The sequence below is a fragment of the Sciurus vulgaris genome (genome assembly GCF_902686455.1).
Source record: "Sciurus vulgaris genome assembly, chromosome: 11".
Classification (NCBI taxonomy): Eukaryota; Metazoa; Chordata; class Mammalia; order Rodentia; family Sciuridae; genus Sciurus; species Sciurus vulgaris.
Window position 1 is genome coordinate 84,945,100 of NC_136472.1, and position 72,089 is coordinate 85,017,188.

Here is a 72,089-nt window from a genome sequence, read left to right on the forward strand (position 1 = left end):
AGCGTAAAAGAGAGATGAAGAGTATCCTCTTTCATTTTTAATGCTCAAGGTACTTTTCAACTCTAAGAGGAAATAACTTTTATTACTTTCCAAGGCAAAAACAGGCAAGTAGAATGGTCACTAAAATTGACTTTGAGACTGACCACAGAAGAAAGGGAAGAATGCAAAGACATGATTCAAAATCCCTGTCATGAAAGAGGCAGCCATCAATAATCTGTAAATTAGATATATCTATTTCCCACCTTAGAATTGATAATCTTTAATTTTTTTTTCACCTACAAATCTATACTTCTCATCTTCCTTGATCAATCAGTCACTTTCCCTAAATCTCCTCGGTATATACAATCACTCTCTAAGGGTAAATCTCATTTGAAATTTCACAATTTCTTTCTTTTTTCTTAAAATTTGTGTCAGCTCCCTTTCTAGAAAGTGGACTCCACAACAGCAGGGGACTCCACAAAACTCTGGTTTTGTTCAGTACTGAGTTTAACACCTGGCACATCTTAGGTATTTATTTGTTGAAGGACTAAATCAATTAATAAAATTTTGAGCATTTATGTCCAGGCTTCTAACAATGAGCATTGTCAGACACTAGTTGCCTTTAAAAAACAGCAACTACCACCACAAAATTGAGGTAGAGGATGTCATTTTCTCACTAGTTCCCAACTGTGCCTCCAGATTTTAAGGAGCCTTTACCATATTTCCGAGTGTAACTAAGAAATGATAGCAGGTAAAGATACCAAGGATGTAGCCATAAGCCAGGAGTTCCTCACATATAAGGACCAAGAGATTCTAGAGACCCAAATGTAATATCTACTGGTACCTATTAGCACATTTTTAGTTTTCTTGCTCCCCATTAAGGTATTTCATTTGACTGAAGGCCCTTTGTTTCATATAAATCCTCTGAGGAATGTTGCCACTGCTACCAAAACTTAGGCAGAAATTCTGGTTACCAGTGCACATTTGCTGATTCTGGACATTCATGTTGAGACAGATAATAATTAGAACCTTCAACATGGGAATGGCTTCCTGAGGAAACATCAGAGTGCATATTGCTATGGATACCCAAGCAAAACTGGGATATCTGTTCATGAAGAATGCAGCAAAGACGATTGCTGCCCTGGGTGCACAGATATAAGGGTTGGCCTCCAAGATTCCTTCTGACCATAAGGTACTATGCGTTTCTAGAGCTGTTTCTAATGAACTGGAAAGGAATGCCTTTCAAATGCAGATGAAAGGTCCAGGGATAAGGGCACTGTCTGGTACATGTCTGGAAAATGCCATTTGCTAACTAAGTGATTTTGGCAAAAACTGAACTTTCCTAAGCTGTTCCCATGTCCTAATAATGGCAATTTCAAGGGTTTTGAAGTCATACAAGCAAAAAAGTTGTTAACTTTTATATAAACTATATAATGTTATGCACACATTTTTTACCATTATACCAAGAAAAACTCCTTACATCTTCAGTGCTGTGTAGGTTCTTTAAATTTCAAGAAATTTTTGACAAGTCATAGCAAAGGGGGGCACCAGGATTTTGCTTTATGCTAATGTCCTAAAGGCAGATCTGATTGAATCATCCAGGCCACTTGAATTCTCTCACAATTTCAGTCATGGCTTCCTTCTTGGGACACCAGAGCATAATCTCTCTACCCCAGTCCATCACAGTGAAAGAAAAATTTAAGTAGGATACAAGTGCCAAAAGTCATGAAATCCGCCACCTGGTTTGTTCAAGCTCCCTTCCTGTAAACAGTGATTATTTGCAAAATCTCTTAAGACTCTACCTCTACAGCAGGCAGTCAGCTTTCCTCCCTTTTTTTCTTCTGCCCCTTTTCTTTACCTCCTTTATCTTCTCGATCATTTATTCCTAAACATTTGTTGAGTTCTACTGCAGAACAGACACCGAAGGATGTGCGGACCACGTGGCAAGCGGAGCAGACATGGTCCTGAACCCGGCAGCTGACATCCTGTGGAGAAAGCCGTGCAACAGGCATTTTAAAAATCTCTTAAAAATCAAAGCTAAATTATAATGGTGCTAGTGAAATGAAGGAGGGGTACACAGGAGATCAACACTGCGTAGAGTAATTGATTTGATTGGGCAGATCTGGAGGAGGGGCTGCCTGTAGAGAGAAAAATCGAGCTGAGATCTGAAGGAAAAACTAAGTTGAGTTACACAAGTAAAAAGAGGCCACAGGGTGGACAATAGCTGTGCTGACATTTCAGTTTTAGGGCAGCAGCCTTCATTCTCAGCTCACACTCCCAAGGTGTGGAAATTGACAGAAATGAACGGAAACTCCACAGGTTTTCCGAGACGCCTCAGCTGGGTAGGAAAGGAACTGTAAGAACATTTATGGTCTTGGGGAGGTCATAATGAAAAAAATCCATTAACTTGCTAGAAAATTCAGCAACAAAAACATTAAAGCAAGTATCTAAAGATAGTATTGCTACCTTTTTGAATATTTATCTTTACAAGCTGAGAAACTTGCTCCAAAGGTTACCTTTCTCTCTGACATGTCAGCTAGAATTTACTGTTCCCAATATTCACCTAATTTTAATCTCTCTGACATCCTCTAATCCTCTGTCACCAAAAGGAAAAAGAAAATCCTGGTGCTTTCCCCTTTTTCATTCTCCTCATCTTCCTTCACACGTTTGACTCTAATTTTCTCTGTTGATTCCCATCCAAGGCATTTCTGCTACTGTCTCTGGAACTCTCATACAATTTTTAACTAGCACCTCTGAATCTTCCAACTTTATGCAGAATTTTCTCTTCATCTAACATAGAGTAAATCATAGCTTTCTTAGGAGGATCCTACTTCTGCTTCCTCTGACTATACGTTAGAATCACCAGAGGTGCCCCGTTTAGGACTATAGATACTTGAGCTTCACTACCAGAATTGACTCAAGATGCATCTCCTCCATAAAAATGTATTAAAAGTTTCCCAAGTGATCAATGTACTGAAAATTATGGCAGACTGATTCCAGAGCAAGGGTTTTATCTTTTATATTTGTGTTTTTCTGATCATTTTACAGAGCTGGTGGATAATACTGTCTCAATATTCACTGAATTAAACAACATGCCAGACATATTTTGTTCATTGACTCCACAAATATTCATGAGACTCTCATTCCTTTTCTCTGGAACTGTTTTGGAGACTTTGGAGCCCGATATCTTATAAGAAAATTATAATTTTTTTCTCTAAGGAAGTTTATCTTTCCGCTGGCCTCATTCCATTTTATCAATAATAGCCCTGCAAACATCAGCTTGATAGTACATGGGAGCATATTTCCCAAGACTGCTAAACAACTCATATCTTCCATCCCAATAGAACAAAAGCTAGGCTGACTTCGAATGAGGTTAATAAATGGGGCAGATAAGGTCAGAGATTCTAAGAAATGAATGAATTCTACAAACTCAAACACCAAATCATTTCAGAATAATATAATCACTGCAGCTATACTTACACTGCAATTTTTAAAGAAGTGGTGTTCTATTTAGAAACAATACTTCAGGAATATCAATAATCATAATTAGTCAGGAAAATCCTTCAATACATGGTCCCACTCAAACTTTTATGTTCCAGAATATGGTATGGCCTTTGCAGCCTCTCCAGTCACTTTCTGCTTTGAATATGTCACTGTGTTTGACTGATCTCTTCTTCTGTACCTCAAGGCATGCTGAGAAAATGCATGCTAAGGAAAGGGGTGCAGAGTGAAATTACCAATGAAGTAATTCAGTTTCTCAGGACAAAAAGAGAAAAATATACCATATAACCATTTCAAAAGCCGGTTAAAAGGGCAAAAAATAAAAAATTCAGAAAGATAATTTCTAGAAAAAATTACTATCTTTTCAATACATTAAAAGTTTAGTAGTCTTATTGTAGAAAATTCTTTTTCTCTGAAATGCTGGCTTAAAGAAGAGAGTATAGAATGAAGAAAAGAGCTGGACTTGGAACACTAGCATTTTGGTTTTTCACTCTACCATGTACTAGCCATATTGATTTTTTTTTATCCTTATCGCTTTCTCTGTAAGATAGAAATATTAGTACTCATACTTTTTCCCAAACTTAATACCAGAGGAGATCAAATTAAAGCAATGCAAACAAATATAATATGAATCTTACAATGTTCAAATGAATTAAATTAATCCATATTTCTCCTCTCTTGTCCACTCTTTGTACTTTCCTTCATCCACAGTCCTTTATATTTTTTTTTTTATTTTGAGACAGAATTTTGCTAAATCTCTTAGGGACCCATTGAGTGGTTGAGGCTGGTTTTGAACTTGTGATCCTCCTACCTCAACCTTCCAAGTGGCTGGGATTACAAGTGTGTGTCACAGTGCCTGGCCTAAACTGCTTATATTTAATCTGTGCCCACTTCTGTATTTCCTTTATTTTTGTCCAGTTTGCTATTTTATTTGACTTAAAAATGTATTTCAATCATTTCCATTATAGTTTTCACTTTTTGTGTTCTTTTTTCCTTATTTCATGATCATTCAAATTTGTCCTATAGGTGTTTTCTTGTTTTGTTTTGTTTTGTTTTTGAACCTTGTCTTTCCAAATTTCTTTACATTTTTTTTACTCAAAGAAAATAGGGTTTTTTTTTTTTTTTTTTTTTAAGGATTGAAGTAACAATCTGTCTTTTAAAAAACGTATCTAGTGATTCATTGAGTAATATTATTTCCTTGGTGACTCACTGAAATCTAATTCTATGATGTTTCTATTTTTTATTTAAATGCTATGTTTCTAATTAGGATAAGTTATACTCCATGTATGTATATGTCAGAATACACTCTACTGTCATGTATGTCTAAAAAGAACAACAACAACAAAAAAGACAAAAAATATGTTATGCTTCTGTTCTTATATAATGCTGGAAGTCTTTATAGATCTAATATAATGGCTCAAATTTGCAAACACTTATTTTCTGGCAGACTGAAATGTATTTTGTAGCAATAAATCTGAGTCCTGGATCTTAACATGAACCCTCTCAGGGAGAGCTTCTGCCTGGCCATAGAGCAATTCAGAGAGATGCCTTGTTTGTAATAGTATGAGATCTGTGTGCTCAACTGCAAGTGTGATTGGATTTACAGATTAGCAAAAGGAGAAAGATCAAAGCCCAGTTATTAAGCAGACCTAAAAGCCTGAAGCTTGCTCTTGTAAGAAAAATTGTTCTTTGCCCCTAATCTTTCTAATCTTGACCTCACATAAAGGGTTTTATACTTAAGACAGTGTCATCAGGATGCAAATTCAATCTCAGGCCATATTCCACTTTCCTTAACATGAGTGAACACTCCCTTGGTGAATAAATTCTAACTCTATTGAAATTCCAGGCTTCAAACAGAATTTCTAATTTCATTAAATTGGTGTTCAGCACAGCACATTGTGTTTTGTGAAAACTAAAGAGAAGATCGGGCTCACATACTTTAATTAATCAGACTCATTTTTCCCACATGCTAGGAGCTTTGTTGCTCTCTTGTTTGTGACTTTAGTGCCTAGCACTGTGCCAATCACACAGCAATTTGAATGAAGGATATTTTTAGACTCAAAATAAAATTTGCGCTTTCTGCAATTTTCAAATCCCAAACTATAAGCCTATACTGATTCACAGCTAAGCAGGAATGCTTGGGAAATTTGAAATTGACAATATATAGGCAGATCATGAGGTTCTCACTTTACTGACTCATGTTATATAAAACCAACATTGCTTAGATTAAGGTGGTGAGTGTTTTCTTACCCTGAATGTTAAAAAGACTGGAACAGTTTGAAATGTTTGTTTATTAAAAAATTTACTCATCTACTGTCTTGGAACAAAAATACTTTAATTGAAAATACTTTAATTGAAATTAATTAATCAAAAATACTTTAATTGAAAGTTCAAGGAAAAGTATTTAATCTCATTGAAGCAGGAGATGCTCCAGTGTGTTCCATTTCCTCAGGGTTTTGATAATGCTGTCACTGATATGGGCACCAGCATGTGTGTCCCCTTGGCAAGACCATTATTCTACTTAAGAGTCATTTATGGCATCTCAAGTCTTTGAAATGAACAATTTTTCCTTTACTTTTGGGTCTTTGCTTACAAAGGTCCCATTGGGAAAATGTCATGCCCTACTCTCCCTTTTTGTTTAGCAATTCCTATTAGCATTTAAAAGTGAAGACAGATAGAATTCCTCTGGGAATGACATGTTGAATTCCCCAAGGCTCAGTTACATGCCCTTCCTATCTGCTGCCAGGCACCTGGCTTACAGTAAGAAGCTCCTTTCTCATCTGTGAAGCGTATTCATTGCTCTCTTTCTCAAATGAGCTTGGATGTACCTTTGGAATTCTTCCCCCCGCCAATCTTATTGAAGTATAATTGACAATTATACATACAATAAATGTTTAAAGGGTTCAATATGCTATGTTTTCATGAGTGTGTACACCCACAACAGCATTATCATACTTAAGGTAAGAAATACATCTACCAAACCCAAATATTTTTCCTCACATCCTCTATGCTATGTTTCTCTTATGCTAGGAGTAGAATGGTTGATTTACTCGGCAGGAATGTGTCCAACTTTCTAAGATACCCGGGAGTTTTTCCCACATGTCTATACCCTTGTACATTCCCAGCAGCCATGTGTAAGTTTGATTTACTCAATATTCTTTTTAGTTTTTGGCTTTAGGGATGGTTTTTATTTTTCAGAGATTTTCTCCAAAACCTTTTTTATCAAGAAGTTTTAGAGTGTTAGGTTTTACATTTAGGTCAATGATCATTTTCCATTTAGATTTAGTATGGATCACAGTTCAGTTTTTTTCTATGTGAATATCCAATTGCATCAGCATAGTTTATTGAAGACTGTCTTTTTTTGTAAATAGCATTTGCATAGTTGTCTAAAACCTATGAACTTATGTCCAAACTTTTTATTCTGTTACATTGATGTCTGTTCATCTTAATGTTAATGCCACACAGACTTGATTATACTGACCACAGTATAGTCTTAAAAATATTTGATAAATTAAAATCAGTATCCTAATGTTTTTCATTCTTTGGACTCTTATAGACCCTTTGAATTTCCACATAAATTTTATATCCAACTTGTTAATTTTTATTAAAAACATTTTCACATTATGATTGATAAGAATTCAATCAACAGATCAGTTTAGTTAGAAATAATATCTTAAACTTTTGGGTCTCTAGTCCTTGAATATGGTATATTTCCTCACATACTTTTAGTTCTTTTAAGATATCTGTAATTAATGTTTTGTATGGACCTTGTACATCTTTTGTCAGACTTATACACATTTTAAGGACTGAATTTTATTTAATTTCAATTAATTTAATTAATTTAATTTTAACTTTCAGATGTCAGTGTAATTTAATTTAGCTTAATGACTTAATTCCCATTGCTAATATAGAGAAACATAATTATTTGTTCATAATTTACAACTTTTGTAGATTCCATAGGATGTCCATGTAGAGCAGCATACTGTCTGGTAATGAAGATGTTTTCACATCTCCCTTTATAATGTGGTTGCCATTTAATCGTATGATTTATGATCCTGGCCAGTATCTTAAGTATAGTGGTTAATCTAAGTGATGGTATTGTATGTGCTTGCACTTTTAATATGAAAGGTAAAGCATTCAGTCTTTCACTGCTAACTTTAGTGTTATGGGAAAGATTATCATAGATGCTATATATCAGGTCAAAGAAATAGTTTTATTTTTATTCCTAGTTTGCAGAGAATTTTTATAAGAAATGAATAGATTTTAGTGAGTGCGTTTTTCTGCATCTTTTGAAAAATCTCATTTTTTCTAATTTTTACTTTGTCATTATGATTAATTAAATTGATTAATTTTCAAATAAGAAAATCATCCTAACATTTTGGGATAAACTTGCTCATGATGCATTAACTATTTTATGTATTATAAGAATCAATTTTCAAAATGTTAAGAGATTTGCACATTTTTAATTTTTTTTGTTTTACAGACTGTATTTTGATTAGTTGTACACAAATGGGGTACAGTTTTTTGTTTCTATGATTGTACACAATGTAGATTCATACCATTCATGTAATCATACACGTACATAGGGTAATGATGTCTGTCTCACTCCACCATTTTTCATACTCCCCTCCCTCTCATTTTCCTCTACATAATCTAAAGTTCCTCCATTCTTTTCTCACCCACCACCTCCCACCCGCTTTATATATCATCATCCACTTATCAGGGAAAACATCGGCCTTTGGTTTTTGGGGATTGACTTATTTCACTTAGCATGAGATTCTTCAATTCCATTCGTTTATCTGCAAATGTCATAATATTATTATTCTTTATGACTGCATAATACTCCATTGTGTATATATACCACAGTTTCTTTACCCATTCATCTGTTGAAGGGCGTGTAGTTCGTTTTACAATCTAGCTATTGTGACTTGAGCTCTTATCAACATTGGTGTGGCTGCATTACTGTTATATGCTAATTTTAAGTCCTTTAAGTATAAACCGAGGAGTGGGATAACTGGGTCAAAATGTGGGTGCATTCCAAGTTTTCTGAAGATTTTCCACACTGCTTTCTGGAGTGGCTGCACCAATTTCCAACTCCACCAGAAATGTAAAAGTGCGCCTTTTTCCCCACATCCACACCAACATCTATTATTATTTGTGTTCTTGATAAAAGCCATTCTAATTGGAGTAAGATGAAATCTTTAATTTATGAACTCAGTGCAATGAACTTTCCTCTTAGTACTGCTTTCAAAGTGTCCCAGAGATTTTGTATGTTGTGTTGTTGCTCTCATTTACCTCTAAGAATTTTTAAAATTCTTCCCTGATGTCTTCTGTTATCATTGCATCATTCAATAGCATATTATTTAGTCTCCAGATATATGAGTAGTTTTTGTTTATTATTTTATTGTTCATTTCTAATTGCATTCCATTATGGTCTGACAGGATATAGAGTAGGATCTCTATTTTTTTGTATTTACTAATGGCATAGCATATGTTCTGTTTTGGAGAAGGATCCATGAGCTGCTGAGAAGAAAGTATATTTGCTCAATGATGGATGAAATACTCTCTATATGTCTGTTAAGTCTATATCATTGATTGCATTATTTAGTTCTAACTTAGGTTTAAAATCCACTTTATCTGATATGAGGATGGAGACCCCTTCTTTTTTACAGGGTCCATGTGTATGGTATGTTTTTCCTTTATTCCCATCCTTTCACCTTTAGTCTGTGGATGTCTTTTTCTATGAGATGAGTCTCTCAAAGGCAGCATATTGTTGGTCCTTCTTTTTAATCCAATCTGCCAGTCTATGTCTTTTGATTGACGAGTTTAGGCCATTAACATTCATGGTTATTATTGTGATATGATTTGTATTCCTGGTCATTTTGGCTTATTTTTGGTTTTTAACTTGATTTGGTTTCTCATTTGATTAGGATAATTCCTCCCTTTGCTGACTTGTATTTTGTTTTTCACTTTCTCCTCATGAAATATTTTGCTGAGTATATTCTGTAGTGCAGGATTTCTATTTGTAAATTCTTTTAACTTTTGTTCATCATGGAAAGATTTTATTTCACCATCAAATCTGAAGATTAGTTTTGCTGGGTATAGGATTCTTGGTTGGCACTGATGTTCTTTCAGAACTTGAAATATATTGTTCCAGGCCCTTCTTTGCTTTCAGAGTCTGGGCTAAGAAATCTGCTGATATCCATATTGGTTTCCCCTTATAAGTAATGCAATGCTTTTTCTCTCAGAGCCTTTAAAATTCTATCTCTTTATTTTGTATGTGAGGTATTTTCATTATAAGGTGCCTTGGTGTGGATCTGTCTTATTTTGTGCACCTGGTATTCTATAACCCTCTCATATTTGATTTTTCCATTTCATTTTTCAGGTTTGGGAAACTTTTCAATATTATTTCTTTGAACAGGTTGTCCATTCCTTTTGTTTGTATATCTAGGCCTTCTTCAATCCCAATACATCTTAAATTTGGTCTTTTCATAATATCCCATAATTCTTGGAGGTTCAAGTCGTGATTTCTACAAGTGTCTCAGTTTGGTCACCTTTATTTTCAAGATTAAATATTTTGTCTTCATTTTCCAAGATTCTGTCTTCCACAAGATCTATTCTGTTGGTGATGTTCTCTATTGAGTTTTTAATTTGGTTCATTGTTTCTTTCATTTCAAGTATTTCTGTTTGGTTTTTATTCACAATTTCTATCTCTTTATTGAAGTGCTCTTTTGCTTCCTGCATTTGCTCTTTTATCTGTTTATTAGAGTGATAATGCATTACCTGCATTTGCTCTCTTATCTCATCTTTTGCTTCATGGATCATTTCAATTATGCAGACTCTAAACTCTTTTTCTGTCATTTCTACTGCCATGCTGTCATTGTATTCTGTCAAAATAGCATCTTGCTTTGATTGGGACACTTTCTTCCCCTGTTTTTTCATATTGTTTCGGTATATTCCCTTCTAGCAAGTGAAGATCTGAGATACTGAAATTTTCCCCCTGCAGGCTTATTGTAAACCTGCAGGTTTCCAGTACCTCTCATTTGAGGGGGAGATCAATATTAGTAGCACCCAATCCAAACAATATGCAGCCCTAAACCAGATAGCTCCTATAAAGACTTTAATGTTATTGTAATAAACAAGAGTAATTCAATTATATTTTTGTTTTAATTTATTTTTATTGTAAACAAATTAGATACATGTTGTTTCTGTTTGTACATGGAGTAACAGCATATCATTTGCATAGTCATACATTTACATAGGGTAATGATTGATTCATTCTGTTATTTTTCTTTCCCCCTGCCCCTTCCACCCCTCTTCTCCCTCTATACAGTCCCTCCTTCCTCCATTCTTGCTCCCCTCCCACCCCCCAATATGTGTCATCATCTGCTTATCAGTGAGATCATTCGCCTTTTGAATTTTTGAGGTTGGCTTATCTCACTTAGCATGATATTCTCCAAATTCATCCACATGCCTGCAAATGCCATAATTTTATCATTCTTTATAGCTGAGTAATATTCCATTGTATATATATGCCACAGTTTCTTTATCGATTCATCAATTGAAGGACATCTAGGTTGGTTCCACAGTCTGGCTATTGTGAATTGAGCAGCTATGAACATTGATGTGGCTGTATCTCTGTAATATGCTGATTTTAAGTCCTTTGGGTATAGGCCAAGGAGTTGGATAGCTGGGTCAAATGGTGGGTCCATTCCAAGTTTTCTAAGGAAGCTCCACACTGCTTTCAAGACTAGCTGCACTAATTTGCAGCCTCATCAGCAATGTATGAGTGTTCCTTTTTCCCCACATCCTCTCCAACACCTATTGTTACTTGTATTCTTGATAATCACCATTCTAATTGGGGTGAGATGGAATCTTAGTGTACTTTTGATTTGCATTTCTCTTATTACTAAACATAGTGAACATTTTTTCATATGTTTATTGATTGCTTGAATATCTTCTTCTGTGAAGCGTCTGTTCATATCCTCAGCCCGTTGCTGATTGGGTTATATGTATTCTTCAAGTAGAATTTTTTGAATTCTTTATATATTCTGGAAATTACTGCTCTATCTGAAGTATGAGTGGCAAAGATATTCTCCCACTCTGTAGGCTCTCTCTTCACATTGCTAATACTATCCTTTGCTGAGAGAAAGCTTTCTAGTTTAAATCTATCCCAGTTGTTGATTCTTGCTTTTATTTCTTGTGCTATGGGAGTCCTGTTAAGGAAGTCTTATCCTAAGCCAACAAATTGAAGATTTGGACCTACTTTTTCTTCTATAAGATGCAAGGTCTCTGGTCTGATTTTGAGGTCCTTGATCCATTGTGAGTTGAGTTTTGTGCAGGGTGAGAGATAGGGGTTTAGTTTCATTCTGTTGCATATGGATTTCCAGTTTTCCTAGAACCATTTGTTGAAGAGGCTATCTTTTCTCCATTGCATATTTTTGGCCCCTTTGTCTAGTATAAGAAAATTGTATTTATTTGGGTTTGTGTCTGTGTCCTCTCTTCTGTACCATTGATCTACCTGTGTATTTTGGTGCCAATACCATGCCATTTTTGTTACTATTGCTTTGTAGTATAGTTGATGTTCTGGTATTGCAATACCCCCTGCTTCATTCTTCCTGCTAAGGATTGTTTTAGCTATTCTGGGTTTCTTATTCTTCCAGATGAATTTCATGATTGCTTACTCTATTTCTGTAAGGTATATCATTGGGATTTTAATTGGAATTGCATTGAATCTGTATAGCACTTTTGGTAGTATGAACATTTTGACAATATTAATTCTGCCTATCCAAGAACATGGGAGATCTTTCCATCTTCTAAGGTCTTCCTAATTTCTTTCTTCAGTATTTTGTAGTTTTCATTGTAGAGATCTTTTACCTCTTTGGTTAGACTGATTCCCAAGTTTTTTTTTGTTTTTTTTTTTTTTTTTTTGAGGCTATTACAAATGGAGCTGTTTTCCTCATTTCCCTTTCAGGTGTTTCGTCACTTGCATATAAGAATGCTTTAGATTTATGCATGTTGATTTTATAGCCTGCTATTTTGCTGAATTCATTGATGAGGTCTAGAAGTTTTCTGGAGGAGTTTTTTGGATCCTCTAAATATAGAATCATGTCATCTGCAAATAGTGACAGCTTAAGTTCCTCTTTTCCTATTCATATCCCTTTAATCTGCCTAATTGCTCTGGCTAGAGTTCGAGGACAATGTTGAATAGAAGTGTTGAAAGAGGACATCCCGGTCTTATTCTCATTTTTAAAGGGAATGGTTTCAGTTTTTTTTTTTTTTTTTTTTTTTTTCATTAAGAATGATGTTGGCCATAGGCTTAGCATAAATAGCCTTTACAATGTTCAGGTATGTTCCTACTATCCCTACTTTTTCCAGTGTTTTGAGCATGAAGGGGTGCTGTATTTTGTCGAACGCTTTTTCTAAGTCAATTGAAATAACCTTATGATTCTTATCCTTAAGTCTATTGACATGATGGGTTATGTTTATTGATTTACGGATGTTAAACCATCCTTGCATTCCTGGGGTGAAGCCTACTTGATCGTGGTGCACTATTTTCTTAATATGCTTTTGGATACAGTTTGCCAATATTTTGTTAAGGATCTTTGCATCTATATTCATCAAGGATATTGGTCTAAAATTTTCTTTCCTTGATGTGTCTTTACCTGGTTTGGGTATGAGGGTGATATTAGCTTCATAGAATGAGTTCGGTAGGGTGCCCTCTTTTTCTATTTCCTGGAATACTTTGAGAAGTATTGGAATGAGATCTTCTTTGAAGGTCTTGTAGAACTCGGCTGAGAATCTGTCTCGTCCTGGCTTTTCTTGGATGGTAGGTTTTTAATGGCTTCTTCTATTTCATTGCTTGATATTGATCTGTTTAAATCGTGTATGTCCTCCTGGTTCAGTGTGGGAGGAGCATATGTCTTTAGAAATTTGTCAATGTCTTTGGTAGATTCTATTTTGTGGTAATACAGATTTTCAAAGTAATTTCTAATTATGTTATGTATCTCAGTGGTGTCTGTTGTGATATTTCCTTTTTCATCATGAATTTTAGTAATTTGAGTTTTCTCTCTCCTTCTCTTTGTTAGTGTGGCTAAGAGTTTGTCTACACTGCTAGAGGGGAAGATACATGAACAACATGAAAAAACAAGGGAAGAAAATGATCCAAACAAATCTAGATTCTATAGTAATAGAATCCAATGACAGTATGTTAGAAGAAATGTCAGAAAAGGACTTCAGATTATACATGATTAAGATGATTTGCAAAGCAAAGGAGGAGATAAGAGAGCAAATGCAGGCAATGAATGATAATACCAATAAGCTGAAAGAACACCTGCAGGTGTTTGTTTACTTTCTCAAAGAATCAACTTTTTGTTTTGTCAATTTTTGAATTGTTTCTTTTGTTTCAATTTCATTGATTTCAGCTCTGATTTTAATTGTTTCCTCTCTTCTACTACTTTTGCTGTTATTCTGTTCCTCTTTTTCTAGAACTTTGAGCTGTAATGTTAGGTCATTTAGTTGTTGACTTTTCATTCTTTTCTGGAATGCACTCCATGCAATGAATTTTCCTCTTAGTATCACTTTCATAGTGTCCCAGAGATTTTGATATGTTGTATCATCATTCTCATTGACCTCTAACAATTTTTTTTATCTCCTCCTTGATGTTTCCTGTTATCCATGTTTCATTCAATAGCATATTATTTAGTCTCCAGGTGTTGGAGAAATTGCTGTTTTTTATTTTGTCATTGATTTCTACTCTCAGTCCATTATGATCTAACAGAACACAAGACAGTATCTCTATTTTTTTGCATTATCTAAGGGTTGCTTTGTTGCATAATATATGGTCTATTTTTGAGAAGGTTCCATGTGCTGCTGAGAAGAAAGTGAATCCACTGGTTGATGGATGAAATATTCTATATATGTCTATTAACTCTATGTTATTGATTGTGTTCTTGAGTTCTATGGTTTCTTTGGTTGGTTTTTGTTTGGAAGATCTATCTAGTGGTGACAGCGGTGTGTTAAAGTCACCCAGAATTATTGTGCTGTGGTTTATGTGATTCCTGAAATTGAGAAGGATTTGTTTGATGAATAGGGATGCACAATTGTTTGGGGTATAAATATTTATTATCATTATGTTTTCCTGATTTATTGTTCCCTTAAGCAGTATGAAATATCCTTCTTTATCCCTTCTGACTAGCTTTGGCTTGAAGTCCACTTTATCTGATATAAGGGTGGATACCCCCACTTTTCTACTGAGTCCATGTGCGTGGTAGGTTTTTTCCCATCCTTTCACCTTTAGTCTGTGGATATCTTTTTCTATGAGATGAGTCTCTTGCACATGGCATATTGTTGGGTCTTTCTTTTTAATCCATTCTGCCAGTCTATGTCTTTTGATTGGTGAGTTTAGGCCATTAACGTTCAGGGTTATTATTGAGATATGATTTGTATTCCCAGTCATTTGGCTTATTTTTGGTTTTTAAGTTGGCTTGGTTTCTCCTTTGAGTGGTTTTTCTCTAAGGTAGTTCCTCCCTTTGCTGACCTACATTGTTGTTTTTCATTTCCTCCTCTTGGAATATTTTGTTGAGAACATTCTATAGTGCAGGCTTTCTATTTGTAAATTCTTTTAACTTCTGTTTATCATGGAAGGATTTTATTTCATCTTCAAATCTGAAGGTTAGTTTTGCTGGGTATAGGATTCTTGGTTGGCAACCATGTTCTTTCAGAGCTTGAAATATGTTGTTCCAGGTCCTTCTAGCTTTTAGAGTCTGGGTTGAGAAGTCAGCTGCTATCCGTATTGGTCTCCCTCTATATGTAATCTGATGCTTTTCTCTCGCGGCCTTCAAAATCCTATCTTTATTTTGAATGTTAGGCATTTTCATTATAATGTGCCTTGGTGTGGATCTGTTGTGATTTTGTGCATTTGGTGTTCTGTAAGCCTCTTGTATTTGATTTTCCATTTCATTCTTCAGGCTTGGGAAATTTTCTGATATTATTTCATTGAATAGGTTGTTCATTCTTTTGGTTTGTATCTCTGTGCCTTCCTCAATCCCAATTATTCTTAAATTTGGTTTTTTCATGATGTCTCATAGTTCTTGGAGTTTCTGTTCATGATTTTTTACCATCTTCTCTGTTTGGGCAACTTTATTTTCAAGATTAAATATTTTGTGTTCATTATCTGAGGTTCTGTCTTCCAAGTGGTGTAGTCTTTTGGTGATACTTTCCATTGAGTTTTTTATTTGGTTTATTGTTTCCTTCATTTCAAGGATTTCTGTTTGTTTTTTGGTTTTTGGGTTTTTTTTGTTTGTTTGTTTGTTTTTTGTTTTTTGTTTTTGTTTTTTTGTTTTTTTTTTTTTTGCTTCCTGCAGGTGTTCTTTCAGCTTATTGGTATTATCATTCATTGCCTGCATTTGCTCTCTTATCTCCTCCTTTGCTTTGCAAATCATCTTAATCATGTATAATCTGAAGTCCTTTTCTGACATTTCTTCTAACATACTGTCATTGGATTCTATTACTATAGAATCTAGATGTGTTTGGATCATTTTCTTCCCTTGTTTTTTCATGTTGTTCATGTATCTTCCCCTCTAGCGCTGCAGATCTGGGGTATTGCAGATTTCCCCCTATAGGCTTATAGTGGTCCTATAGGTTTCCAAAGCCCTTTCTTTAAGGGGAGATAAATATTAGCAGTGCCCAATTCAGACACTATGCAATCCTAGACCAAATAGCCCCTATGAGGACAATAACAAAATTGTCATAATAAACAGAATGAATTAAATATTAAATTTAATAATAATTAAAATATTATCTTCAACAAAACAAACAGATTTGCAATAAGGTCTGCAGTTTCTAATGGAGGACAAAGAGGATGCAGAGGGTTGTAGAATGTGGCTATTAATGGGATAAGAAAAGATTATACAGAAGTTCTAAATAATAGAAAGTTTGAGAGTGTAATCGAGGTTTTTGATTATTATCTAATCAAATTATTTCTAGTGGTGGACCAAGACCATGGGGAGGGGTGTAGGATGTAACTGCTAATAGGAAAAGAAGTGAGTAAATAGAGGTAACTCATCAAGGGAAGAGTGAGAGTAGGGTCAAAAGAAGTTGGTTTTTAGCATGAGAAAAGGGAGAAAGACACTACAGTAATAGGTAAATAAAAGGAAAATAGAGTGAGAGAGAAAAAAAAGAAGAAATGAAAAATTAAAAACAACAAAAATATCTATGGTTCACAGTCATCCACCACTCAAACATCTCAGTCCTTAGTATCCTGATGAGAGTGTGGTACCTGTCAAAGGGCCTCCAGTCTCCTGCAGGTGTCTCAGGAAGGGAGCCGCCCCTCCCATGGTGGTGACCACGACCGTCCTTAGGAATGATTCAAACTGTCTGCACCAGCCTCCAAAGAAGCTGGGAGCTGCAGCACCAGCGCACTGAGCCCACACAGGTAGGCAGGCCACCGAGGTCTGTCTGTGGCTGGGAAGCAGGTGGGTGGGCACGGTGTCCAGCCTGCATATCTTTTCATGAGAGATAGTGATTTGTATTTTTTATTTCATTTAGTACTTTGTCTGGTTTTGGTGTCAGCATAATGCTGGTCTCAAAAATGAATTGAGAAGCATTTCTCCTGTGTAATTTTCTGAAAGAATTTGTGTAGAATTGGTATTATTTCTTTTTTATGTTTAGTAGAATTCCCCCATGAAGCCCTTTGGAATTGGAGATTTCCTTGTGTGAGGCTTTTAACAAATTTAATCTTTTAATTGAGAAAACTTTATTCATGTTACCTATTTCTGTTTCCCATAACTTTCATAGTTAGTGTCTTTCAAAGGACTGGCCCATTTTATTAAAAAGGTCCAAGTCATTAGCATGAAGTTGTTCATAATACTCCTTTATTATGACTGATATTTGTAGAATATGTATTTTCCACCTATTTTGTTCCTGATATTGGCAGTTTAAAGTTTGTTTTGTTTTGTTTTTTGTTTTTTGTTGTTTTCTCTTTTCCCTCTAATCCTTCCTGTATCTTTATCACTCTTACTGATCTTTTCAAAGGTCCAGTTTTTAGTTTCAGGGATTTCCTTCATTGTTTTTCTGCTTTCTATTTAATATCTCTTTTGATATTATGTCCTTTCTTCTGCTTGCATTCAATCCAATTTTCTCTTCTTTTACTACTTCTTCTAGGTGGGACCTGAGGTCAATGATTTGGGACACTTCTTCTATCACAATTTCTCAGTACTATGACATTTTCCTTCATATAGCTTTAGGGGCATTCCCCAAACTTTGATGTATTTTCATTTTCATTCAGTTCAAAATATTTTGAAATCCTTCTTTTAGATTTCTTCTTTGACTCATGGTTTATTGACAGGTGATTTAGTTTCCAAATATTAGGAGATTTCCAGTCATCTTTCTATTTTTGAATTCATCAAGACTTGTTTTATGGCCAAAAGATAGTCTATCTTCATACATGTTTCATGAAAATAATGCATATTCTTCTATTTTTGTGTGTCATGTTCTATAAATGTCAAGAATTTCATATTAGTAATATGGTGGGTTTTTTTAAATTTTTTGAATCTTTGATGATTTCCAGTCCACTTATTCCATCAATTATCATGGAAGAATGTGGAAATCATTAATTTTAATTGTGGATTTATTTCCATTTACAGTTTTATCAGAGATTTTTCTCCAGATATTTTGAAGCTTTGTTATTAGGTGCCTAGACATTTAGGATAATTGTATACCATTTGACTAATTGACACAATTTACATTCTCAAATTAGTCTCTATAATCCTTTGAATATTATTTTCTGTTAATATAAATATTCTTGCTTCCTTTAATAGCCCAGTAGATCCTTTCCTCCTTGCTTTTAATATATTTTTGTCTTTCCATTTAAAGTTAGTTTTTTCCATGTAACATATAGTTGAATCTTTGTTTTATTGGTTTTCATATCCAGTTCTTTGGCATCTCACTCTTTTTATTAATGAACAAGGACAAATCATATATATTTATGATGCACAATTGATGTTTTTATATGTGTGTACATTATAAAATGGTTAAGTCAGTCATTTAAAATATGTATCATCTCACACACTTATCTGTGTTTTTGTGTTTTGTGGTGAGAACACTTAAAATCTAATTTCTTAGCAACTGTCAAGTGCATACTATATTGTGTTTTATTTTTGTCTAGGTTGATGTTGATGTATCTCCCTGGAGAGTGGCTATAAATTCCAGCCTTTCCTAATGGACACTTAGACTGATTCCACCTCTTGGCTTTTGTGAACAATGCTGCCATGAATCTGAGAGTGCAGTTGTTTTTCATATACAGATTTAAATTGTTTTGGACATATTCCTAGGAGTGGAATTATGGAGTAGATGGCTGTTCTAATTTTAGGGACTTGCAAGTGTTTTCTTTAATGATTATAGTAACTTACGGCACTGACAACATACAAGGGTCCCTTTTCCCCACATCTTTGCCAACACTTGTTAACGTTTGTCAAATTTGACAATAGCCACATTGATAGGCATGAGATGATATCTGTGTTTTTAATTTGCATTTCCCTGAAGATTAGGTATGTTGAGCATTTTCTCATATACTTGCTGGTCATTTTTATTTCTTTTATTAAGAAATGCTTATGGAAGTCTTTTTCACAGTTTTAAAATCAGGTTATTTGTTTTCCATGTTCAGAGTTGAATTCCTTATAAATATTGAATATTAAGAACTTGTCAATTTTTTGGTTTACAGTATCCCCCCCCCCCCCCCGGTTGTCTCCTTACTCTGCTGATTATTTTCGTGGCTATGCAGACACCTTTTAGTTTAATATACTTTCATTTGTCTATTTCTGTTTCTGTAGGGTTTTCTTCTGGGGCCATCTCCAATAATAATAATAATAATAACAACAACAACAACAACACAACTCAGACTAATGTTTGGAGCTTTTCCTCTATCTTTTCTTCTAGTATTTTTATGTTTGATATCTCAAGTATATTGATTTCATTTTTGTTGTATAATAAAGATTTAATGTCATTCTTCTGCATATGGATATCTGGTTCTCCCAATGCCTTCTACTGAATAGACGGTCCTTTCCTGATTGTATGTTCTTTGCATTGTTGTTGAAATTTAATTGACTCAATTGACCCTAAATTCATGGGTTGATTTCTTTGCTCTCTCTAATCTGTTCCATTGGCCTACTTTTATTCCAGTATAATGTTGTTTTTATTACTTTATCTTTTTGGTATATTTTGAAATCAGGTTGTTTGATAGCTCTAGCTTTGTTCTTTTTTTTTTTTTTTTTTTGAGAATTTTTGTTTGTTGTGGGGTCTTTGTAATTTTGTAAGAATTTTAGGATTTTTCTTATATTTCTGTGAAAGAAAGGCATTGGTATTTTTGATAAGGATTGCATTAAATCTAGACATCACTTTAGATAGTATGAGCATTTTAACAATATTATTTCTTTTAATTCCTGAACACAACAAACCATTGCATTTATTTGGGTCTTCTTTAATTTATTTCATCAATAGGTTTGTGGTTTTAAGGTTTAGATCTTTCATTTCCTTGGATAAATTTATTTGTGAATATTTTTGTAGCTACCAAAAATGAAATTTAAAAAAAAAATATTTTTCAGATTATTTCTCCTTGAGGTACAGAAACACTAATGTTTTTTCTATATTGATTGTGTGTACCAGGACTTAACTGAATTTATTTGTCCTAACAGTTTCTTGGTAGAATCTTCAGAGTTTTCTGTACAGAATATCATGTCCTCCACAAACAGAAACAGTTTAATTTCTTCTTTTCCAATTTGAATGCCTTGTATTTCTCTCTGTTGCATAACCACTCTGACTAGGACTTCTAGTAGTATGATTAATAGAAATGGTGAGTGTGGGCATCCTAGTCTCGTTACTGATGTTAGAGGAAAAATTTTCAACTTTTCACCATCGAATACGATGTCAGTTGGTTTCAGCATGTGGTCATTATTATGTTGTGGAACACTCCTATTATATCTAATTTGTTGAGATTTTTTATCACAAAAGTATGTTGAATTTCCTCAAAAGTCTTCTGTATCTGTGTAGAATCATGAGATTTACCTATTCTAAGTCATAAAACATGTTATTTTTATGGTATAAGTTGTAAATTTTCCTTTAGTTTCTGATTTTACTTATTTTTCCTGAGTCTTTTTTTCTGTCTTCTCAGTCTACATAAAACACTGTCCATTTTGCTTATCTTTTAAAAAATAATCACTCTTACTTTCATTGATTTTTTTTCTCCTACTTTTTTTGCTAGTCCCAATTTCATTTATCTTTACTCTGATCTTATTTCCTTTCTTCAAATAATTTTGAACTTAATTTATTCTTCTATTTCTAGTTTATTTTTTAATAGATAACTGTGCTTTCATTATTTGGAAGAATATGAAAGAGGGAGATGATCTTACCCTCTTAGGAGAATTAATATTTAGTGTTTCTTTTTTTAATTATTGGTTCTTTTATTTACACAAGGCAGCAGAATCCATTTTGATTCATCTATACAAGCATAGAATATATCTTATTCTAATTAGGATACTATTTTTATTGATATACTTGATGGTGGAATTCACTGTGTTGTTTTCATATATGTACACGGGAACATTATATCAGATTAATTCCACTTTCTTTCCTTTTTCTATCCCCCCTCCTTTCCCTCCACTCCCCATTGTCTAATCTTCTAAACATCCATTCTTCCCCTCAACCTCCCTCTTAGTGTGGGTTAACATCCACATATCAGGGAAAATATTTGACTTTGGCTTTTGGGGACTGACTGGCTTATTTCACTTAGCAAAATAGTCCTCAGACCCATCCATTTGCTGGTGAATGTCACAAAGTCATTCTTCTTTCAAAAGATGAATGTATAAATGGTATATATACCCAATGGAATAGTACTCAACCATGAAGAAGAATGATTTTATTTTTATTTTCTCGATGTGTAAAACTAGCTTGTTTATTTGGGATCTTCTTTTGATGTAGGCATTTATTACTATGATATTTCTTCTCAGAACTACTTTTGCTGTTTTGCAATGATGTTATTTTGATATTTTTTCAAAAGATACATTTCCCTTTCAATTTCTTCATTTGCTTATTGATTGTTTAGGATCATTTGCTTAATTTCCACATATTTGTGAATTTTTTGAAATTCCTTCTGTTTTAAATTCTAGTTTCACCACCAAATCATCCTTTCAAAATGTGTTACCAATGGAAATTTCCATCAAGTCTTCATGATACTGCCTGTGACACCCACAGGCTGTCAACCAAGTACAGGCAGCATCCAGCATTTAGATTTTGGCCAATCTAAAGACCAAAAAAATAGGCTCCATAATTTAAGGAAGCCAGACAGGAAAAGTCTCTATGTGAGTCCATTTCTATGAGATATCTAGAAAAGGTGAATCTTCAGACAGAAAGATTTGACCCCTAGAGTCCCCAAAACCTTGTGACACAGTATAGCCTGGTGCCTGCCTGAACCTAGGAGTGGAAATCAGTAAACAAGTAGAAGGCATCTTAGTGGGATGATGGAAATGTCTGGAAACTGGATTGTGATTATGGGTGCAAGACTCAGTAAATTTACCAAATATTACTGAACTGTGCCCTTAAAACAGGTGAATTTTATGGTGGGCGAATTGTGCTTTGACAGAGTTGCTTTTTGAAAGTGAAAAACATTCTAGTTTCATACCATTGTGTTAAAAGTATATTTGATGTGATTTCAGTCTTCTCAGAAGTGTCCAGGCATATTTTGTGGCTTAACATGTGGTCTATCCTAGAGAATGTTCTCTGTGTATGCTTGAGAACAACATGTATTCTGCAGCTCCTTGATGGAGTGTTATGTGTATGTTAGGTCCATTTGGTCTAAAATATATTTCATTGTATTTCAAAGTTTATTCAATGATTTTCTTTTTGGATGATCAGTATATTACTGAAAGAGGGTATTGACATTTATGTCATTACTATTGTATTGCAGCCACTCTTGTGCTCCAAATTTATTATTTGCTTTATAAATTTAGCTGCCTTTATATATCTAGCTGCTCCCATGTTGGGATATATATATATACATATATATACATATATATATATATATACACACACACATATATATGTGTATATATATACACAAAATATAATTGTAGGATCTTCTTGAATTAATTCATTTATCTGTATATTTTATGTTAATGTAACAGAATATCACATTGGTTGATTTATAACATGAATAAATGTATTGGCTCATATTTCTAAATGTTGGGAAGTACAACATTGAAGGCTTTTATCTGGCAAGCACTTTCTTGCTGCATAATAATATTAAGGAAGACATCACATGGTGGAAAGGCAGAGAGAGAAAGAGGTACAAACACACTCGGCAATAAGAAACCCCCTCCTGCAATATTAGCTTTATAATATCCATTCAAGCATACCAAATATATTATTACCTTATTTTTCTAATTTTACAGTTTTTTACTTAAAGTCTATTTTATTTGATAAAAAGTAAAGATACTCCTGTTCTCTTTTGGTTTCCATTTACTTGGAATATGCATTTCATCCTTTCATTTTTCAATCTACATGTGTCCTTAAAATTCAGATAAATCTTTGTAGGTAGCATATAGTTGGGTCTTTTACTGTCCTTGATTTTTCTGTTTTTTAATTAATTAATTCATTCTATCCTTTGGAGAATTTAATCTATGTATACTCAAGGTAATTTTTGATAGGGAAAGGAATTATTACTGTGATTTTCTTAATTATCTTTTTATTTTTTGGCAGTTTTTTTGTTTCTTTTTTCTTCTCTTTGTGATTAGATTATTTCCTCTAGTGGTAGTCTTCAATTGCTTTATTTTCATATTTTGTTTATCTCCTATGAGTTTTTGCTGTATAGTTTCTCTGAGGCTTACCAAAATATCTTACAGTTATAACAGGCTATTTTAAGCAGGGTACAACTTAATTTTGATCACATAAGTTAATTCTGAACTTTTATTCCACCTCATATACATTTTATTTTTATGTCATAATTTACATATTTTACATTTTATGCCTATTATCAAACCATTATATCTGTGATTATTGTTAATATTCATCTTTTAACCTTCATATTAAAGGTATAAATGATTTGCACATCACTATTACAGTGTTAGAATATTCAAAATTCACGTTCTTATTTTGATCAATTATTTTTTCTTCCTTATGATTTTAGGCAACTAATTAGTATCCTTTCCTTTTAGATTGAAGAATTTCACTTACCAGTTCTTTTAAGAGAGGTCTAGTGGTGAAGAATTCTCTCAACTTTCATTTTTCTGATACAGTTTAACTCTTCTTCATTTCTGAGTGACAACTGTGAGAGATAAAATATTCTCATTTGAGAGCTTTTCTCCTTTACCACTTTGAATGTATCATTCTATTCTCCTCTGACCTGTAAGGTTTGTGCACCCCTATAGAATCAATCCCTACGGAAGACTGTAAACACCTTGTCAATCTTTCCTAAGTTTCCCAGATCTGGCAGGAGGTTTCGAGCAAACCCAATTGCCAGAATATGAGAATGGTTAACTCAGGCTTGCTACTCACAGTGGAAGCTTGGGTTCCATTGTGATCTGGTACCTCAAAGCTCAGTAATGCTGTCCAGGGTGAATGGAGTTTCATCTGTTCATATCCTACTTTGGCTATGCAGTTTATGGATCCAGAATGTACTCAGCCTGAGTTTTATACTCCCAGAGCAACTGGGATCACTGAATTAAGACATTGTATGACATTGTTTTCTAGGATGGATGAGGACACAAGCCAGGCTGTTCTGGATATTTCCTCCATATTTCAGGGTACTGCATTCTCAGCACAGCACGTTCCACAGTCACCATCCTGAAAATTAGCAGGAGGCAGAAGAGTTGGGTCAGCCAAGGTTGTCTGTGTAGCTCTACCCTCTGGTAGTCTGCCTTGCAAATTCTTGTCAGCCTTGCTTTCTCAGACTCCCAGATCCATGGCCCTCTCTCAAATAGATTGCTGGTATCTGCCTGGATTTTCTCCTTCCCTGTGTGATGACCTGAATACTCTCTCAAGGTGGGGTACGGGGGAAATTGTAGTGCTAATATAATTGGTTTCCTCTCTCTTGTGAATTATTCTCCTCCTTTGTTGAATATCTCCTTCTTTGGGATTGTTGTTTGATATATTTTTTAGTTCTTAAATAAGGTTGAATCTAGTTCTTACCACTCTCTTGTATGGTAGAACAATCTCCAGAAATACCAGATTTTTTCTTTAATGTCATACTTCCAGAAGAGCTCATTGACAGAAAAGGACACAGATAGATATAATACCTGTTTGCTATTCTTATAATGCTCTCATTTCTCAGCTTAGATATTGTATTCCATGGGAATCTTTCCCTTAATTCTAAAACAAGGCTCAGCACCCCTTTTATTTTCATGTTATAATACATTATATATGTCACTACCTCTATATCTAACTATATGTTTGTGCATTTATATTTATTTATATATTTACAAGTGATCACTCACTTGGAATGGTTTGACTTATGATTTTAAGATGATGCAAAAGCAATAAACATTTGGCATAAACCGTACTATGACATTCAGAAAGTTTGGGTGAATATATGCATTCTTGACATGATATTTTCAATTTCTGATGAGTTTATCAGGGCATAACATCATCATGAGTTGAGTAGCATCTATACCTATCTATCATCTATCATCTATCTATACATACATACATACACAAACATATACTTCCTAAAGTTAGAGGCATATTGTAACACAATTCTCCTTTTCCTATGCATGCCTTTGGCTTTTTAAAATGTTACCAGCTATAAATTTTTGAGCTTGGAGATTGGTATTGTTATTCCTTGCACTTGCATCCCCAGGTCCTAGTGCATGCCTGGAAAATAGTAAGCCTTTAATAACATTTGTTAAATGAATGATTAAGTAAAAATGTTGGTTTAGCAAGAGCTTCTTTATCACAGATAGCAGAGAATTTACTACATCACTATGAATCCCATTTTTGAAGGAGCACATTCAATGAACACTATTAAAAAGAAGATCTGGTCTTCTAGGCCACTGAAGCACATGAGCATAGAACTGTATGGGAGCAAATCTGGATTATGCCAGACATGAGGAAGGAGCAAATGGCTGCTGGGCAGACAGAGCAGTGTTCTCACAAGCAACTGCATCCTTTGTTCTGAAGAGAATGCTTTAAACACACTCTATGTGAAGATTTTAAACAGCATTTTAGACTGGTTTCATGACAGCATCTAACTTACATGACTGTAAATATTTCCAGAAAACAATAAACTCCATTTCCATGCCAAGATGTTTCATGCAGTGTGTCACTTTAGATGGTAATTATAATGCATTAGGGAGACAGATTGTGCAGCCTCAAAAGTGGAAAGAATATACTGGTAGAGCTGTCAGCCACCCCAGAGTGCATACCCTTTAAAGAGCAGAATTCTATTAATTCTGGGATCATCTTCATTTCAAATTTATTATTTTTTTTAACCCAAATTACTTATATTAAATATTGAGAATCAGAGTAACTCCAAGGGAGAAAATACTTGTTTCAATCATAGAAAACTCTTGCTTTTTCCTGTGGGTATGATTTTATATGCAGAATTTCTCCACTTACTTTTCGCTCTTTTGATAAAGGGCACAGCTTAATTGCCTGTCATATTCTTATTAGACAAGTCATTCAAGTTTTCTGAGTCTCACATTTCTCATCTGACTTTTTTTTTAAAAAAAGGTAATTAAACTGCCCTACAGACATTTTTTTTTTTTCTTTCTTAAATGAAGAAGCTGAAATTCTTTGTACACTGCAAAGTACTGAGCTAAATGTTGGTATGAGGTTTGTGGTATGTGGAAATTTGGTAGTTATTCACCTTTTTTATCCCAAAGTCTTATTCAGTGGTTGGAACATGTTCACATTCAGTACATATTTAAAAGGAATAAAGAATGAATGAAGAGGCATGATAGCAAGTGTAGGAGAAAAGTGGAAAGAGGAAAGGAAAGAGGGAACAGAAGGAGAGGAAGAGGAAGAAAGGAAGAAGGATGGAAGGGAGGGCAAAAGAAGGGAATAAGAGGGAGAGAAGGAATATGAGGGGAAAAGCAAAAGGGTGAAGGAGGAAAAGAAGGGAGAAATAGTCACAACCATTATGTGATTGGTTGATTGATTTTGACTTGAGCAGTAAGTGACAACTGATTTAAACTCTGTAGACGTTCCCCTACAAATAAGATATGTCAAATTTGAAAAGTGACTAATTTTATATGAATTTTAAACAAGGGCTGCTTTTGTTGGAGTAGCAGAAATAATCATAGTTATTTTGTGACTAATGATATTAATATTTCTGCCTTCGAGGGTAGAATCAGGAGAGGGTAATGTTACAAAATGATGTAGCTAAGGAGATTACTCTTTTATTTTTTGAATTTTTCATGGGATTAATTCTGTAATCATCAGGGTATTTAAAAAATTTTCTTAGATCCTGCTGGACATGGTGGTACATGCCTGTAATTCCAGTGGCTTGGAAGGCTGAGGCAAGAAGATCACAAATTCAAAGCCAGCCTCAGCAACTTAATGAAGCCCTTAGCAATTTAGCAAGACCCTATCTCAAAAAACAAAACAAAACAAAACAAAAACAAAAAAACCAAAACACCAAAAAAAAAAAAAAAAAAAAAAACCCAACGAAAAAACCCTTCTTGGATTCTGTACTTGAATTAGAAATATTTCTTCATTTCCCTTTCTCTTAAGAATAAACTTAATTCATTAATGGGGGAACACAAGCAGACAGGATCAGCATAGTGAAGAGAAGGTATTTGGAGCTTGCTCCAACAAGCAAAAATTCTCTCTCTCTCTCTCTCTCTCTCTCTCTCTCTCTCTCTCTCTCTCTCTCTCTTTCTTTCTTTCTCTCTCACCCTCTCTTTCTCTCTCTCTGTTGACCTAAAGAGAAAGATGTTACTTCCTATGCAAACCAATAATTCTGTAGCTATATAAGAAAAGAAGTGAATTGGTACTGTAGATTAGTTGATCGTATTATTATAAACATCACTATCATTAATTAAGGACCTGCTCTAAACAAAGCACTGCGTTGGTGCTGCCCCACTTAATCCCCATGGCAACACGGTGAGGTTAGCATTGGGTGTCAGTTTTGTAGTTGAGGAATCATAGCCTTAAATAAAAGTTGACTTTTCTTCAAATACTTGCTGATGATTCTACTCATTACATCTACCTCCCCCAGGCACAAAAAGCAACTGAAGTCTAGAGAGAAGATCAAAAGGACAAAAATAATCATCTCTAGGCCTTCTGTCATCTCCGAGAACAAAACAAAAAAGACTAAGAAAAATAAAGATTCTCTCTCTCTCTCCTCCCCCCTCAATGAAATGCCTGGCATTGTTATATTTGATTAGTCTATTTTAGTTAATCCTCTAACACATTTGTGAGGCAGATAGCATTTTCCTTAACTGATTAATGAGAGGAGAAATTAGGTGACAAAATTGCCTCACAAATTTGTCAAGTAATATAAATCTTTATTTATTTATTATTTTATTTTTTACAGACTGCATTTTGATTCATTGTACACAAATGGACAATTTGTTTCTATGGTTGTACACAAAGTAGATTCATACCATTTATGTAATCATACATGAACACAGGGTAATGACATCTGTTTTAATCTTAAAACAGTATCTAGATTTTCTATTTGGAAATTATAGGTTTTTCCACATTTTTATTGGTGCACTATAATCATGCATAATAGTGGTATTCATTGTTATATTTTTGCATATACCCACAAGATAACTATATAACCATTTGACGATATATTTATTTGAACTCAAAATACTCATGCCTCAGACACCTGTGCTCTTTTCCCATGCATGTCAACCTTCACCTGCTTTGTGCACCCTTTGCCTGTACACAGCCCTTGTAGTGATAGGAAGGTAAACATGATGTAGTCTTGTTGTCAAACCCATAAATTTATTTTTTCTGTAGAAATTTATGAAGCAGCACTGGACATGGTGTTAGGCATCTTCATTCATTCCTTTATCTATATTTCCATTTTATGATGCTCATCATTGATTATGTTGCACTACAATTGTTTTTTTTAAATATCTGCCTCATGAACTAAGTTAATCAGTATCTTATCTTTTTAACAGTCTTAGCTGTTATTATAGCCTGGGCATAGAATAAGTGCATAATAAATGTTTGTTTCATATATACATTCAGCAAAAGCACCAATGAAGTGCAGATGTTCTTCATTGGCTACAGCGTGAAGAAATAGGAAGGCTGAATGGATCAGTTTATAAGTCCCAAGAAGTAGTCTTATATTCCCTGGGGGAAAAATCAATGAGCACATGTCACAGGGACAGATGAAGAGGATGGACTTTATCTAGAGGTACTTATTCTATAACTGGTGTGCAAGCAAAGTTTAATGCATTTATCTATTTGGACTGATCTGGAAGAATTTTCCATGTTGATTTAATGTGGACTTAGCTAAGGTCTCTTTTAACGATTGATGTCTACCATCCAATGATTAGGAAATCTTTTTGGAGGAAATGGTAGGTTCATAAGTGAAGACAGTTCTTGTTGGAATGTCCTCCTACTTGTACCCATCCAAACATTCTCATGACTCCTAATACCTGAGTATCATAACACAGCACCGCGAGGGGGCTACCCGTTACCTGTGACCCACACTTGACCTTTAGTGCAGAGTTAGTTTATCATCTGTGGATAAAGAGCAGAGAGAACCAACCAATGGGAAAAAAATCCACTATTGCCTTTGCCTGTCTGACTGCTAACCTCTCATTTTCATTCTCAGTTTCTTCTTGGTCTAGTTTCTCCTTAATACCTTTTCCAAACCTCCAAAACTATATTTCTGATTTTATTTAAGAAAAGTTACTGCATTCCCTAATACTATTTTTAAAAAATCACAAAACGTCACAGAACTATTGTTAACAAAATGCAGTGAAAAAGTCCTGACCTTGAGAATAAGTTGTCATCTGAAAAGTTCCAACTCTGCCACCACAAAGCTTTGTGAGTTCAGGAAAGTTACCTGACCTCTCGGGTCCTCATATGTAAAATAAGATTGACTTAAATCATCTCCCCAGAATGTTCCAACTTTAATTCTAAATAAATCAAGTATTGCCATTTCCCTGTATTCTCAGTCCCAAAGAATGTATGCATTGAGAAAATATAAGGAGGATAGAGTCCTTAAGAGAGATGTTATGCCAATTGTAGATGGGTCTAAATGAAGATCAGGAGAAGCAAACTGGGCTGGAAGGTTACAGCCTGGGTCTGGTGCTGCTGAGGAGGCAGGCTTCATTAAATGGGGATGAGCAAAGGGCAGATATTCTTCACAGGCCTAACCAACCATTCTGAGTGAGGACCCATCCTTCAATGGTAGGATAACCATGCTGCTGAGCTACAGCTCTGTCTTCCCCTAGTTTCATTTATACATCCCCTATTTTCCCAGGGAGACCAGAATGATCTACTTTGTTTTGAATGCATTCTAGAATAGCAAAGGGTAGCAGTGGTGGAGGAGACAGAGTCAACAACTCAAAGAGTCTGCTCAGAAGAAACACATTAAATAACATGATGGCATGTGTACTTGCATATTTATAAGAAATTTCTAACAAAGCCATGTTAATAATAGTGGTTTATCAAATAAAATAGATTCATCTCAAGAATGATTTATATAAAATAAAAATATGTGTGAAGGGTCTCTGCATCTGTTCGTGTGTTCTTAAAGTAAATTATACATTAGAAAGTTCTGAGTGAGAGCCTCTCGATGCAGAGCCAGCCAGAAGTTCCCAAGCCAGCGGAGACCTCCGACAGGCAAGCAGCTTCTGGGACCAGGGCTGGGCAGCCAGAGACCTCTCCAGGCAGCCTTGTCCCCCTCCAGCTGCAGGCTTTTTCCACGGGGCGATTCAAGATGGCGGAGTAGAGGGTGACTGCATCTCCAGTCGCTCCAGAACCCAGGATTCAAGAAGGGGAGGCATTGAGAGACTCGGACTTAAATAGAACCACAGGGTGAGTCTCCCCCACCCAGTGAAGCTCAGCTGGGTGTCAGGCCCAGATTCAAGTGGCTTATTAGAGTAGGACAGGGCAGATAGAGTCTCCCCCAGGCAGCTCTGTGCAGTCTGGTGGTGGGCTCCTCCCACAGGGACAGATCCTCCAGCCTCGCGGAGCAGGCCCCCCAGTGAGAGCCCTTCTGCACAGAAGCAGCGCGGCCAGCTCCAGCCCACCCCGCTGCCAGCTCCGGCCCGTCTGCAGGTTGCTTCAGAGACCAGCACAGGGCGCCAGGAACTTCCCCAAGCAGCCCAGCCCCCTCCAGCAGGAAGCACCTCTCTAGGCTAACTTCTCGGGGCAAACCGCCCAGTGAGAGCCTGTCTACACAGAGCCAGCCACAAGACCCCAAGCCAGTGGAGACCTCCGCCGACCTGCAACTGGCCTCTGGGACCAGGGCTGGGCAGCAAGAGACCTCTCCAGGTCTCTCTCCCTGGAACCAGTAGCGGTCTAGGGGCAGTGTTCTTCGGAAGCACTACATTATCAAGTTAATCCAAGACTTCTGGCTACTGAAGGCTGGTAGGTGATACACTGGAAATTTACAGGGACACTATAAGCCAACAGAGGAAATCTACAATATCACAGAGTTCCACTGACATCTGACCAATATGAGAAAACAAGGGAAGAAAATGTCCAAAACAAACCTAGATACTATATCAATAAAACCCAATGACAGCACAGCAGAAGAAATGTCAGAAAGGGAGTTCAGAATGTACATAATTAAAACAATCAGGGAAGCAAACGAGGAGATGAAAGAACAAATGCAGGCATTAAATGAACGCACCAATCAACAGTTAAAAGAGCAAATAAGGGAAGAAAAAGAACATTTCAATAAAGAGTTAGAGATACTGAAAAAAAACCAAACAGAAATCCTTGAAATGAAGGAAACAATGAACCAAGTTAAAAACTCCATAGAAAGCATAACCAATAGGATAGATCACCTGGAAGACAGAACCTCAGATATTGAAGACAAAATATGTAATCTTGAAAACAAGATTGACCAAACAGAAAAGATGGTAAGAAATCATGAACAGAATCTACAAAAATTATGGGATATCATGACGAGGCCAAATTTAAGAATTATTGGGATTGAGGAAGGCTTAGAGAAACAAACCAAAGGAATGAACAAACTATTCAATGAAATAATATCAGAAAATTTTCCAAATCTGAAGAATAAAATGGAAAACCAAGTACGAGAGGCTTATAGGACTCCAAATATGCAAAATTACAACAGACCTACACCAAGGCACATTATTATAAAATACCTAACATTCAAAATAAAGACAGAATTTTAAAGGCCACGAGAGAAAAGAGTCAGATTACATTCAGGGGGAAACCAATAAGAATATCAGAAGATTTTTCAATCCAGACCCTAAAAGCTAGAAGGGTCTGGAACAACATTTACCAAGCCCTGAAAAAAAATGGATGCCAACCAAGAATTTTATACCCAGCAAAACTTACTTTCAGATTTGACAATGAGATAAGATCCTTCCATGATAAACAAAAGCTATAGGAATTTACAAAAAGAAAGCCAGCATTACAGAACATTCTCAGCAAAATATTCCATGAGGAAGAGATGAAAAACAACGATGTAAATCAGCAACAGGAGGAACTAGCCTAAAGAAATAGCCAAATAAAGGAGAAACCAAATCATGTCAAAAAACAAAAATGAGTACGATGACTAGGAATGCAAATCATATCACAATAATAACCATGAATGTTAATGGCCTGAACTCATCAATCAAAAGACATAGACTGGCAGATTGGATTAAAAAGAAAAAATCCAACAATATGCTGCCTGCAAGAGACCCATCTCATAGAAAGAGATACCCATAGACTAAAGGTGAAAGGATGGGAAAAAACATACCATGCACACGGACACAGCAAAAAAGGTGGAGTATCCATCCTCATTTCAGATAATGTGGACTTCAAGCCAAAACTAGTCAGAAGGAATAAAGAAGGATATTACACACTGCTTAAGGGAAGCATAAATCAGCATAAATCAGCAAGACATAACAATCATAAATATCTATGCCCCAAACATTGACTCATCCATGTACGTCAAACAAATCCTTCTCAATTCCAAAAATCAAATAGACCACAACACAATAATACTAGGTGATTTTAACATTCCTCTCTCACCACTGGATAGATCGTCCAAACAAAAATTGAATAAAGAAACCATAGATCTCAATAACACAATCAACAATTTAGACTTAACCGACTTATATAGAATATACCATCCAACAAAGAACAAATACACTTTCTTCTCAGCAGCACATGGATCCTTCTCTAAAATAGACCATGTTTTATGCCACAAAGCTACTGTTAGCAAATACAAGAACATAGAGATACTACCTTGTACTCTATCAGATCATAATGGACTGAAATTAGAAATAAATGACAGAATAAAAAACAGAAACATCTCCAATACTTGGAGATTAAATAATACACTATTATATGATGAATGGATAACAGAAGACATCAAGAGGGAAATTAAAAAATTCTTAGAAGTAAATGAGAACAAAGACACATCATATCAAAATCTCTGGGACACGATGAAAGAAGTACTTAGAGGAAGATTTATTTCATGGGGTGCATTCAACAAAAGAAGTAGAAATCAACAAATAAAGGACTTAACACTACAGCTAAAAGACCTAGAAAAAGAAGAGCAGACCAACACAAAAAGTAGTAGAAGACAGGAAATAGTTAAAATCAGAGCCGAAATCAATGAAACTGAAACAAAAGAAACAATCGGAAAAATTAATAAAATAAATAGTTGGTTCTATGAAAAAATAAACAAAATTGATAAACCCTTAGCCATGCTAACAAAGAGAAAGAGGGAGAAAACTCAAATTACTAAAATTCGGAATGAACAAGGAACTATCACAACAGACACGAGTGAAATACAAAACATAATTAGAAGCTATTTTGAAAATCTATACTCTAACAAAACAGAAAACCTTGAAGACATCAACAAGTTTCTAGAGACATATGAATTACCTAAACTGAACGAGGGGGACATATAAAACTTAAATAAATCAATTTCAAGCAATGAAATAGAAGAGGTCATCAAAAGCCTACCAAAAAAGAAAAGTCCGGGACCAGATGGGTTCTCAGCCGAGTTCTACAAAACCTTTAAAGAAGAGCTCATTCCAATACTTCTCAAAGTATTCCATAAAATAGAAGAGGAGGGAACCCTCCAAACTCATTCTATGAAGCCAATATCACACTGATACCTAAACCAGACAGAGATACATCGAGGAAAGAAAATTTCAGACCAATATCCTTAATGAACATCGACGCAAAAATTCTCAACAAAATTTTAGCAAATCGCATACAAAAATATATTAAAAAGATAGTGCACCACGATCAAGTTTTATCCCAGGGATGCAAGGTTGGTTCAACATCTGGAAATCAATAAATGTCATTTACCATATCAACAGACTAAAAGTTAAGAATCTCATGATTATTTCAATAGATGCAGAAAAAGCATTTGATAAAATACAGCATCCCTTCATGCTCAAAACACTAGAAAAAATTGGGGTAGAGGGATCATTCCTTAACATTGTGAAGGCCATCTATGCTAAGCCCATGGCCAATATCATTCTAAATGGTGAAAAACTGAAAGCATTCCCCCTAAAAACTGGAACAAGGCAGGGATGCCCTCTTTCACCACTTCTATTCAACATTGTTCTTGAGACTCTAGCCAGAGCAATTAGACAAACCAAAGAAATTAAAGGGATACGAATTGGAAAAGAGGAACTCAAACTATCCCTGTTCACTGATGACATGATTATATATTTAGAGGAACCTGGAAATACCACCAGAAAACTCTTAGAACTCATAAGTGAATTCAGTAAAGTAGCAGGTTACCAGATCAATGCTCATAAATCCAATGCATTTTTATACATAAGTGATGAATCTTCAGAAAGAGAAATTAGGAAAACGATTCCATTCACAATAGCATCAAAAAAAAAAATACAATTCTTGGGAATCAATCTCACAAAAGAGGCAAAAGACCTCTACAATGAGAACTACAGAACACTAAAGAAAGAAATTAAAGAAAACCTTAGAAGATGGAAGTATCTCCCATGTTCATGGAAAGGAAGAATTAATATTGTCAAAATGGCCATACTACCAAAAGTGCTATATAGATTGAATGCAATTCCAATTAAAATCCCAATGATGTACCTTACAGAAATAGAGCAAGCAATTATGAAATTCATGAAGAATAAGAAACCCAGAATAGCTAAAGCAATCCTCAGTAGAAAGAGCGAAGCAGGGGGTATCACAATACCAGATCTTCAACTCTATTACAAAGCAATAGTAACAAAAACGGCATGGTATTGGTACCAAAATACACAGGTAGATCAGTGGTACAGAAGAGAGGACAGGGACACAAACCCAAATAAATACAATTTTCTCATACTAGACAAAGGGGCCAAAAATATGCAATGGAGAAAAGATAGCCTCTTCAACAAATGGTGCTGGGAAAACTGGAAAACCATATGCAACAGAATGAAATTAAACCCCTATCTCTCACCCTGCACAAAATCAACTCAAAATGGATCAAGGACATCGGAATCAGACCAGAGACCCTGCATCTTCTAGAAGAAAAAGTAGGTCCAAACCTTCAACTTGTTGGCTTAGGATCAGATTTCCTTTACAGGAGCAGACTCCCATAGCACAAGAAATAAAAGCAAGAATCAACAACTGGGATAGATTCAAACTAAAAAGCTTTCTCTCAGCAAAGGAAACTATCAGTAATGTGAGGAGAGAGCCTACAAAGTGGGAGAATATCTTTACCACTCATACTTCAGATAGAGCACTAATATCCCGAATCTATAAAGAACTCAAAAAACTCTACACCAAGAATACAAACAATCCAATCAGCAAATGGGCTAAGAAAATGAACAGACACTTCACAGAAGAAGATCTACAAACAATCAACAGATATCTGAAAAAATGTTCAATATCTCTAGTAATAAGAGAAATGGAAATGAAAACTACCCTAAGATTCCATCTCACCCCAATTAAATGGCAATTATCAAGAATTCAAGCAATAATACATGTTGGCAAGGATATGGGGTAAAAGTACACTCATACATTACTGGTGGGGTTGCAAATTAGTGCAGCCACTCTGGAAAGCAGTGTGGAGATTCCTTAGACAACCTGGAATGGAACTACCATTTGACCCAGCTATCCCACTCCTTGGCCTATACCCAAAGGACTTAAAATCAGCATACTACAGAGATACAGCCACATCCATGTTCATAGCTGCTCAATTCACTGTAGCCAGATTGTGGAACCAACCTAGATGCCCTTCAGTTGATGAATGGATAAAGAAACTGTGGCATATATATACAATGGAATATTACTCCGCCATGAGGAATGACAAAATTATGGCATTTGCAGGCAAATGGATGAAATTGGAGGATATCATGCTAAGTGAGATAAGCCAATCTCAAAAAACTAAAGGACGAATGATCTCGCTGATAAGCAGATGAAGACATATAAGGGGGGGTAGGAGGGGTTAGTGTTAGGGTTAGGGTTAGGTTTAGGGTTAGGGATACGGAGAGTGGTAAGAATGGAGGAAGAAAGGACTGTATAGAGGGAAAAGAGGGGTGGGAGGGGAGGGGGAAGGGAAAAAAATAACAGAATGAATCAAACAACATTGCCCTATGTAAATTTATGATTTTTAATTAAAATAAAAAAAAGAAGTAAATTTTAAAGGAAAAAAAATATATATGTAAAAAAAAAGAAAGTTCTTCTGAATGCAGTCTCCTCAAAGACACATACCTCTTGTAACCTGATGACATTAAAAGTGTTTTATTGTGCATGATTTTGATAACTAAGAAATTTTAAAACTGCATTTCAGTATAATTAAATGTAACAATTAAAATTTTAAGTAAATGTTAAGACTGACTGCCTAAAAAAGGTATATTAGAAAGTAACCAAAGAGTAAAATATATAGGATGCAAAACTATCCCACTGTTTATTAAAACATTACAAATATAATGGGTATTAGCGATTTGAAAGTGGGCAAGAGGTGTTTTAGATAAAATCGCTTTAAAAAATCTTAAACTTCAAAACCAAGACAACAAAGAGTTGCAAGAGTATTCAAGGACTTCATATGAAAATGAGAACAGTAACAGGAAATCACTCATTACCATTTTTTTAATAATGTAAAATATAACGTAAAAGTTTCCTGTCCGTATCTATCCAATTCTATCCTGCAGAGGTAACCACTGTTAATAATGTTGTGTTAATAATTCTTTCTAATAGAATTTTTTCTTAAGCTTGTGAAAATGTATTATATTAGTTAATTAATTAACTAGTTAACGAAAGACATTAATGATTCATACAATTATTTTGTAACCTGCTCTTTTCTTTAAGCAATATAGCATGGACATCTTTTCATATGTATGTGTGTATCTCATTTTTATTAAATGCTTCACACATTTTCCTGGCCTGAATCCACCCTAATTATTTAGCTAAACTGAACAAAAAGTTGAATTTTAGGTAATATGTGTTGAATTTCAAACAATCTTTTGAAAAATTATTTTAGCTGGCTAATTTTAACTTTTAGAACCATCGGCTCAATAATAAACCCAACACAATTCATAATGACAGAGATAAAATTCTAAGATCCTCAAATTCCATGTGCCCAAGGACAACAATATATTCCAGTACAGAAGGGAGGGAAGAAAAGAGAGAAGATACAAGATGGCTTGGACTTTCTATTTCTTTTTGAGTTACTTTCATCATATCTGTCATCCAATGGGAGGGTGAGGACAGCTAGATTCAGACTGAGGTTTTTGCACTGGGCCAAGAAGTGTGTCTGCTCATCACCGACAGATCCAGAGCAGAGAGGCATTTAGCAGGAGTGGAATTGGAAAATCATTTGTTCTTTCAGAGGCTTCTGGCCACTCGGTACCATATGGCTGCTCCAGGGTTGTGAATTCCCTGAACACCAGGCACACCAGTATCCAAATGTCAGAACAGAACAATTTTCAAAGCCAAACAGAAATTATATTTGGATTACCCATAGTATCAGTCCCTTCTGTTAGCTTTGATGAGTCAGAAGGAATGTATGTGTTAAATTAACAAGTATATTAAGAACTTTTGACATCTGTAACCTTTTCCTTAGCTACACAGAATGCCTCTATAATTCTTGCCTCCATTCTGTTTAACTGCTGGGCAAGAACAAAATGAGGTGTCTCTGTGTTCTCTGACTAAAGAAGCAACACCTCCATTTGCTGTAAGCAAAGTAGTCAGAAGTACAGGAGAGAGGAGAAAAGGAGAGAGTTTGTTTGGATAATGCACAGGAGTGGTGAGTGGGGAACAGTGGAAGATAATGGAAACCATGTGCTTTATTATGTAACTGGATCATCAAGAAAATTCAAACAAGAAGTCCTGTGCCTACTTGACTTGTGAGCTCTGCTTCTTGGGTGCACATTGCTTTCTTTCTATGGGTCCCAATTCCATGTTCCTAAATATAAATCCAAGATCACCCCAGACCTTTCAGTTGTGTTTGTAAATAGTAAAGGTTTGCTAATGAAGGGATTCAGGTTTAGATGCAATGACCTGGAGCTCTTGGGGATCCCTATAGATGCCAGTAGGAGAAAAGGAATAAACCTGGAACAGAGTACAAAGGCATGGTGGAGAGAGGTTCGTACATGGGTTTCTGTCTAGGTAGTATGGTGGCCCAAGCTGCTTAGTTTTCTAACAGCATAGACACAGTCAGCCAAGCTTCCCCTGAATTCTCTTTTATTCCTTTAATGGGGTTTTGCCCAGAAAAATTAAGTGCAACTGACTTGGATCCTGGTATCATCCATCTACTATAAAAAATCCTACAGCCTTCTCCAGAGCTTGCTATCTTACATGTTAGACAATCATTCAGATCTGATCTCTAGGTATCCTTCTCACCTTGTCTTTCTCGGTAAGTAGAGCACAGATGGTAGTTCAGTGCGTAGGCAAAACTGTTTGACTCATGTAGTTTTACCTTAAGGACCGCCGAGCCTCAGCTCAAAACTGTGCTGGTTGCTCAGATCTTCTAAATTGGACATTCCTGATTTGAGAATCAGCAGCAAAGGGATCTAGGGATGGGTCATCTTATTGGATTTTTATTTTCTTAATTTAGAGTCAAGTCATCTTGGTTGCAATTATGAGAACATAGACTCTATACTCTGCTAAATTATTTTTCCTCAAGAGCCCCATCGATGCCTTTAAAAAGGCAACAGCACAGTCTGTTACGCACCACCCACAGTGTTGCGTGTGGAGGATCATCTTAGAACAAAGATGAGTCCTCAGCAACAACAAGAAGAAAGAAGCTGACTCAAGATCCAAATTAGCCATGCAGCTGCTAGGCATGCTGACAGTGGAGAAGCTGAATAGATGTAGAACATATTAGCAACAAGGTAGAGTTGCTTCAGCATGACTATAATGGAAATGGAATGCTGTGTTATTCATCACTCTCCCAAATCCTGTTCTCCCTTTTGTGGTAAATGGTGCCCCTGTTTTCTTCTGAGCCACTACTTGTCCATTTCCATCTCAAGTTTTTCAGGTAAAGCTGATTTCACTCACAGGGTTCAAGAGTGGAGCATCGAGTACAGTCTAGCTTAGTCACTTTATTCTATCCTGCTTGACACAGTGTGGTTTCAAATTGGATTCATGTTACTAGGCAAGCCCACCAAGAGCAAAGCAACTTGAAGACCTCTGTTTTCAGTAGACTAAACTTCCCCCACTGCTGGACAAATAGGGATGATGTGAATGTGAGGTTTCCTTGGTGTCTCAGTACAGATGTGAGAAATGAAGCAGTCCTGAGGAAAGTGACTATAGTTGGGTTCTGGTAATATACTTAAGCACTGAATCAAGTGTTGAGAAAGGAGCTAACCTGCGGGGAGCAGTGGTATGGACCTGTAATCCCGGTGAGTTTGGAGGCTGAGACAGGAGGATCGAAAGTTCCAAGCCAGCCTCAGCAACCTAGTGAAGTCCTAGGTAACTTAGTGAGACCCTGTCTCAAAATAAACAAAATAGAAGGGGCTGGGGGTGTGGTTAAATGGTTAAGCATCACTGAGTTTAATCCATGGTACTCCCCCCCCAAAAAATAAAGAAAAGAAAAAGAAAAAAACCAAAGCTAACTTGGAATTTTCAATTTCCATGAAGTAACACACTTGTCATTAGCTTAAGCTGATGCACCAATGGCATGAGAAGAAATTCTGCCAAGACTGGCATTTTCCAATATAGTAAATATTACCTGAAAAACCTACCTCCACCCCAGCATCTCTCCTCCTAATTTAAATGTATTCTTTAAAAAGTCAATAATACTCCAACGCTTCCCTGGATTAATCTGTGATCCTTCTGGTCCATGCAGTAAAGCTCTGGACTTCTGAACCAATCTGAAGAGAGGTCTTCTCTGTTAAAATCTGAATATGTATTTCAATTGCAACCAGCATGCTTCTGAGCCTGAAACAAACACTGCAATGCCTAAGGGGGAAATCCATGCAATGTTACGTGCCTATTTATTATTTATATATGTACCATTGAAAACAAAGTTGAGGCCTCAGCTGAGTGTTCCCAACCCTCTTCCCATTTAGTATAATTATTAAAAATTTTCTAGTGAAATTATTTCTGCCGTGTCACCAGACTACACTGAGATGAAGACAAAGAAGTAGGAGGTATGCTAACCTCGTATGTGGCCTGGTAGGAATTCTGCCCAGTAGAATTATTTTATGCCTCATGACAAAGGCTGATTCAATTAAGTTCAATATTTGGGAAAATATAAATATCATATTAGCACAAAATATACTGAACAGGGGTGGTACTCCCATACAATGCCAAACTGTTTTTGTAGTTCTGCTTGTTGTCCATCAGGACCCAAGGGATTGAAACTTCAAGTCTGTACATCTTCCATGTCTACTACTTTTCCCATCGGTTCTTTAAGCCTTCCAACTATCCTTCTGTGAGGTTTGATTTTGAATTTGCACCTGTCATTCACTTTTTCTTCATTTCCCAAACTCTTACTGCTTTTCTCCTGGAATTTCCCATGAAAATTCAAAATTATTTATTGTTTCCAATAAGTCGACTTTCTTTACCTAGACCTCAATTTCTCATTCCAAATTATGCCCTGGGGAAGATTTCCTCTATGTACAGATTTCTGTGGAGTTTTTTTGTTCTTTACTGAAATTAATTTTGTTACTTCTTAGAAGAAATAATACAGATAGATTCGGTTTACCCTTCACCTAGTTTCTCCCAGTGGACATCTCTTGAAAAATCATAATCAGGATATTGACATGGACATAGCCAAGATTCAGATCATTTCCATCACCACAAGGATCTTTCATGGATCCCTGTTATAGTCACATCCACTTGCCTCCCACCCTACTTACCTCTACTCCTTGCATCCACTAACCTACTCTTTTTTTCTATAATTTTGTCATTTGAATACTGTTATATAAATAGAACAAAACAGTATGCAGCCTTTGAGGCTGACGTTTTTCTCTGAGTAGTTTTAATTTGCATTTTTAGTGGTAAGTGATGTTGTACATCCTTCGTGTGCTTATTTGCGTCTGTATATCCTCTGGTGAAATGTTACTTCATGTCTTGTTACAGTTTGGATGTGAGCTCCTGGACAAGCTCACATGGGAGACAATGTGAGAGAGATCAGAGGGGAAATGATTGGGTTCTGAGAGCACTAATCCAATCAATGAATTAATCACCTGATGGGATTAATTGAGTGGCAATTGAAAGCAGCAGGATGTGGCTGGAGGAGGTAGGTCGTGGCTTTAGGGCATATATTTTGTATATGGAGAGTGGAGTTCCTCTCTGCTTTCAGATCATCATGTGAGCGGCTTCCCTGTGCAACACTTTTCCACCATGATGTTCAGCCTCATCTAGAGCCCTGAGGAATGGAGCCTGCTGTCTATGGATTGAGACCTCCAAAATTGTGTGTTCCGTAATAAACTTTTCTTCCCCTAAAATTGTCAGATCTTTTAGTCACAGTGGTGAAAAAACTAACTAAAACATATCTTTTGCCCATTGGATGGTTTACTATTTATTTTATGCACTGCCGAATTTTGAGAATTCTTTATATAATCTAGATACTAGCCCTTTGTTGAAAATATGGGTTGCAAATATATTCCTCTGCAGTTTGTCTTCTCATCTTCCTGGCAAGGTCTCTTACAGAATAAACTTAAAATTTTGACGTACTCCAAGTTATCATTTTTTTTAATTTTATGGATCATGATCATGGTGTCAAGTATAAGAACTCTTGGCTTAACTGTAGTGCTCTCTAGACTTTCTTCTATGTTTTCATTATAAATGTTTTATATTTTTATTTTTATATTTAAGCCCACAATGTATTTTGAATTAATTTTTATGGAAGGGTTTACAAGTCAAGTTTTTTTACTTAATTAAATTAAATCAATTAACCTGTTGATTGATTTTTGCCTGTGAATATCCAATTATATCATTTGTTAAAATGACACTCCTTCCTCTACTGAATTGCTTTTGTACCTTTATTAAAATATCTGTTTGGCATACTTGTGTGGACCTAACTCTGAGTTCTTCTGTTTCATTCACTTATGTACCTATGTCTCCGTCAGTAGCACACTCCCTCTGTGCTACATACAGATTATCATATCTAAACAATAAGTCTTGAAATTTTGGTAGATTGATTCTTTCCACTTAATTCTTCTTTGCTATAATAGGCTTAGATATTTTAGCTCATTAACTGTCCAATAGAAATTCTAGAATAATCTTCTATGTATTTATAAAATACCTTTCTGGGATTGTGATCAGGATTACATTAATTTGGGAAGAAATGATATATTTAATGTGTTCAGTATTCCTGTGTTCTCTTCTCATCCTCTGGCCAGAATGATGGGTGTGCAAGTGAGACACATCACAGTCTTTATCTAGGTTTTACCTGACTGGAACTAGCTAGAATATTCCTTTCTGGTGAGAACATACAGTCTTTGATTTCTATCCTTAGGGTTTGTGTTTTTCAGTCTATAAGTCCTATAAATATTCTTTATATTTACACATAAGTATTGTATGTTTTGTGACTATAAATAGTATTGCATTTTTATTTATGTGCCCACATAATCATTGATGGTATATAGAATTATATTTGATTGTGTGTTTAACTAGTATTTGACAATACTGCTGAACTCGATTATCAGTTCTAGATGGTTTTTTGTTCTATGGTTTTCTTTTTGTTCCTAAGATTCCTTGGGATCTTCTCTATAAACAATCATGTTATTACATATATCTTTTTTTCAGATTTGCATACATTTTATTTCCTTTTCTTGCCTTACTGCACTAGTCAGAACTTCTAACAGTATGTTGAAGAGTAACACAAGTCTTGTTCTTTATCTTAGACAAAAATATTCAGGATTTAATCATGAGTAGATGCAAATTTTATTATAGATGTTCTTTATGAAGCAGCTACTTTTTTAAGAGTTATTGTCATGAGTTAATATTCAAGTATATAGAACATTTTTTTCGCTTTTGTGGATATGATTAATTAACTGTTCATTGTCTTAATATAGTGGATTACATGAATCGATTCTAGAATATTTCACTGGCCTTACATCTCTCAAATTCTGCTTGATTGGTCATGGTGTATAATTCTTTTTATATATTGCTGTATTCTATTTTCTAGTATTTTTGAGTATTATTGTATATATGTTATAATGATATTATTCCCCTTTTTTACTTTTGTGTGTACTCTTTCTGGTTAGTTTTGATATTACAATAGTATTGGTTTTATAAAATGTACTGGGAAGTACTCCATGTTTTTTTAGTTCCTTGATATTGTGTATAATTGGTATTAAATCTGTAAATATTTTTAAGAATTCTCTAGTGAAACCATCTGAGCCTGGAGACTTTAGAGAAAGCTTTAAAATTATAATTCCATTCCATTAATAGTTTTAAAGCTGTTGAAATGGCTTGTGATCACTTATGTTTTCAAGGAATGCATTCAATTTCGCTAATTTGTAAAATTCTTGTGTTGAGTCATCCAAGGAGTTTTTCATTTATTGTAGTTTATAGATATAAAATTTCCACTTGGTTCCTCATTGTATCTTCTATCTGCTGAAGTTTTTCATGTCTTAGCTGAGACTCTCTGTTTTTCTCATTTGTTTCAGCATGTTCATAATCTCTTATTGGAGAGTTGTCATTCACAGATTCTTCACAATCTTGTGCAATGGTTCTAACATCTCTGATATTTGGTATTGTTATCTGTCAAACTTTTTTATTCAGTTTGTGATCTTTCTAGATCTTCATATAATGAGTTAATTTCAGTTGGAAACTGGACATTTTCATTTTATATTATGAGATTAAGCTTCTGTTTTAGTTGATTTTCTTTGGTCAAGCAGAGAGAGGCATGAAAGAATGGCCTTGTTGCCCTAAGTGATACCCAGTTCCCCAGGTGGCCTTTTTGACACTTCAGGTGGGACTTCTACTTATTGCTTCCTGAGGATGGGAGTCCCTGCTCTTCATGTGACCTTCTTTGATGGTGTGATGGGAGAGATGCTCATCACTTCTCTTTGTCCAGATGCACTGGGATGACAAATTGCATAACAAAAGTTTAAAATCTTCTTGATACCTATTAGTAGAAGGATCATTTGGAATAAGTCTTGCACAGAGTGTTCCCACATGTGGTGAAATGAACTAAGATGCTATTATGAAAATTATCCCTGTACTTTTCTTCCCCTTTGCAACATAAGAACAGAATCTATATCCTTTATACTCAAGGAGTAATGAGTAAATTCTCAGCAAATGCTTATAGAATGAGTGACTAAAAAGGAATGAATATTTTTCTAATAAATCACTTCTATCAGGAAAAGGTATGAGATTAACGGGAAAGATTTGAAGTGTTCTCTTTTCTGAAATCATTGGAGCTTATCAAGGTCAAATAAAGAACTTGATTAATTACAGGTTGGATAATGTCACATTCTCCATTTTCCCCTAATCTTCTTCCCTTCTGTTTCAGTATGGGATAAAAACTCAAGGTCACACCTTGAAAGACATGCAAACCCCTCACCTGTCATCTGATAGAAGCCTTGCTCTCCGGATCACATCTAAGCAGAAAATATTTGATTACTTCTGTGTCTTTCTTGCTCCTTTTCTGGGGCAGGTGGTAAGGCTACCCACACCCGTGGCCTGTAACCTTCTCCCCAAGAAAGCAACACTCAACCTGACTCTGTTAAGTTACATGATACTCCGTCTTGTAAATGAGCTCTCCATTTCCTGATGGTGTTGTTCACCATGAACTCTGATACATGAGCTTAGAGAAATCATATAACTGCTTGCTTCTCAAACTTTAAGGAGAATCTCCCAGAAATCTTACAATAGGACTTTATAGTAGGACTGGGGTGGTCTTGAAATCCTACATTTTTAGAAGTTCTTAGTTGATATTTCCTGTTTACCCACCAAACTATGAGTAGGAAAATCATGGTCACGGTGAGCTTCCAAATCCTTCATTGCAAACCTGAGATGATAACCTTTTCCCTGATAATTTCTGGGGTATTAAGGAGAATTGAAGTGTATAATGTAATTAAAAGGTTTTCAGCATTTGGAATTCACTGTGTAGACCTGAATTTATGTTTAGTTTGCCTGCCCTTGTGATAAACTTAGTTCAGCCACATTCAAAACTGAATCATTTTCAAATGCAAATGTGTCACTTTGGGGAAATTAAAGATTCACTAGCTCAAAATAAACTTTCCTACTGACATTGGTGACAATTTCTCAATTGTTTTATTATAGTAGAATCTTAAAACTGGAAAGAACATTACACAGTATCTACAGAAATAGATTTCAAACCTAATTGAAAGGCAGAATTGTCTGACGAAAGCTGAAAATACAAGGACCCACCCACAAGTTTTGACTTAGAGGGATATTCATAAATCCGTGTGTCATATATATGTCCTCCAGGTGATTTTGACACAGGCATTCACATTCTTACTCTGAATAAAAATTTATACAATTGAACTCTAACTCTGTCACTTTGCAAATGAAAATACTATAGTGTGCTGAGTTGGCTGTATTTTCTTCCTCTTCTGGGAACCTTGGGACTGGTCCAATAGCAGGGCTCTAAAAACCAGAAGGTTGGAATGTGAATTCACCTCAGGTTAAAGAAATTCCTGAAAATGAATGGAATGAAAAAAAACCAACTTGATTTACAGAGTCAAGATCTAAGAATTCATAATAGGGGAGAATTATCTTTCCAAATGGGGACATAAGGACACTCCATATATGTCAGAATTGAACACTTTTCCCATTGTTTGGGGATGTCTCTGACTTTAACTATGGAAACTGGAGGATGGATAATATCTTTCCTTGGGATTGTTGCTTTAGGGGTGAGATATACAGGTTCTGTCACTCGTAGTTGGCCAAATCTATTTGAGGATCCCATGATCCACTAGGCTTCAAGACTTCTACCTACCCTTTTGATTTTGTTTTGGTGTTTTGAGGTATTTGTTTGAGGGGCTGTATGAGGAGAAAAAAAGTCATTGAGCCTGGTGGAAGACTAAGAAAGGTATTTAATAAATCATTCACTTCTTCTAAATCATATTTTCATATATTTGAATTTTTTAAAACCTCTTTTCTTTGTTTTCACTCTACATTCTACTTTAATAACCTTCTTCTTTTTTTTTTTTTTTTTTTTTTTTTAGTAATGGATGCCTCTGATCTAGCCAGCCAAATAGAGGAGAGTCACAAAGTATCTGTAAAAAAAACACATGGAAAACTTTCAAAATCGTATCTGCCTGCAGGTGTAGATGACTAACAGTTCAGCAAAACTTGACACATATTATGAATTGCTATGTCCCTATATAATGTATGGTTAAAATTTTTCATATTGAAAAATTTTATTCAATGTATTCGTTCATTTCATTGATTGGAAAAATTAAGATAAAAAATTATAGTGCATAATATGATTTTATTTTTGAATATAAATATTTAGGGAAAAACATGAATAATGTACATCACTTTGCTGAACTTCTGTCTGAAGCACAATTGACAATAACTTTCAATTTTATGATTTTTGTCATACCTCTGATTCTCACCTATATTTCTCCATTTCTTTTACAATTAGTATCACTTTTATCTTGGGTTATTTTGAAAGTAATAAACTTGGAAATATTCATTCTAATTTCATTCTAATGAAGTATCTTAGAAAGCTGAGAAGAGGTTGTGCAGAAAGTGACTCTAAAAACAAATAAGGAGTAAAGGGAAAAAGGAAAAGAAATTGCATTTCTAAGCAGGTTGGTACAATTAACAAATTGGAACTCCCAAACATTCACTTGGACAGTAGGGTGTTCAATGGAACAGAATGGGGATAGTCCTGAAGGCAGTACAGTGGTTGGATTGACAAATGGTGAGAAGGTTGTAAAACGGAAGCCTAGTTCTATGCATGTAAATGTAAAAGCTGTTCTACTATGCTTAGCCTTCTCCCTGACATGATGCATACAGTGAAGATATTAGGTCCATTTTTAGTAAAATTCTTTGATGTTGCAGGCACTTTGTTTATTGTTTCTAATTTTTATACCTACCTTGATAATGTCTACTTTACAGATGGTGAAATAGAGGCTCAGTCATTAAATCACTAGTCCAAGTACACACAGCTAGTATATAGAAGAGATTGAATTTAAACCCAGATTTACTTATTTCATTAGCAATTACAGTTGAGTAGCAAGGGGATACATACAAACCATGATGATGCAACTTGCCAAATATCTGAATGGGTCTAATCTCCTCCTCTAAGTTCTCAGAAGTGCCCTACAGTTGAAGGCCAAAACAGAATTTTTAAATGTTCCTTAGAGCCATTGTTTAGCTCTTTGATGATATATAGTATCTTCTGTGCTGTGGTTTGTATATCCAAAAGTCTATGTGTTGGAAGCTTGGTTCACATGGTTGCAGTATTGGGAGGTGGTGGGCACTTTAACTGGTGGTGTTTAGTTGGAGATCATTGGGGCCCCTGCCTTCAGAAGGGACGGGGTAGTTTTCTTGAAACAGTGGGCATAAAAAGAGGAAACATGGCTCCACCCAGCCCTTTTGCTGCTGTCTGGTGAGATGATCACTTGTTTCCACTCAGAGTCTCACCATTGCTACCTACCATGATGTGATGTAACTATGATGACCCTCACCAGAACTGAACCAATGCAGTTGTCATGCCACTGAACCTTCAAAACAGTGACCTAAAATCCTCTTTAGTTTATAAATTAGTCTATCTCAGGTGTTTCATTATAGTGATGAAAAACACTTCCTAAATCACATAGGCCAGAAATAGATCTTTTGGAATGTGTGAAAATATTTTAATTCAGTATTTGATTTGAAAAACAACAGCTTCTTACTATACAGCCCTAATATACATGTTAATGTGTATATTAAAGTCAACTGTAAGTGATATTGGAAAAATCATACTGCCTAATTACTGCTCCTGAGCCCATGTGTATATGCATGCACAACATCTATTTTTGGATTTTTGGATGCACACCTGCACACACACACACACACACACACACACACACACACACTCACACACACACTATTGTAGATAGCTTATGCACATTCACCCGTGTTGGAGTTCAGCCTAGTCTGCACTGTAGAGAAATCTTCAAATTCTAATAAAAAGTCTCTCTCTCTCACCCTCCACATTTTTCCTCTTCCTTTCCCTCCCTGCCAATAAAATATTATTTTAACACTTCTTCCATAGGACTAGGAGACATCCCTGTCAAAAAGGCATTGTATTTGACATATCTGACGCAGGCAAATCCAGCCTCCTCTCCATCAGCTGGTTTCTTTTGTCTCTGAGAAAGATTTGTCCACTCACTTGACTTGGACTTATGGCTTCTACTCAGAGCTGTATGTAGCAGACATTAACTTCGCGATGAGACTTTTGGGTCTGTCACTCTATGTGGCAAGGCACAGATAAGTACTGGTCCCAAATGGAATTGTCACCAGCCTTGAGAAAAAGAAAATAAACACAAGAAATTGTTTACAATACAAAATCATTGCAATTTGGGCTATTTTCTCCTGAGATTATACCCTTTATTATTTTCTGCTGTCAAAAAGTTTTTTCCTTTGTAAAATGACAGTGACATAGAGGACCTTTTTATTTTTTATTTTTTTGAAATATTCTTGCATTGAAAAGCAACTAGGTAACCCTCCCTTAGTCCTCCACTAAAATAATTTTATTGGTCTATGAAATACTGATATCTGGGAACCCATTTGGCCTATCCATGAGGAGAGAAGAGAGGAGGAAAAGAAGGGAGAGGAAGAGGCTGGAGACATTGCTTCAGTTCATAGGCTATGTGAATGTGCTAAGAGGAGATGGAGAGGGCAAGACGTAGATGGAGAAGGTGCCATTTCCTCAGTACTGGGACAGTGCCTCCATGTTCATTATCTTTATTTTACTTTCACAAAAACTTATAAGGAAGGTAGTATTATCTCTGTTTTACAGGTACGTAAGTTAACATTCCAAAGTTAAAATGAACTAAGATGGCACAGCTGATAGTAAGAAAGCTATAGCTTCTACCTAAGAACAAAGTTTGGACTTTTCTCCCCTGAAGACTGTGACACTCTTAAGTGCAGTCCATTAATTTCCAGCAGCCTGGTCAATTGGCATGCCACCCTAAGTGACAAGAACGCTGTGATATAACCCCTGTGTGGTGCTTTTACTTATTAATATTTGAATCACTCAGGACTGAGGACATTGGATAGCTCTGCAACATCCTTTCAACTATAATTTACCTTGCTTTTTTGACATCAGTGTTGATGGTTATTTTTAATCTCAAGGAAGAGTCAGTCCTTAATTGGATCTGCTTTTGTTGTTGCTAGAGTCAATTAAAGGAAATATTTCTGAGAAACAATCACTAATTAGAATCCATACGACTATGGATTATTTCTAGGTGATAAATGCCAAAAATAAATTCCCTTCTAAGTGTTTCTAATTACAGTTGAGATATCTCCAGAGGATGAGATCCCTGAGCATTGAGAATCCTTAACTCTAAGTTGGGAGATGTGTGTCTTTGACATAAATTTTGATTTAATGAAATGGATGCAATTTTCTTGTAATGATTTAGTTAAAAGAGAATTGTGGCATCATGAAATAAGATTTATTTTGTTTATTGACATAAAGGGAAAAGGCTAGGTCTCTTAAGAGATACAGAGTAAGTCTAAGAGTACTAACTTACAACCAGATATTCACTCAATCACTTATTGAATTATTTGTTCAATAATCATATATTGAATTCAATTGTGATATTATGTTTTTATCTTATTTGAGAGTCCAGATAAAGAATAATTGATCCAATTTGGAGTTGGAGTCAGAGGAGGTTGCATGGGTAAGATAGTACCTAATATGAATGCTAAGGAATGAGGAGTCATTTGAAGTGGGAAAAAGCATTTCCAGTTAAGGGAATACAGTGCACAAGCAGGGAGATGAGGAACAGCCTGCTGTAACAACTCCAACCAATAGGATATGACAAAAGCCATTGCTGAACTATATCTGCTGGCTGGGCCTCCAGGACAAAATGATAATGTGGTCTCTCTTCTTGAAAAGCTTGCTTCTAATTTATTTGTTGTTAGGGAGAAAATTATTTTAATTAGTAAACTGTAATTCCTCTCCCCTCTCTCTCTTTTTGTCTTTCTCTCTTTTCTCTCTCTCTCTCTCTCTCTCTCTCTCTCTCTCTCCCCCCCCCCCCCCCCCCCGGTTCTTTTCATTTTAAAAAAAATTGAGACAGGTTCTTGTTAAGTGGCCCAGGCTGGCTTCCAACTTGCAACCCTCCTGTCTCAGCTATTGGAGTAGCTGGGATTATAGGCATGTGCCACCACATCAGGCTCATCTCTCTTTGTGTTGAAAATGAAGCAGTAGTTTATATACAAAAATGTAACAAAATTTTAATTCATTTGGACTCCACAGTCAGAAAAAGTTTGTCTTCACTCAAGGGTATTATTTAATTTAGTAAGAGTAATACTAATCATTATTTCTTCACAAATGACAAAGACCCAATCTAAATGAATTAGTACCATATTTTCTCATTTATTTTACTTCTGTTTAGTAATCCTTTACATGCATTGGCAACATGCCCGGTTGTCCAGGTCTTTCTCCTCCTGGCTGTAGGATAGACACTTCCCTGAGGGAGATCACTTTACTTCCCCTAATCAGAGCTGTTTTAGATAACTCTTTTTTAGGACTTACTCAGGAACTTGAAATGCTATGCAAAGACTGTTGACTTTGGACTCTAACTCTGCTGCTAATCTGCAGGACCTTTAGAAAATTTCTCAACTTTCAGAGCCTTAGCATTTATGTCTTTGATGGTACCTTCTTTATGTTCTTTGAAGTTAGCTGAGAGTGATTCTAAAAAGGATCTAATATCATAGAATACATATTTTAATTTCCTTCCTTCTCTGTAAACTTAACTAAATACCCAGTCTTCTTCATTTCCTTTTTTTAAGGCAAAAGTAATAAAGCTTGATTAGATTCACCAAATATGGTTTTGAATGATTGTCTTCTCTAAAAAATTAAATACATGCACAAAAGATGATGTGAAATGGTAGGACATGAGACGGATCCCAGAGAACAGTTCTAAAATTGCACATACAGTAACACTGTCTTCAAAATTTGTGTGCTTATGAAAGTTCCCATCTAGATATCTATATTGAAATCCAATTCCCATTTTGGTAATTGGTTTTGTCACTCTGAAACATCATCAAGGTACCTTCAGGTAGGCTGTTACATTTCCTCCGTATTCCCACTGAAGAGGCCTTTCACAGAGGCTGGAGGGGAGTGCAGAGTGAAAGCAGGTGTGGCCCCTTTGAAACTAAGTCTTTAATTTCCTATTCCCAACATGGTTATTCATCCCTTACTTCTTTACCTGTGTGACCTTTCCTGAAGCATACAGTACACTTCTTTAGCAGCTCTAAAACTCTTGAACTACTCATCCCGGGAATTTATATGACACTCACTCAAGAGTAGACTTCAATGACCTCGAATGCAGTCAACTGAAAACTCTAAAGGACCCCATAGAAGCTAAATGTAGCATTATTTTCAAAGGAAGAATATCTTCATGTCATTTTGAGGAAGCAAACAGTACTTTTTTTCTGATTTTCTGCTGGTTTCTCTGATATTCTGGTATCTTTACAGTCTTCCCATCTCTTTATCCCCACTCATCTTCCTATTGCTCTGCCTCTTCAGAGTACTGTATTCCTCTGCCCTTCCTGGACAGGAAATTGGAGACAGAGGATGTTGGTCCAAAAGGAATGCAGATAAATGACACAGATGGGCTGAACTCACTATTCAAAATAACAGGTGTGTGCCACACTCACTGTGTCCTGAGGATTGGAAAGGCCAATGTTGTCAATGATTGGAGAATTCAGGAAACCTTGTTGGCGAGGCTGCATTTGAGCATTTTCTCTTTAAATAATTCTTTTATAATAGTGCATACTCATTGATAAATATTTGGGAAAAACTTATCAAGTAATAAATATTTGGGATAAATATAGAAAAGAAAATTAAAACTTTCAAAAGCTTATTGGTTTCAGATAAACACTGTATTTTCTATGTCCTTATATATACTATTTTTCCATGAATTAAATCTTTTTTAAAATATGATTTTAATATCCATAAATCTGATTATTATGTGACTGTTATTTGTAATATAAAGAGACCCCTGGTAATTTCTTCACCCAATGAACATTTACTTGGTGACCATTATGCGTCAGACATCCCCTCAGATCTTAGAGACAAAATGTCTGGGTGAGGTTATGTTCTTGGGGACGAGAATGGTAAACGAGCAAGAGGATTGTGCATGTGTCTGTGTATCAAGGAATGACAGAAGTATTAAGAGTTGGGGTAAATGTTTTCCATATTTCTGTAATTCAAAAATGTTGCATTGTTCATCTTTATGTTATGCAAATTGAGGTATATCTGTTTATTTGTTGCCATAAAATAAACATCTGGATATCTTTTCCTACAAATAGTAATGGGAATATCTATATTGTTCCTCACCTTGTGCTGAGCAATACTACTACTTTTTAGGCCCAAGTCTTTAGAATCTCTTAGTTTTAGTATTTTATTTCTTTTGTTATCTCTGAGGTTGAAATTTTTTCTTAGCTCTTTGTATTTATTTATTTCTGAATTTCCAATTCATATTGTCTTATAAATCTGTAGAATTTTGACATGTGAATTTGGAGGAAACATTCCAGTGAGAGGATGGAAGGCAGAAGTAGTACCTCATAGTACTACTGAGTTGGGGAGTGCTGCCACAGGCATATTGATGGAAATGTCCGAGATGAACAGGAACAGCGTATGAGGTACAGTGTAGTGTCTTGTGTTTAGTAGTAGACAAATAGTATTGATGATTGCTAGATAATCTGAGAGCAGTTGCTCTTCTCATGAGAGGATATATACCCCCCTTGCCTAACTCAGGAGTGACCATGTGGATTCTGGCCAATAACAGGAGAACAAATACAAGGGCCAGAAATTTAAGACTCATCACATGATTCTTCCTCTTCCCTTTGTTTTGAGTCTGGAAATGTTCCAGGTAAAGACAACTCTTCTAACCTGACTCTGAATAAAGGTGACCAACTGATCCATAGCTTGTGTGTGGTGCATTCACTGAGAGATCGAAAAAGATTTCATAGTCATTCAAGTCTCAAAACATAGGTGTTGGATGAAAGACTGCATGAAGCACACTTTAGAATCAACAGCCTCATTGAGATATTTCTGTGCCTTTAACTGAAACCCATCCTGAGAACATTCACAAAGTCATCATTAGCTTTCAGGAAGTGACCACTTGCAGTAAGGAGTGACTGTATCACAAGCCTGGGCCACTTGAGGAATAGAGAAGCTTTGAGAGACAGACTTCACCCATTGGAGCAGAAGGAAATAAATTTGGGCCATTGCAGATAGGAAGAAAACTTCTATTTAACTGTATGTGGGGCACCTACTATAAATTTTTGACTGAAGCCTCATTTTCTCATCTGAGTAGGAAGTATTATCTCTGGTTATGGAAGAGAAAATTGAAGTGCATATCATTTCTACTTCCCAAACCTATAAAAGAAATATTAGAAGTGCAGAAGAGAACATTTCTGAAAATTGGTAATATTGAATCATGTATTCTAAGTAGTAGGTTGGAATGAATATGGTGAAAGTCTATTTGTTGGAGCTGAGTACAAGGCAACATAGCAGAAGAAAGAAAAACCAAAGAAGGAGCTGCAGACCAGACTGGGACACAGTGATCTCACCAGCCCTTAATGCCATCAGTAAGCGACTCAGGGAAGTTCACACAATCTACATTCATGCACTTCTGCACACTTTTAGTTATTTTCTTCCTTTTCCTTCGCCTTATCTTATTCTTCAATCCAGAAAAATCAAAATTACATAGAAAATATATTTATTCTTTAGCCCCAAGCTAGGGCACTTGTCAGAATCCCAGACACTTCTATGAAAACAAATCAGTAGAGAACATAATGTATCCTGTAGATTCTATTTTTTTTAAGAAAGTTATTATATAAGCGTAAAATGGATTGATATAATTATATCTATCATCTATCAATCTAGCTATAATCCATTCATCACTCATCAAACTAGGAGAATCATGAGGCTCCAGATGACCCCTGTATTTTCTATTGTATATTTATTGTAGAGATCAGTGTTTTCACACTATGGGATTCTGATTAGTGATTCATTCATCAGTGAGGAAACCTTTAGGGCAGCAAACAACACACATCCACACGGAAGTAGGGCATAATAGAAAATACTAAAATATGATCCTTGTTTTAAAAGGGAAATACCATCTTATAAAATTCTTGCTTCAAATTTACCTGTCTTATAATGTAGTGAATTCTGAATGAAAAATGTCTAAAAATCCTTATTCTATGATTAATATATTTTCTGAAATACAGAAATGACTAAAATGCTTTCGTGCGTGTATATGCCTTGTGAATATAGGTATGTGCTATTTTACTTTTCTCAGCCTGTTTCCTCATAAGTAACATGTGAACAAGGCAAAATTATCCACAAAGAGACAAAGAATAAAATGGGAACATGTTTGAAAAGTGCCTAGGATTGCATCTGGCAAACAGATAAATGGTAGCTGCTATTATTACTATTAAATTACTCAGAGCATAAGATTATAATAAAATTTATGGCAGAGAAAAAAAACTGTTCTTCAGGTACCCAAATAGAGACCTATTGTGTACAGGCTTAAGTCTTCTCAGCCACCCTTCTGCACTAGCCTCTACTGCAGGAACCAGTTAGCACAAGTTTGGACTAGCTGAACCAAGGCTTCTCACTCTAGCCCTGTGGTATTTAGATATCATCATATGAGAATCTGTATAAACAAAAGGGCAGGAGAATTAACCCTTATAGGTCCAACCTTGAACAATGGATCTGAGAATCCACGCCTGGGGCTAAGAATATGATATCCCAAAATATATGGCAATTGTGAAAACTACAGAGTCAAGATCACTGTGACCTTCCCCCACCATCCTGTGTGAAACATGATCATAAAGGAATTCTCTGACCTACCTTGCCTGAAAGTAGACGTATGATTCTTAAAGGAAGGAAGGAAGGACAATAACACATTTCCCTGGAATGCCCCTTTCACTTCACAAGGACCTAGCCAAACCCAGGGAATTGAGAGCCAGGCTGAGCCAGAATGCCTAGATAGTTGTTGTCTAGGACAGTGACTTCTCTTATATGTACTAGGAATAAGAGCAAATTAGTGTTTTCTGTACAAAGTTGCTTTCTTGCCTGTACACCAAGCTGCTCCTTGGATACTGGTAATACAAGGAACAAAGCAAACTAAGCACATCAGGGGCATCACTGCACCTGGAGCCTAACTTATAAACTCCTCTTCTTCAGCAACTGGTGTGGGTCAGAGCACGGTGGAAAGGGAAGTGCTCAACCAAGTGGCTACCCCTGGAAAAAGCATCATGAGAGATAGGAGGTACTATTTTATGGTGAAGTTCCAGATGCACCATGTGTAATGGAGCTGCACCTGCCCAGTTGGCTACCACTGGAGTTTCGGTGAAACACGGGAGGCACTGTATGAAACAGATGTGTACCTGTCCAACTAGATGACAGGTGAAGCGCCTGTCCAGACAGTCACCATTAGGTCTTCCCCATAAACACTTTTCAATAAACCCCATGTCTCACATGTCATTTCTGGGCAAGCAATCCTGCTGCCCTTGCCCAAGCAAACTGTGAGCCAGAAAGTATTAGGTCATAAATCCATCAATCTGGAGTGATACTGCTGCATAGAGACCATAAAGAATGTGAACAAACAGGCCTTGCTGAGTGCCCCCCACTCGTTACACCTCTATTTTTGAAATATCACATTTCCATGTAACTAACTGTCTATTCTTCATCAAACCAAAGCACACAGTTTTCTCGGAGTCTTTGCGTCTTCAGTTCTGAAGAGTTCCACGTGGTATGACTTTGTTAAATGAATTTGTTTATAAAAGAATAATATTATGGCAATTGCAAATAAATGGGTGGAATTGGAGAATATCATGCTAAGTGAAATAAGCCAATCCTAAAAAACCAAAGGCCGAATGTTTTCCCTGATAAGTGAATGATGATATATAATGGGGGTCGGGGGGTTAGGGAGTGAGAGAAGAATGGAGGAACTTTAGATCATGTAGAAGAAAATGAGAGGAAGGGGGTATGAAAATGGTGGAATGAGACAGACATCATTACCCTATGTACATGTATGATTACAAGAATGGTACGAATCTACACTGTGTACAACCATAGAAATGAAATGTTGTACCCCATTTGTGTACAATGAATCAAAATGGAGAAAAAAAATTTGTTGCACTTTCCCCCTTGCTTTTGTCTTTTGTTTAAAGATGTCAGGCACTGACCTTGTGATGGATGAAGAAATGATATTATTTTTTTACCCCTGCAAATTGATTTTCTTTCTGTTTTCATTGATAAATAGGTCCAAGATGCATGTCAGGAGTTTCACAGAAGTTTACACAGAATCAAGCCTCATTTGCTAGTAGCAGTAGGCAACTTGATAACACATGTTTGTACTCTCCCTCATTTTCATTTCTCTTTCCTTGACCCTTGTAGGGGCAGAAAGGTAATAATTTTTCCTCACCCATCACAAGGGTCATAGCTGACATACCTATGACAAAAGTCAGAATATCAAGAGAAAAGTATAATGTCTTTATTTAACAAAGTGGTACATGATATAAGAGCTTTCAGAAATAAAGAGTTAAAGTCCCAGGGAAAACTTATTTTTATGCTAAATCTTATAAAAGAAATGGATAGCTGTGGAAGAAGCAGGTTTGGACAAAGGGTAATACTAATTGGCAATAAACCACAGGTAAGGAAAGCAAGACCCACTTGTCCAGATCCTTTTTGGCTTCTCTATGTCATAGTTCTTTCCCTCACAAATGGAGCAGAAACTCTCTGGAATGATGGTCTTATTATCTGCTTTCAAGAGAGGAAAGACAGAGAGTGGTCTTTATGGTTTTATGACATGCTTTGATGGAGAAGAGTCTAGATTATATGACCTACCTTGGGGAGAAGATTTCTTGAGAAGCCTTAGAAGACAAAGGGAAATAGGAGAAAAAGGAGAACAGGGAAGGTCAGAGAGACTGTGTTTCTGAGCCCTTCCAATGTCCTTCAGTTCAAAGTTCTCACCACATCACAGTGCCATGTTTGGGGCATCATATTCTGAGCCTCCATGCCTTCATTTCTCTCCAAATAAAGTACCTACACACAAGCCTTTGACTCAGGCTTTGCTTTCGGGGAGATCCATGCTAAGAGAGATTCAAATCTTCATCATACACACTATGCTCTTCACTAGAATTGTTCCACAGAAAAGGAGCCCAAGGAACCAGGATCATGGCAAATACCCAGAATACTGTAGTCTCTTATTAGCAGTGTCAAATGCATTTCATGCAGGAAGGAAGTACAGAACAGAGAAAGTGGAGATGTTTTTGACCTTATTAGCTTACAGAATTCAGACAACATTGGTTTCATTTTTTGAGAGATGAAAAACTGCTGACTGAAAAAATGGTGTCAAAAAGGATTTTAGATGTCAAGACAGATGGGACTATCTCTGATAAAGGGTATTATTCTTGAACAGGGCATGTGTTTGCTTTGCTTATAAAGACAAGGCTGCATTTATGCTATGCCAAAATAAATGGCACATACAAATCCCATTTAATACTCCTTTTATAGGAAGCCTGCTTATTTGCCTTTTGTTTATTTCTATAAATTGATTAGCGAGGAATTTGTTTGTTTATATCCCAAATAAGACAATAGAGAACTATAATTATATTTTACCACAGACCTTCAATTTCTGCCCTAGAGAACACAATAAAACAATGGAGACACCTTCTCCTTTTTTGGATCTGAGAGTTGTGCTTTAGCTGTTGGCAAGATCTCTGTTATGCACACTCCACCAATCATCAAATGGGCCCTAGTATTAAGATTCCTACCTTTGGGCTGAGGGCCAAAAATTGCACAGTAATTGCAGCATGTTGTTTAGAATCCTGTTTGATAAGGATTTAATGACATGTGAAACATTCTAATTTTAGATATCCTCATTCTTATTGTGATTAAAAGAATCAAAATACATTCTGATCTGGAATTGCAGGTAGTTTTAATTAGGCAGCCTTTCATAGTCCTAAAAACAACACAGTGAGGTAAAGCATTTATAATTTCTATTTTAGAAGATGGGGAGATTAAATCTCAAAGAAGAAATAATACTCCCAGGTCACATGCTAAATAGGAACCAGAACTTGCTTCATACCCATGCTGTTTGACTCTTCAGCACCATGCAACTCCTCCTACCTTTGTGAGATGGTGTGCTGGGCACTCCACCCCGTGTTTCCGTATCTGCTTCTTATAGAGTGACTGACACTCAACTCAGATATGTTTACCAGCCTCCCACCAGGTGTAGTAGAATATCTAAGATCTCACCCAGGGAACATGAGTAGAAGTGACTTTTTAAATTTAATCACTCCCTTTAAAGAAAATTACTAAATTACTTGTCTTCTTCTCTCTGTTTTCCTTTTTCCTCCAGACAAAAACTAACTCAGTATCAATGGGCCCAAGTCACCTATTTGCACAAAACAATGTTCTAGGAGGGGGCAGAGTATCTAGACAGAATTCAGAGTTCTTAAGTGACATTGTGGAACCGAGCTGCCAACTCACTCCAAACTACTCTCCTAACTTTGGACTCTTACAGAGAGAATAAATACATTTTACTTAAAGCTGTATGTTTTTTAAATTTTTTATTGATGCACTTTTACCAGTAACCTAGAAAATGAAATTCCAAATAACTTTACATATGTTACAAAGGAAAATATGGGGTCAAAGAGATATAATTTGCCAAAGTTTACATAATCAGTAAGAGGCAGAGCTAGACTTTGAACCTCAATCTTGCCTTCAAGTTCAGAACTTTTCTGCAGAACTCTGTAATTGAATTGGAAAAGTACTTTTTGGCATTTACCAAGCCCTGGAAAATTTTTTACAATGCAGATTCCTGGGACCCTTTTTCAGAGATTTGAATTAGGAAAGTATTGAGCCAAGCCTACGAATTTGCAATTATGAGAGCCCCTCCCATACCTTGCTGAGATTACTTGTCCATGGGCCACATTTTGAGTAACACTGACAACCCACTTCTTATACAGAGATGGGACTGAATAGTTAGAGAAACAGATACTTACATTCAAAGGAGAGAATCCCTGGGAATGACTGAAAGCAAAAGAGAAAGAAATTGGAAATGATTATGGTGACAACGGTGATGATAAAAGCCAGCGTTTCTGTAGTCAGGAACTGTTGTGTTACATAGATTTGATCTTTATAAATACTTTATGAGGTAATTTTTAAAATGCCTCTCATATATGAGGAAACTGAGGCTTAAAGAAACTGGTTCTTGTGGTTACACTGTTTTTATATTTTGGAATTCGGAACATAAATGTACACTTGTTTCATTTCCAAATTTGGTTCCATTTAGTCACTGTATTTTACTATTTCCATATTTGTCATTGTGCCTAAATTCAGAGTAATAGTTCTTTGATACTTACTACAAAGTAAACGCTTCAGAAAGAAATGCCTGAAAGATCATCACTCGCACCTTTCTCTACATAGACTAAACTCTAACCTTGTGTTGGACGAGAGGAGCCAAACTACACCTGGACTTTCCCACACTTCAGTTTTGCCCAATTACAGAAGGGCAGTTCCTTGTGGATATATTGTAAGAACTGAAGACATGTGGAAATGGACTCAAGGAATGGGAGAGACTGCTGATGTCAACAAAAATGTTCTAAGGAAAAGAACAAAGACATCCATTCCTAAACATAGGTAGTAGTCACTACATAGTGAAGGGGAGGGAAAAGGAACATTAAACCAAGCCTTTTAAGTTCTACAATCTTGCTGTCTTTTCCATGCTGTGTCTATCAGAATATAATAAAATCCCCAAGTGTTTCAGACCCCTTTCTGTCTGCTCCAAAATGTAATGGCATTTGTGGTCGCAATCTCCTTTCATCAGACTGGCTACAGTGGGGTGATCTTGTAGAGAATACTTGGAAACCAGCCAGAGCAAGAGCCAAGACTTAGTGGTGATTTTTCTTGCCTGGTAATTTGAATTTTCCCAAGGACTAACTTCAGAACTTCATGACCCTGATGAATGCTTGAAAACAAAAAGTTTAAGGAAATACTGTGTGAGTCACATGATGTTGAGATGAAGTGATTAGCATATGTGCTCATCCTATTTCATTTATTAGTGCATTATATTTATATATAACAGTGGGGTTCATTCTGACATATTCATAAATGCATATATAAATTAGCTTTCTCCATTTCAATCCACAGTACTTCCTCATACCCTCCCATCCCATCCTCTTTCTCCCTGATATTCTTTCTCTACTCTACTGGTCTTCCTTTTATTAATTAATGAATCTAATTGGTGCATTATAGGTATATATAAAATTGGAACAAATTGTGATGTGCTCATATATGTACCTAGCATAAGTGGTTAATTAACTTCATTGCCCAATTCTTTCCCTTTCTCTCCCTTCCACACTCCTCTTTGCCCCCCTGCTCCTAATTTACTGATTTCCATTCTATTTTTGCAAGATTCCTCCTTTTTATTCCTTTTTTTTCTCTACTTTCTGCATGTGAGAGGAAAGATTTAACCCTTGACTTTCTGAGTCCGCCTTATTTCACTTAGCATGATGTTCTCCAGTTTCAACCATTGACCAGCAAATTACATAATTTAATTCTTAGCATTATGAAGATTCCTCAAAAGACTAAAAATGAAACCACCACACGATTTAGCTATCCCACTCCTTGGTATTTATCCAAAAGATCTAAAATCATAGTACAATAGTGATGCATGCACACCAACAATTACAATAGCATAATCTACAATATCCATGTTATGGAACCAGCCTTGGTGCCCATCAATAGATGAATGGATAAGGAAAATGTGGTATAGATAACATAAGTGTTCTGGATAACCTGGGGGTGTGTAAAAGTATTTCCTACACAGTGTTACTATTGCCCAAGTGGTCAGTCATGGCATTTTGCATTCTGGAAACAACTTTGGATGTTGGCAGCACACATCTCCCAACATCAGGACCCTGTGAACCTATCTGCAAGCAACAGCAGTAACAAAAGTCAACTCCAAACAAATATGATTTTCTCCTAAAAAAGCCAGTTCTCCCCTTTTTGTGTTAGTGTTGACTCTGGTATGTACTGAAATGTCACGGCTCTGTCCTGGGAGCTAGAACCCTGAAAACCAGGTCTGGGTGCCAAAAGTTGTTGGAAAATCACAACCATCAGATAAAGAATTACATCCAGTAGGAAGAGAACAAACACTGTGCTATTTGGATTTGCCTTCACTTCTGTGAGAGAAAATGTGCCACAGGATGTCTAAACAGGAGGATTGCAGGCAGACACTATGTCCCTCCCAGAGAATTAGGAGGATAAGGCAGGAGCATTGTAAATTCAAGGCTAGCCTGAGAAACTTAGCAAGACCCTGTCTCAAAATAAAATTAAATAAACAAACAGTAAGATTGCATTATTTATTTCGGCTTTGTATCTTGATTCTTTCCAAGAAGACTTGACATTTAATAAAATATTCTGGAAAATGAATCACTGAGGATAAAACAGAACCAAGATTTTAGTGAGAAAGGACAAACTTTCATATTAGTTCTGGTCATTTGATCTTAGCTACGAATGTTATATGAATGTCTATCTTATCTCTGAAAAATTAAATAATCATCTATTTTACAAATTTGTTAATAGGATTAAATTACAAAGTACAGATGGAAATTCTTTAAATATAGATTCATTACTCTCATCTCTCCCTCTGCAATCTCTTAAGATTTCAACTAATATCTCTGACTCTGGTGAAACCTCAGCCTGAGAAGTCTTGAGAGTGAACCTTTCCCTCCCTCACTCATGATTCATCTTCCTACTTTTCCATCTCAACTTCTTGTTCTCATTGATGTCAGAGGGCCCCTTCTTGGGATGAGCCCTTTAGGTCTATATGACTTCTCAGAAAGGCATTAGCCACTCCAGACTCATAAGACTTGTGTTTGCTGTTACTTTAGCATACACTGAAAAGTGAGTCAGCTCATCATATCTCTCTGCATTAGTGTTCTCTTTCTTCTGTAAAAAAAAAAAAAAACATAGATTTAGTGGCTTAAAGCAAAACCTGTTTATTATCTCAGTGTGTAGGTCAGAAGTCAGGGTGGACTCAGCTGGTTTCTCTGCTCTAATTCCCATATTCCCATAGATTGAAATGAAAATGCTGAGGACTGTGTTCCTTTATGGAGACTCTAGAAGAGAATGTTTCCAAACTCATTCCAGTTGTTGAAAACTGAATTCCATGTGTTGTAGGACTGTGGTTCCCAGTCCTTGTGGGCTGTTGGTGAAAGGTCCTTAGCATTTAGGGGTCTCCATCTTAGCATGTTTTCCCCTTCAAAGTCAACAATAGAGGGTTAGTTTTTCTCACTCTTCAAATCTCTCTGCCTTATCTCTCCTCTGCTTCTTCTGAATACCTCTCTGATTCCTGATTCCAGTGGAGATCCTTTTCTACTGAAAACCACGCTTCTCGACAGGGCTGCTTCAAGCGGCTCATGCCGCTTTCGGGAAACCATGGCTTCTTTGCCTGGCTTGCTCCAAGCGGCTCAGCGCCGCTTCTCGCACTTACCTCCTGACCAGCGGGATGAAAGACACATACACTTCAGAGGTTCATGAAGCAGCTTCCCCTTTATTCAAATAACACCCTCAATATATAAGCAGTCTAATGCATAAGCTATTGTAACCAGATATGAACATCCAATCCTGTTAAAGGTCAAGCGATCACTCGCTGGAGCATACATGTAAAGTATATCTGTCCACGCACTAGGCAGCTGAACTGATTATCATACAGCCAATTGTAAATGCGTTCTGCCTTTCTTTCTTTTTTTTTAAATTTTATTGTAAACAAATGGGATACATGTTGCCTCTCTGTTTGTACATGGCGCAAAGGCATACCAATTGTGCAATCATAAATCCACATACAGTAATGTTGTTTGATTCATTCTGTTATTTTTTCCCTTCCTCCCACCCCTCCCACCCCTCTTTACTCTCTATACAGTACTTTCTTCCTCCATACTTGCCCCCCTCCCTAACCCTAACTCTAACCCTAACACTAACCCTTCCCTCCCCCCCTTTATGTGTCATCCTCCACTTATTAGCGATATCATTCGTCCCTTGGCTTTTTGAGATTGGCTTATCTCACTTAGCATGATATTCTCCAATTTCATCCATTTGCCTGCAAATGCCATAATTTTGTCATTCTTTATGGCTGAGTAATATTCCATTGTGTATATATACCACAGTTTCTTTATCCACTCATCAATTCAAGGGCATCTAGGTTGGTTCCATAGTCTGGCTATTGTGAATTGAGCAGCTATGAACATTGATGTGGCTGTATCTCTGTAGTATGCTAATTTTAGATCCTTTGGGTATAGGCCAAGGAGTGGGATAGCTGGGTCAAATGGAGGGTCCATTCCAAGTTTTCTAAGGAATCTCCACACTGCTTTCCAGAGTGGCTGCACTAATTTGCAGCCCCACCAGCAATGCATGAGTGTACCTTTCTCCCCACATCCTCGCCAACACCTGTTGCTTGTATTTTTAATAATCGCCATTCTAATTGGGGTGAGATGGAATCTTAGGGTGGTTTTGATTTGCATTTCTCTTATTACTAGAGATGTTGAACATTTGTTCATATGTTTATTGATTGCTTGTACATCTTCTTCTGTGAAGTGTCTGTTCATTTCCTTAGCCCATTTGTCGTTTGGATTATTTGTATTGTTGGTGTAGAGTTTTTTGGGTTCTTTATAGATTCTGGAGATTAGTGCTCTATCTGAAGTATGATTGGCAAAGATATTCTCCCACTCTGTAGGCTCTTTCTTCGCGTTGCTGATAGTTTCCTTTGCTGAGAGAAAGCTTTTTAGTTTGAATCTATCCCAGTGGTTGATTCTAGCTTTTATTTCTTGTGCTATGGGAGTCCTGTTAAGGAAGTCTGGTCCTAGGCTGACATGTTGAAGATCGGGACCTACTTTTTCTTCTATAATCTGCAGAGTCTCTGGTCTGATTCCAAGGTCCTTAATCCATTTTGAGTTGAGTTTTGTTCAGGGTGAGAGATATGGGTTTAGTTTCATTCTGTTGCATATGGATTTCCAATTCTTCCAGCACCATTTGTTGAAGAGGCTATCTTTTCTCCATTGCATATTTTTGGCGCCTTTGTCTAGTATTAGAAAGTTGTATTTATTTGGGTTTGTGTCCGTGTCCTCTATTCTGTACCATTGATCTACCTGTCTATTTTGGTACCAGTACCATGCCGTCTTTGTTACTATTGCTTTGTAATAAAGTTGAAGTTCGGGTATTGCGATACCCCCTGCTTCATTTTTCCTGCGAAGGATTGCTTTAGCTATTCTGGGTTTCTTATTCCTCCAGCTGAATTTCACGATTGCTTGCTCTATTTCTGTAAGACGTCATTGGGATTTTAATTGGGATTGCATTGAATCTGTATAGCACTTTTGGTAGTATGGCCATTTTGACAATATTAATTTGGCCTATCCAAGAACATGGGAGATCTTTCCATCTTCTAAGGTTTTCTTCGATTTCTTTCTTTAGTGTTCTGAAACAAAATTGATAAACCCTTAGCCACTCTAACAAAGAGAAGACGAGAGAAAGCCCAAATCACCAAAATTCGGAATGAACAAGGAAATATCACAACAGACACGATTGAAATACAAAACATAATTAGAAGCTATTTTGAAAATCTATATTCCAACAAAATAGAAAATTTCAAAGACATCAACAGGTATCTAGAGACATATGAATTGCCTAAATTGAACGTGGAGGACATACACAATTTAAATAGAACAATTTCAAGTAATGAAGTAGAAGAGGTCATCAAAAGCCTACCAACAAAGAAAAGTCCAGGACCAGATGGGTTCTCAGCCGAGTTCTACAAAATCTTTAAAGAAGAGCTCATTCCAATACTTCTCAAAGTATTCCATGAAATAGAAGAGGAGGGTACCCTCCCAAACTCATTCTATGAAACCAATATTACCCTGATACCCAAGCCAGACAGAGACAAATCGAGGAAAGAAAATTTCAGACCGATATCATTAATGAACATTGACGCAAAAATTCTCAATAAAATTTTAGCAAATCGCATACAAAAATATATTAAAAAGATAGTGCACCACGATCAAGTGGGTTTCATCCCAGGGATGCAAGGTTGGTTCAACATCCGGAAATCAATAAATGTAATTCACCATATCAATAGACTTAAAGTCAAGAATCACATGATTATTTCAATAGATGCAGAAAAAGCATTTGATAAAATACAACACCCTTTCATGCTCAAAACACTAGAAAAAATAGGGATAGTGGGAACATTCCTTAACATTGTAAAGGCCATCTATGCTAAGCCCATGGCTAATATCATTCTAAACGGTGAAAAACTGAAAGCATTCCCCCTAAAAACTGGAACAAGACAGGGATGCCCTCTTTCACCACTCCTATTCAATATCGTTCTTGAGACTCTAGCCAGAGCAATTAGACAGACCAAGGAAATTAAAGGAATACGAATAGGAAAAGAAGAACTCAAACTATCCCTATTTGCGGATGATATGATTATATACTTAGAGGAACCAGGAAATTCCACCAGAAAACTGTTAGAACTCATAAGTGAATTCAGTAAAGTGGCAGGTTACAAGATCAATGCTCATAAATCCAATGCATTTTTATACATAAGTGAGGAATCCTCAGAAAGAGAAATTACAAAAACTACCCCATTCACCATAGCATCGAAAAAAATAAAATACTTGGGAATCAATCTCACAAAAGAGGTAAAAGACCTCTACAATGAGAACTACAGAACACTAAAGAAAGAAAGCGTTCTGCCTTTCTCCAGGCATATTCAGGACGCTGTTTGCTCTCTGTCAGTCGCCATCTTTAGATGCACGTGGCGTAACCCTCCGGGGTCTCGCCTGCCAGTTTTCTACATTTAAGGGCTCACATGATTAGATCGGGTCCATCCCAGAATCAAGGACAATCTCCTCATTTGAAGACTTATAGCTTTAATTATATTTGAAAGACCTCTCCAAACAAATGATGTGATTTGTATTTGACTGAATAACCAAGGGAGAGACTCTTGGGGGAGAAGGGGTATCTTGTGAATCTGCAGACCACTCCAAGGCTTCCATTGCTTTCCTCACCCCGGTTTTGCCAGAGATGAAGAGCTCCTACTCATCATCTGTCCGCTTTTCTGCCATGAAGTAAAAGACCTGAAAGCAACCTGCACTGCCCTTTCCTTAAGGGATGGACTCTTTCATCTTGGTATAAAGGAGTAGGAAATAACATCTGCTTCTTAATCCCTGCTATGGCACATGCTACCTACAGCACTAAATCTGTTCATACTATTTCCCCTCCCCTGCACAATAGAATTTGAAGAATGAAATTATCTGACTTGATACAACATGGATGACGTGGAGAACATTATAAGCAAAATAATCCAGTCACAGAAAGACAAATAGCACATGATCTCACTCATATGAGGAAACTGAAAGCAATTAAATACAGAAGCAGAGAGCAGAACTGTTGTTATTAAAGGTTGAAGAGTGGAAGAAGTGGGGTTGATGTGGGTCAAAGAGTACAAAATTTCAGATAGGAAGAACAACTGTTTTGAGATCTATTATATAGCATGGTGACTAGTTAAAAATAGCATATCTTACATTTCAAAATTCCTTGGTATAAATTTCAAACATGCTCACTAAAGAAAAAACACTAAGTCTTTGAGGTGAAGGATATGTTGATGAGTTTGATTTAATTATTCCATATAATACATGTATTCTATGACATTGATTTGAACCCCATAAATATATATAATTAGTCTATCAATTTATAAATAAAATTAAATGTAGAAAATTACCCATCTCTCAGGGCTGCCATGAAGATAAAAATAGGACTATTGATATAATCACTTCAAAAAAAGTGGAGACATTGTTAATGGTTTTTATTTTTGTAGTTATTTAGAATAATTTGATATAAATAGCACACAACAGCATGGGAATATCTTAGTCTGATAATAAGTGTAACAAAACATGAATCCTCAGACTTTCCACCCACTCGCACAATGCATACACACTTGCATATGAGCACTCACATGTTGATATACCCAAAACAGAAAGAAACTCATCTACAGATCCCTCAATTTGCATGCTTCCTTGATGTCTCAGAGTGGCCTGAGCAATAGTTTTTAACCTCATGTCTGGGCACACTAGTGATACATGATTAGTTGTGGACAAAGCATAAGTAGTTTGATTCCCCCCAAATACATGAACATTTACGTTGCCTTCATGTGTCATAGCCAGTATAAAGAAAACTCACATTCTGTAAAATTACACACAAAAATAAAAGGGAAAAATAATAGGGAAACCTAGGAGTAGGCAGACCACTCAAAATCTATGCAACTATTCAGTCAGAGCACTAACAAAAATAATGATGAAAACTTTAAAGAATGAACAGATTAAAACATCCCATTTACATTTCTACTAAGTAAAGAAATAACTGCTGTTTAATATAAGACTTTACCTTTCTAAAAATGAAGGTAACTTGAAGGAAGATAGTTTAGCAAAGGAGAGCTCAGAGATAAAGGCCAAACACACACACACACACACACACACACACACACACACACACTACTAATGGTGCAATAAGCCCTGCTAAGGTAGATCATGTAGCAAAAAGCAAAACAGGAAGTTACAGAGTATATATCACTTATCTAATGATGCATAACAAACCACCCTAAAATGTGGTGGTTTAAGACATCACCATTTATTATTTACAGTGTGTCTACAGGTCAGTTGAGTGGTTTCACTACCTGGGCCAGTTGTGAGCTCAGTTGTACTCACTCTTGAATCCACAATCAGCTGGCTGGTCAATAGTAGCATGGCTGACCTAGGAAAAGGCTCAGTTGAGATCTTCTCTGTTTCAGGGGATTTTCCATTCTTCAGTAGGTTAACATGGGTTTGTTAATATAATTGTCACAGCCTTCCAAGAGAACAAGTTGGATTTTTCAAGGTCTCTTAAGGTCTGGGACCTAGTACCCTATTATTATGTCTCCTGTTGGTTTGCCAAAACAAGTCACAAGGGTGTTCCAGATTCAAGGGATGTGGACTTCAGTTCATTAGTGATGAAGTGCATAATAATATTGTAAAAGGTATAGATATAGGATAGAAAGTGATGGAGAATTGTGTTCCTTTTGTAACCAATAAACCAATGAGAGATAGGCCCAGTGTACAATATTATCTTCTTCCCCCTCTGGGTTTCCTGTGGCCACTTGATGGTATGAAATAGTATCTGTAAAAAAAAAAAAAAAAAAAAAAAAAGATCACATATAAAAAATGTTGCTATAACATTTTCCTGACATTATTTCTCTATTTGTAATCACACATCAACTAATTCAGATTGGAAAAACATATGTTGTAGCAGAACATACCACCAAAATTTGTAAATGATTTAATTTACTGAAAAAAAAAATACTCAGGGAAGTATCAAGTTTATCCATATATTAACAGCTATCTCATTAATTCTCATTTCAGTGTTCCCTTGACTTGAGAACAAACGGGTGACAATGCATCTATAGCAGAGTTTCTCAACCTCACCCTGCTAACTTTGGTTGTATAGGTTTGTTCTATGTGAGGTAAGATGTTTAGTGACAACCTTGGCCTTTACACACTAACATCTCTGCCACCAGGTTGTGACAACCAAAAATGTCTCCAGATATATCTAACTATACCCTGGGGGCACAATCGTCCCCAGTTGAGAACTACTGGGCTAGAGAATCAGAAGCCACAGCCATTCATCAAGTTCCATATATCATGTAAACATCATCTGTTAATGTGTCACAATAAAGAAAAACTGAAGATCACTGTGCTTGAGAAAAGCAAACTATTTTTAGAAGACGGTGACAATTCTCTGTTCTGGATGTTGCCTTGCATAATGAGGGAACACTACCTACACCCCGACATTTCCCCACACCATCACTCTTCAGTGATTACTGAATGGAGGAGAGAAATTGATCACACATTCCCAGCTTCTGTCCATTTATTTTTTTCCTTGAGAGCTAACCACTCACATGTTCTGCTCCACTGGGGAGGGATTGAGGAAGAGAAAATTAATATAAAGAAGTGTAATCTAGTGCATTGGCCAGGATAATTGGAAAATGGATAGGGAAATCAATTTGGGAGCAGAATTCATACAAAGTATCTGAGCATTTTCATATGCCCAAGGCCCATTATTTCAGCAACTTTCAGGAAACTGTAAGTGGTCTTTATGACTGTCTGATTAATTTTGAATTTTTTTTTTTAAATGCGGGAAGATGGAGTGAGGCCTAAGACAATTGGAAATAGAATTTTGTCCACTATAGAATATTACAAGTTAAAGCAGCTTTACTGTCAAGAAAGTCTTTTATACAAGCAACTGAATGTGCTCTGAGTTAAGGAAATAATGCAGGCCTGCTTGGTTTAAGGAAAAGAAAGTGTTCAGCAAAGGTGTGAGTTGTGGGCCTCAGCAACTCAAAAGATGCATGTATCTCAGCCCTAAGAGAGGTGCAGGCAAAGATCTTTAAAAAAAAAAAAAAAAAAAAAAAAAAAGAGTTAGGATTTAGGTTTAGCAAAGGTAGAAGATGAAGGCACTCAGACTTCCACAAAGGCACTAGCTGCTTTACCCCAAGCAGTGAAGATATAGACTGCAGGGACCTCAACCAGGTAATGGTGACTTCAGAAAATGTGTGTTAGGATTGATTTCCTTTAAAAGAGAACCCTCTCCTCCCTAAAAACAATTTTTAGTTCTAAGAAATTTCATATCATGTGACCATGGTGCACCAGATCTGTGTCATTAGATAGAGCTCACATTCATTTACATACTGATAAATAAAAATATGGGACCAAAAGGAGAAGAGAAATGGCAATGGAGAGATTGCCAATATATTAGATGAAAGAGAGAGACATCTCCTTTATGACAGGGACAACTGCAAATTTAAAATTGCCAAAAAATCAGTGATGCTTCAAATGTCACATGTAAGAAAGGAGATGATTTGCCTTGAAGATGATTTCCCTTTTTCATAAAGTAAATAATGCCAAAATTGACCTCCCCATTGAGTTTACAAAACACAGGTCATGGATTTTGGACAAGTAACAAGATGACTAGCATTCCCTCTAGACCGAAATAGAAAAGCTCTCCTCTCCTTCATGTACATTCTACCAAGTCTCTGTTATAAACCTTGGCAACATTAAGTACATAATTTTATCTAGGATAATTTCTCTGAGGGCTGGGGATTGGATCATTTTCAAAATTTCTCAGGCATGGACCAGTGCTTTGATGATTGTATGTCCTATTATCTCACCTCCTTAGATTTCTCAAAAGACAGACACACGAGCACATTGTATTAAACAAATATAACGTCTTAAGTCCTGAAGTTTTCACAACCATTCCAGTGGAAGATTGTCTGTATTTCAGCTCCTGAAAGAATCCTAACTTTGGCCCAGTTTGGATAATTCCTCTGACTGAGATCAAGTTGAACATCAACTTGGAGAGGAAATTATGAAAGCTAAAGAATTTGATTCTCAAATTTAATTCTGTTGAATGTTAAAGCCTCTGAACTTTAATCTACAAATAGATTTATATTTTAGACGTTATTTTCCACCCTGTTTTGATAAAAATTTGTAACTAAACTGGCAACAATTCAATCTTGGCATTTTATTATTATAGTACTGGAATATTGTTATTTGATCTCTTTGAAGAACCTACAATCAACTATGCCAGACAAAACAACTGAATTGATGGGAATGGGAAATAATGGCCTTGATATGAAATTATTAATGAGTGGTTCAATTTTAAGATCTTCTGAGGTCAAAAATTCTATTTCCCACTAATAGATCCAGAATGATATTCAAATAATTCATAGTTAATATTTTGAAAATATCTTCATTACAGTAAAAAAATTATCCTAAGAGACAGCAGGTCAACATGCATAAGGGAGACAATGATAACAGGTTGGCCATCAGCTTTGTGGCTAAGTGCAACACTTTAGGAGATAAAAAGCTGGGACATGTGAGGAGTGAGGGATGTGCTTTCTCCATTCTTGATGTTTCCTTCCAGGTACAGGAAGTTTTGTTAGTGTAACACTACTGACTTCCTTTCTGCCTCTCAAGCAACCTTTCCCAAAGAACAGGAAGTGACACTTTTTATTGGAAAACTAAGGGGCCATAAAATGAGTGACCTCATATCAGTTTCTTCCTTTCTCTTGAAAGAATAATCTTATCTTTAGAGATCATGTGTTCTTGATTGTTCAGTCTTTCAATAGACATACGAGGAAAAGCCCTATGGGGGAATGTGTATGTATATGGGACAGTACCACTACCTTTATCAGTTCAGCTGTGCCTTTCACAACTGATTGGGTGACTCTTCTTATTCTGTGGTTCTTTACAGGAAACATATTTGCCTATAAGACAAAACCACACTCTCCAACATACACTTTCTCAGTAATAAAGTTGATATATGATTTCTCATTTGTTTAGTTTATTTTTCAGTGTAAAAATTTTAAAAAGTAGAAAGGATACTACTTATTGTGCCTTTTTAATTTCCCCAAAACTGACATTGCTTTTTTTTTTTTGCCTGTTGAACTTTTCATTTTTCTCTTGATTTAAATTTGGTTCCCAGATTCTTGTTGCTTTTAGCTATTTCATGTACCAACAGTAAGGTTGTAAAATGTCGTGTGTCAGAGACTATTAAATGTTCCCAAATCCGTTCCTCATTTTTCTTCTTAGTATTACAGCATTTAAGTTTTTCTGGGCACTTCATATCCAGCTAGTAACTACTTTTTCCAGTCCTCCTTAATTCTAGGTATTGCACTAGCTAAATGATGGCCAAGAAGATGTGAATAGAGATCATATGAACCTTTCTAAGGTATATAATTAGAAGGAAGCTGTTTATCATGAACATTTTCTTTCCTTTTTCCCATAGC